Below are 72,089 nucleotides of genomic sequence, written 5' to 3'. Positions count from 1 at the left end.
AAACTTACTTTGAAGTTTCGTTAAATATTTCTTAAGTTTTAATGAATTTTCGTGAAAATAACCATAACTTGTTGAAAAAATTTGATACCATGAATTGAATAGTTTTGCATAGTTTAAAGGTTGAGAATCAATCGTAGGTAAATAATTAGATGAATGTAATTCGTTTTAGGCAAAAAGATTAAGTACAGACCGAGTTATTTGAAATTCAAGTTTACTATGTTGATGGTTTTGGTTTTAAGGGAACCTAGCTTAGGCTTGAGTTTTGATTGTTTGAAGTGAGTCTTTGGCTGAATGTTGATTGTGTTGTTGTGTGATTTACTTTGTTAAAACTTCGGATTCATTAGGACCTTTTACGAGTTAAGGAAAGGCTAGTTTAAACTTTTGGCATTTCGGTGAAAGCGTAATTGGTAAGTGTTTAGAATCGTTGCTTGTGGGCACGATTCCTTGCATTAATTGGAAATTTAGAAGTAGCCTAAACCCCTACTTTAAATTTCGAGTGTAAGTTTTCTCATACTCTTGATTTAATTTGTGAAATATGTAACACGCCTAACTCATATCCATCACCAAAATAGGGTTATAAAGCATTACCGTAAAAATGAAACTTTAAAATGTACATTTCAAATCTCAACATTAACATGATATAAATCATTAATATACAAGCATATCATCCCTTAATCGAGCCTTTGAGGCCTAAGAAACACATTTAGAAACGATTCTGGACTAAATAAAAATTAATTGGAACTTTTAAGAAAAAGTTAGAAAATTTAAACTGCAAGGGTCACACGGCTGAGACACACACTTGTATCTTGGGCCATGTAACAATCAAAATAGGGACACACGACCGTGTCCTAGCCCGTGTAACCCTCTGAGTTGGGTCACACGACCAAGCCACATGCCCGTGTGCGAGGCCGTGTAACACTCGAAATGGCCTCACACTCTCGTGTGCCAGGCTGTGTGCTAGGCTGTGTGCTAGGCTGTGTAACTGCCTGACTTGAAACCTTTAAAACCTATAGGGGACACACGGCCGTGTGTCACACACAGTTGAGGCACACACCCGTGTCTTAGGCCGTGTGGACAAGAAATTGGACAAAATCAAGCATTTCCTTCACCAATTCAAGCATGTACCTAAAAGCATTTTGTGCATATAACCAAAGAATCAAAACCTTACCAAAACATGCATGAAATGACCAACTCAAAAGACCAAATCCATTCAACCAATATGCCATATAAGACACCCTATTTGCAAACATACAAACTTACCTAAACATATATATATATATATATATATATATATATATATATATATATATATATATGACCACATTTTAACCATCTAAAAATATACCATAACTTGACCTATTTCATGTCAATATAAACTTACCATTTGTACCATAATTATGACCATTAGAACTTCCATACAAACATGCCATTTAATCACTCAAACATGTACCATAACTTAGCCATATTCACACCATCAACAAGGCACCAAAAGTACCAAGATTACATAAACCAAAATGACATATACATGCCAAAATCATAAACTAACATTCAACTAAGCATCAACCATAAGTCATCCTATACATGCCATCGATCTCCGACAAGCTTCCAAATCGATCGAGCTTTCGATAATCTGAAAAGTAAAGGAAATTAATTACGTAAGCAATGAATGCTTAGTAAGCTCGTAAAAAGGCAATTTAACTATTGACATATTAGAATAAACAACTAAGTATAATTTTTATTAAACTTTAAGCTAACTTTTGTTTTCTATTCAATACACCTCTCATGGATAATTGGTGTAGCCTTGCATTTACATGTATATATTTCCTTATAAGTATTTCATATAACTAGTTTACTTAAACGTTTCTTATTACCATAACACTTTCACATTTAACAAATAATCATTCAATAATTCATCATTCGTTTCAAACTTTCTTATAAACATATCATCCCGAATCACTTACTTTCACTAAAAAGATGAAAGCTAAATGAATAAATTAATCATACCATTATACATTTACGAAGCACTTATAGGATTAGTATTGAAAATGGTTCATCGTATACTTCTGTACAATAATAATTCAATCCAAACTCATTCATATATGTATATAAACATATATCTTTAACAGAATAATCATCAATAGAATGATACTCACATATGATCAAGTAATTCATTGAACATTGAACATTTAAAATTTACTAATATCTTGACTATACATTAGCCTTTAACATTAAAATAATTTTGTACATTCTATTCACATGTAGCCCGATGAACTAGTAACTTGATTCGGATACTCGGGTAACTAAACCACACCAAAGGCATCATAGATGCATAACAGGGGCACCGAAGTGTAGACAGGGGTACAAATGTGCAAACAGGGGCACCGTAGTGCGAATAGGAACACGAAAGTGTATATAGGGTACAGAAGTGCAAATAGGGGCGCCGAAATGAAAATCCCTTACAAGTGCGCATTCTAACCCTATTGGCATGCCAATCATATCCTAGTGATTACTATGTTCAACCAGGCATTTCATGTAATCCATTACCTTTATACATATTTATCAATCAAGGGCATTTCATCGTTTCCATACACATAATATAACATCACCACATATATTCATACTGTCAATGTGCCATCACAAAGATTGTCATCATCCATTAATCACTTTCATATTTCTCAATACACATGCTGTAACAATTCATAATCATTCTGAAATCACATGTATCATATTTCATAAATATTCAATAGTTTTCTAATAAATCCTTTCTCACCTTATATTCACTTATAATATTTTTGAATTCCAACTTACATTTTAAACATCATATATAAGTATATACATTCATAAATTAGCAATAACATTATATATATAGGTATGTACAATTCTATACCTACGAACTTACCTGGCTAAAATGCAGAAATGACTAAGTTCAGGGGCTATTTGATAATTTTCTCTTCTCCTTGATTTTCCACTCGTTCTTGTTCTAAATTAATAATTTCATTCAATTCATTAATTTAGATAGTAAAATTGATTCATTTTATGCAATTTAGTATTTTTGACATTTTTACAAAATTACTCTCAACTTTTCATTTTTATTCAATTTAGTCCCTATGTCCTAATCATGCAAATAAACCAATTTTATTGAAAACCCATGCCAATCGAATGTTCATAGCTTCGATTACAGCCCATATTTGCAAAAATTTTACATCAAGTCATTGTATTTTTACTATTTCAACAATTTTATCCCTAATCGTTAAATTCATCAAAATTCTTAACAAAATACTTATAAATAACAATTAATACCTAAAATTCATCATTTAGCATCTAAAATCACAAATATTAATCAATGGAAACATTCAAAATCTTTAACAGTTTTAAAAACGAAGGCACGAGCTCCTAGTTGCAACGATCTCAAAAACATAAAAATTACAAGAAACCGATCAAAAACGACTTACCTATTGCTTCTTGAAGCTAGACGTGGGCTAGGTTTCTTCTCCCCCTTTTTGTTTCAGCTAAGTGATGAAGAAGATAAATGAATCATCTTTCTTTTATTTTTCTTTTAGTTATTTAATTAACATATAACATATAATATAATGTATTATAATTTAATAAACATTAATATTTTTAACTAAATAACCCCACTAACCGTCCAAAACCTTTTAAAAATGGTATATTTACCATTCAAGTCCATTTACTTTCATTCGTTAAGCCATTTAATCATTCCAATCTAATAGTAATCAAATTTTACATCATTTACAATTTAGTCCTTTTAATTAATTAACTATCTAAACATTAAAATTTCTAAACGAAACTTTAATACAACCTTAGTAACACTCCGTAAATATCTCAATTTATAGAAACGAGGTCCTAATACCTCATTTTCTAAATGGGTCCAACCACTTGAACCTAATTGTTCTTCCATTTAACCAAAAATCATTAAATTAAAATTTATTAACACTCCGTAAATATCTCAATTTATAGAAACGAGGTCCTAATACCTCATTTTCTAAATGGGTCCAACCACTTGAACCTAATTGTTCTTCCATTTAACCAAAAATCATTAAATTAAAATTTATTATTACACCATTTAATATTCGTAAATATTAAATAATAATATTTACGAACTCACACATTGAATTTGAGGCCCCGAAACCACTATTCTGACATTACTGAAAAATGGGCTGTTACAAAATATGTGCTAGTGTGATTGTGAAAATGTCAAATGAGATGAGATGCTATAACAAGTGTTATGTGTTCATGATTACTGTTGTTAAAGTGTAAATGTAGGCATGTTATACGTGCTAAATGGCATAGATAATGTTGTGTTTATAATGTGTTATTTGCAGTGAATAACTGTAGTGAACGGTAAGTAAATGTGTGTCAATAACAGATATTTTGGCCTTGTGATCTTTGAGACCGTTGGATATAGTTGGTATGCCATAGGATTGTGAGTACTCACCTATATGTATTGTGTTTTTGGGCATTGAAGGCCTAGGACAGGTTGGAGAGAATGTGAGCTAAGCTCCATTCAACGGGACATGTTTGGTGTGTTGGAGAGTGTTAGCTTTATACTTCACTTTTTGGGATATGTTTGACTTTATGTGTCATTTGGTGTTGGAGATCCGTGTATCCGATGTGTAGTGATAGAGCTCACTTCTATGTTTCATAGCTCAAGTGCCAAATTATCATTAAATGTGAATATTTGTGTAATGTGATATATGCTTAAAAGTGTATCTGATTACCAAGTCAATGAGCCATTAAACAATGCATGAGTAAGTATATTAAGACATTAAAGTTGGTACTGTTGTAGTTATGCTATATAGATGTTTCGTCAACGCATGTTGACTTGTTTGCGTAGTAGTTATTCTGGGCATTCACCGAGCATGTTAAGCTCACCCACTCCTTTTAAACCATTGCAGACTAGTAGCGTATTGGTGTGAGCGGTGTGGTTTCAAGGGATTGTTCCAAGCTAGAATATAGTAATTCTTTGTAGGTGATTTATTATCCGTTAATGTTTTGGGAAAATAAAGGCAATGTGGTAGACTTTTTGTTAGTATTTACCCTGATATTTTGGATGTTTCCATAGCTTATTTGTTCTTAGGATTTAAATATTTGAATCATGATATGTTGATCATTGCTTGGACTTATTTTCGATGTTTAAAACTGTTATTACGGTCGTTTTGACATTTATTTGATATGGTAAAAGATGCGTGTTGAATAGACTCATGTTGGAATGGTTTGTATGCTTATATATGCTGAATTTTTATTGTCTGAAGTAGAGGTATCGATATTTGAGTTTTAAAAATGACACCTCTATGATTTTCAAATGTGCAGGAAGTCAGAATTGTAATTTGGTATCAATACCATATCACGAGTATCGGTACTCGGGGTAAAATTACTGATACTTATTGAAAGGTACCGATAAATTCTGGTGTTTTTAATTTTAGGCGAGAAACAAAATGCAGTTTTGGTATCGATTTTTCAATCGGTATGGGTACCGTGTAAGGAAAATATCGATACCCATGTTCTAGTATCAATACTTACGTAGTCAATTTTGAAATTTTGCTAAGTGGCCCTCATGTATGTACAACTGTTATTATATGATCAGTTAAAGTGCGTGTAGTAAGTCTTAATGATAATTAGGAGTATGCTTGACTTAAAACTCATGTAAATGCTAAAATGGAAGACATTTATTTAATAATGAGCTCATTTGTACTGTGTATGATGTGAGACGGTGGTGTGACATCTTGATATTTGGGCTCGGTGACCGGGCCAAGCATAGGGTGTTACATATTTCCTATATCAATCATGCATCAACGTATAATTTAAGAGCATTAGTGGGGCAAATAACATCTTATTACTCAGGGCTCGCCCACACACCCGACATTACCCTGCCTCTAACTTGCCTAATTGTCGGCCTTAGATCTTTTTCAGAGTTCATTCATCTCCTCGTAGCCTTACTCCATCAATGAGAGGAGGAAAGAAAAGATATTTCTTCTTAACCTATCTCATGCCCCTAACTTAACCCTAAGTTTATATTGGAACTAGGCACACGTCACATCAATCAATTGGTGGTCTTATCCAAATCTTACCAATTCCAAGAATACTAATCAAGTTCTTTCCTTTGGTTCTTAACTACTTTAGTTCATATTCATTTAAGCTTTTAACCAACTTAACTGGCTCAAGGCCATTGTTACTAAGTGCACTTATTGCTGACATAGACTTTTCAGCACACGATTTATTTCCTTGTCCCTTATAACATATTTCGCCTATCTTATTTATGCCAATTGAAGGATTTTGGGGCAAATCCTTCTTAATTAGACATGACTCTTAATTGCCATGTGCCAACCTAGTGTCCGCCAACATCAAGGCGTCATAAGCGTACCCACATGGTTCTTATCTTTTAGACTAGTTTTAGTTGTATTTGCTTCTAGACTCATTCTACCCGTCTTATTCTTTCGAACGGTATCCATATACTGAGATTTCATTGGGTAGGATGTTACACTTTTAACCGATCACTTGTATTTCTACAAACTCAAGCACACTTTGACAACAAAAATTAAAAGAAAGTATAATTTTTTTAAAAAAATTCCTATGTTACGCCCCCACACTTTAGATAACACATTGTTCCTAATGTGTAGCCCTTAATAGATAAGGAAAGAAGTTACCTGATTGATTGTGACATTGCTATGGTTTAGTGGTGGGTGCTTTCTTCCTTGTTTATTTTAGGTTCAAAATTGTTATGCTTCTTTTATGTAGGGTTCCTACATAGAAAATTTGAAAACAAAATATATATTGTTCTAATGTTAATCCTACTCTTAAAGAAATAAAATAAAAACGATCAAAAATTAATTAAAATCCCAAATTAAAAAAAATTAAAAGTTCATTAATTATTAGAGTTATCAAAATAGGGTATTTGACCCATCTCTATTTGAGCCTTCCCTTTTCCCAAGACGTGTCCTCGAGAGGAACCCCGCCCTACAAATGTACGTGTCGAGTTGGGCAACAGATGATAGGCCCTTTCTGTGTAAGGTCCTACGACTGGAATGCCGCCTCGTAGTCCTTATTCTCCTCTTGGAATTCTTGTTGTGTGGTCTTTTCCTCCTCTTCTTCTTTATCCTTGGTCCCTTTCTTGTCTTCACTTCTTTGCTCCTCGAATCTAGTATGTAATGATCCAGACATATACATGTTTGGCATATAATTTGGTTCTTTGATGTTGTTTTGTCGTGCCAACTCTTTAATGATAGGCCCTGATTCTTGCATCCATTTGATCAACCATTCTATTTTTGAAGTTTCTCTATCCATTCCTTTTCGAGCTTTTGATGTTGGTTTCTTTTTTAGTGATGCGGGGACGTTCATCTTTTATTTTCTCCATTGGTTCTATTCTCTGACTTGCTTTCTATGAAGCTTGACATATTGGGTGTATATAGAATCTCCAATTAGGTTTTTTTTTTCGGCTTCATAAATTTCTCATTTTCTTCTATTAGAAATCTAGCCTTCATACATAGTGCCGTCACAAGGTGGGGGAAGAAAACTTCGACCTTCTGGCCACTGATACATCGCTCCATGCTGCTACAGATCCATCTTTCGGCACATCTATTTTTTTTGCAAGACACCGTACTACAAATAGCTTGAAAAGTATTGATTTCTAGATGCATTTAAAGTAGGTGTAATATGAGTGCAAAAGAGCTACATCCACATTTTTATGATTAGGAACATAATTGTTTGATTGAAATTTGTAGGTAGTTCTATATCTGCTCGATGGTTCCATATACCCTTCCTTTCAGTTAAATATTTTACGTCATCCATATCTATGTCCCTAAATGTGTCTAAATTTGTATTATCAAGAAAACTATTTTCATAGTATGGGATGTTGTAAAACTCACAGATTTCTTGAGGAGTAACACGCACTTCCTTACCTCTTACCGTTATAGTTTCCCAAATTGCATCGTACGGTCTCCTCATCTCCTGATCCCTGAAGGAGGCGTAAAACTCTTGGACTATAGGAATAATATCATTTTGTTTGGGGGTGACACAAAAATGCTCCCATCGATGATATTAGACTAACGCCAAACTTTCTTTACATAAAACCATTGATGGTTCAAATCCTATTTTTTTAATAAATGTTTTGCCTTCCAATTTGAGAAAGTATTTTTTGGCATTTGGATTTTGAAATTTTTGGGGATCCAAAATCACTGATGTTTCTTGCACATTAGCTTTTCTAGTTCTTAGGAGAAATTTTCAATATAATCCTAACTAAAAGAACTAACAAGATATCAAGCAATGTATTTAAAAGTAATAGAATAGTAAGAGTCTTTAGTGGAACCCTTAACCTTTACTTGAAAGCTTGTTGTTTCTCTCAAAAGATTGTTGTAAATTCCCTTGTGAATGCTTGATATTTCAACTTGCACCTAAAAACAAAGAACATAAAAGATATTGCAACAAGATAAAAGGAAAAGAAAAAAAGGGAGATTGTTAGGGTTTAAGGAATTTTGAGAGAATTTGAGGTTTAAAAAGAGTTTAAAGTTAATAAAGGTTTTTTTAGTTTTAAAATTTAGGTATTTTAAAGTTAAAACTGGGTTAAAATAAATTTAAAGTCGACGAGTTGTGCAACGGATCGAGTCGACCTTGTAATAACCTGTTTTTCAAGGGTGTCAGAAACAGTGGTTTTGGGGCCACAAATTCGACGAGTAAGTTCATAAATATCATTATTTAATATTTATGAGTCAAACATGGTCTTTAAAATGTTTTTTATTTGATAATTTATGTTATTTAAGCGATTCATTAATTTCAAATGGTATGACCCTAAGGTCAAGTGTTTTTAGAAAATAAGGTATCAGGATCTCGTTTCTATAAACCGAGCCGTAAATATTTTTATAAATATTTATAGAATGTCATTAAGGTGGTATTAAGATTTTGTTAAAAACTTTTAACATCTCGATAGTTAATGAAGCAAAAAGGACTAAATTGTAAAAGTTGAAAAAGTAAATCGCTATTAGTTGAAAGGTGTTAATTGCTTAAAGAATTATAGTTGGATGACCTTAATGGGTAATTTACACATACCTAAGATAGTGGGACGATTGGATGCTTTAAAATCTTTTAATTTTATTTGTTTTATAAGTTAATTTATTATTATTAATAAAGTAAGAATAATTCAAAAGTGGCCATCTTCAACATTAAGCTTTCTTTGTTTCAACTGAAAGCCATGGCGATAGTGAAATAAGGTTTGGCCATTTTTTTTGTGCATGTAAGTCCATTTTGTAGCTGTTTTTAATGATTTTTATGTTTTTGAGATCGTTGCAACTAAGTTCGTTAGCCCATACCTTTAATTTTGAAACTGTTAAAGATTTTGAATGTTGCCATTGATGAATATAGTGATTTGATATTAAATTATGAATTTGAAATATTAGTTGGCATTTAAAAGTATTTTGTTAAGTGATTTTTGATGAATTTATCGATTAGGGACTAAATTATTAAAATAATAAAAATACAAGGATTTGTTGTGAAATTTTTGTATAAATGGGCTGTATTGGATGCCACAAGTATTTTTCTTGGCTCAATTTTGGGTAAAAATGGTTAATTTGCATGTTTTAGGCTCAGGGACTAAATTGAATAAAAGTACAACTTTAGGGGCAATTTTGTAAAAATGTCAAAAATGACTAAATTTCATAAAATACATTATTTTACTGTCTAAATTATTAGGTTGAATGAAAGTATTAATTTAGATCAAGATCGGATAGAAAATTGAGGAGAATGAAAAATTACCAAAATGACTCTAACATTTATGCAATTTAGCCAGGTAAGTCCGTACATTTAAATAGTATTGTAAATTATGTTGTAAATGCTATCATTTTATAATATCAAATTATGTCCCGGTGAAACAATCGAACGAATATGAAAAGAGATAGCTTCAGCTATCGAATATGAAAAGGGATAGCTTCGGCTATCAATTTTGAAAAGGGATGGTGATGACCATCAACTATGAAAAGGGATGGTGATGACCATCAAATATGAAAAGGGATGGCTTCGGCTATCGAATATGAAAAGGGATAGCTTTAACCATCGATTATGAAAAGGGATGGTGACGATCATCATTTAATGAAAATGGATGGTTTCGACCATTGAATATGAAAAGGTATGGTTACAACCATCATTTAGCACACTTTGTGTGAGCTCCGGTAAGGATTCCAATCGAGTTCACTATGAAAAATATGGAAAGGTATGATGTACCAATGATCAAAGTATGAATATTCATGTTTATGAAACGTATGATTTAAATGATGTTATTTTACGTACTATATCTTACCATGTGATGGTATTGCTAAGTTATGTGTTTAATCATTAGCTTGTGGCTATGGTTAATGTTTTGCCATAACATTTCCAAGTATTCATTAATTTCACATATTGCATACATCATTATTCCTATTAGTTGCCACTACAAACATACCATAGCTTTACCATGGCATTAATCGCATTTTAGTATAATAACTTGACCACTTTAGTGCCTCAATATGATCCTCGTGGGAATGATACTCACTCATCACTTTATTACGTGATCTAACGTGTATACTTGCACAATTCGCATATCATATTCACAGGCGACAGAGCACTCGGTTATAAAATATTTATAAATGAGGCTAACCATTTTAATCTGTGAAAGGTATTCTTTGTGATAAGTACAGGACGAAAGAGTAGGTTCAAAGAGTGGGATAAATGAAGATAAGTAGAATGGCGTGACGGGTGCTAGACAAATACTAACAGAAACAAAACTGAAGGAGCATCCACGTGTAATATAACTGAGTTGCTGGATGAATCCGGCAGCAAGACTTAATAATTTTAGAATTGAGATAAACTTTACGTATATTATTGTATTATTATAAGTAGTGTAGGATTTAATTTTGTTTAAACTAATTTAAAGTGTACACTGACACTTTGAAAATTTAGAGGACGGGTCAAAACAGAGTCAATATCGCAACTTGGAACCTCCATGTCGCAGCACCGAAAGCAAATCCAAGAGATCGAGAAAATTAGCTCGATGTCATGACACATCACCTCTGTGTCGCAACAAAGAAATCAGTATACCCCAAGGCCCAAAAATTTCAAAGTGTGTCATGACATCGGAACCCAATGTTGCGACATCGGTATCCAGCCAGGTATGTCACAACATGAAACCCCTGTGTTGTGACATCGCTGCAATTTTATGCAAGGTCTGTAACACCCTTAACCCGCATACGTCACCAGAATAGGGTTACAGAACATTACTAAAAACATTTAACTAAAAACATTTTATTACAATTATTTATAAAACACATCATATCCCATTCAAACACATGCATAACGTCCCTTTTTTGAGCCCATGAGGCCTTAAAAATACTTTAGAAACGATTTGAGACTAAATCGAAAACATTTAAAACTTCATGGCAAAAGATAGAAAAATTCATACTACAGGGTTCACACGGTCGTGTGGCTAGGCGATGGCCATGTGGCTCACACGGCTGAGACACACGCCCATGTCTCAGACCGTGTGGGCATTTCAAGTAGGGACACACGACTGTGTCCCAGCCTGTGTCTGTGCCCGTGTTACTCTCTGACTTGGTTCACACGGCCAAGTCACACGCCCGTGTGCTAGGCCGTGTAACTCTCGAAAAGCAATCTATAAAAACCTATAGGGGACACACGACTGAGACACACTCTTGTGTCTTAGGCCGTGTGGACGAAAAACAGGCCATTTTCAAGTCATTTTCCTTACCCAAAACTTGGTTACTTATACAAGCCAAATATACCTATTTTCATACATCCAAATTGTACCTAACACATGCATATTCAAGCTATATCATCATAGTATTTAATCATACAACTAACATGCCTAAAGACACCTCAATCACAATAATCAAACTTGATTATACATTTGCTAAATTTACCCATAAATCAACCAACCATTGGAACTACTTCTATACCAACATTTACCACAATGTTCACATGCCAATCATACTCAAATATAAAAATTTGATCATTCAACAACTATCATCACTAAACCTTAGTAAACTTGGCCATATGCCAACCACATCCAAACTTACCAAATTAGCCATTTATCTACTCAATACTCACTACCTAATTCCATATCAAACCATACCTCAATGGCAACCTTTAAGCATATCAAAACAACATTTCATAGCATGCATTTAACTTACCATTCCATCATTCCCCATTTAAGCACCAAAATGTCAACACTTATAACATCACATTTACATGCCAACATAACAACCTATTCATTAATCAAAGTCCCAAATTTACAAGTCATATATATAATAACCATTTAATCAAAAACAAAACACCTATACATGCCATTATAACCATGACTCAAAATCATCAAAATCTACCGATATAGCTGATGGATAATGTGATGGATCTCTGACTAGCTTCCAACCAAATTCGAGCTTCCGATAATCTGTAAAGTAAAAGAGAAACTACATAAGCAATGGATACTTAGTAAGCTCGTATAAACTTTAAGCATAATATTCCATTTCAATAATAAACTTTATAGAATAAACATAAATCTATGCCAATACTATAACATTCATAAATCGATATGATCGCCAACTCATAAATGAGTAAGTTTATTAATGTCGCACATTTATTGACATAACATGATAGGATTTCATGAGACATAATATATATAATCATCAACCTTTTATAAGATTATATATCTTTCTATTTACTTACTTTCCATTCCGTCCCCAATGCTTACCATAAGCCTAAATAACATTATTAACTCTCAATTTAGTGTATTTATCCATGACATAGGTGTATTCATTCAAAGCATTAGCAATTTGCTCACATATAATACATCCCAATTACATACTTACCGTTCCATTCCCTTTTCTTACCCATTTCATATGCATAGTACAAGCATAATCATAAACATCAATCATATCCACAAGCTTGGCATAAGCCCTAGCACATCAACAACACATGTTAGTTTATTTAAACATAATTCATATTAATTTGACATGGATAAACATTGTACTTTAGTATGATTCAATTGGATTTATCATTCATCACAACACATCGTGTTTTTTTCCATGTATCGCCATTCCATTGAGTTTTATATAAACATGTCTTAGTTCTTATTGAACACTTACCATTTCATTTGCATACACATAAGACATAAATATATTGTATTGAAAGGTAATGGCAATTATGAGAATAACTACATGAATAATATGTAATGAATAAATAAACGAATAAGACTTCGGTGACAAAGCTACTACGACAAAGATAAGGGTTATGTGATGTTGAGTGGGAAGGTCAAGATTACTAAGAATCTACTTTTCTTGTCAGCCATGCCTCAACAAAATCATACTTAACCTACTGCTTAGAAGAGTTCTTAAGTTGCCTCCCTCTTTTGAAAGCAAAAACCTTAAGTTACCTTGCCTGTGTCTATAGGCCTTTATGTTGGATCACCGGTACACTCGATGGTGCAGTAAAAAATTAAATCCATGTGCAAGGAACGATTACCTTTAATCGTCTGAAAAGTCCAAAAAATAGACTACACAATTGTATGTCGATACCAAGCCACTACGGAAAGCTTTCGGCCTTTACATAATCGAACGAGTGTTACAATGAACGGAAGGCACTCTCCAAAACTTTTTCAGAGAAAAATTGCTTAACGGCTGCTAGACCTCACACATCCCTTATATTAGGTATATTATGTTTTTCTCAAAACCCCTATATTTTCTAATTCGGGAATCATTAATATTTTGATATGAATCAAATCATAATAATTAACCAAATATTATAATTACCATAATTATAATAATGCTTGATAAAAAAATTACAATTATAGTAATTATAATAATATTCAATCCTAAATTATAATTACAATCATTATAACAAGAATTTTGGTAAATTATTAGTTAAACTTTATAAGAATAAAATTTATATATTAATTTAACCATATTTTCATTATGTGTGCAACATACTTGCACATATAATTCATTCGATATATAACACCAAATTAAATTAATTCTATAATCAATTTAATTCATTTTGACAGTTAAACACAATATCAATTATGTTTGGATTTCATTCGTTTCAACCATAGGGTGTGACCCTGTAGGTTCTTGTAACGTTAGCAGTAATACTAGAATGATTCTAATATTACAAGTAATGAGTGGCATCTAGCAATGCATCATTGCTACCTAAGTTACAAGATGTCATGATTCGACATAACCTCTTTGTGATTAACCTTTCATGTATTAAATCTTTTTTTTCCTTTATATCTAGAATGGACACAAGTCATGGAATAGTCACACTTTCATAGTCCATCTAATGTTTCTTGATATCCTGAGTAGACTATGAAAAACAAATAAGTATATCTCATACCAATTTATTCAAGCATGGCCATGCATTTCTAGTATCACTCAATCAAGTGGTCTAGGATATTGCTCCCATTGTTTATAAGGGACAAATTCTATATTGATAAACCATATCCCACTACATAGCTTGTGGGATATCCAACATCAGTTTTTATAGAACAACCAATTATGGTGGATGTTTGACTGTACCAAAATATACGACTCACGATGTTGGGATATGATGATCTCAAGTTTGAGGATCGTATACATAGTAATCACTATGAGTAATGTTGTGACTATTAAATTATAATCCAAGAAATATACTCATAGCGGGTCAGTCCAATATGTTATTCTCTAACAGACATACTCTAATATTGATTTTGACATCTCATGTTAATAACAACACTTTGTCATCAATCAAGTACACGTTAGTCTTAATGCATTATTGTTGTCCAAGCCCACAATAATACTTAACTAAAGACTTTTTAAGAATAATCATATTATTCTTAGGATATAATTATAAAATAGTTTATTTATATACATAGAAAATAAATTGAAATAATAATGGCTATGCCTTATATTAACAAACGAGGTAAAATAAGTATGTTATTACAATCATCTCATGATTGGTCTTTGGGCATACTCTAACACATATGGTACCTTGCACTGTTACCTTCTGTATGATCGCTGCTCTTGGAAAGACAGAAATGTTCAAGTGTACACAACCGCAACAAGAAATAAAGTGACAAGTAAATGTCAAGTTATCGTACCCATAGGGACTGTGAAAAGAATTATTTATGAATGCAATTAAAAACAATTTGGTGAAGAAAAATATTTTGATTTGAGGAGGTGATCAAAAAGTAAGATTTTAACTAAGAAAATAAAAAAAAAGAAAATAAAAGTTCCAATGCTAGTCATCATAACATAATTGTGCTAGATTAATTACATTTCGTAACTTAGAATTACTAAAATCATGTTCATGTTGTTACGAATAAATTCACGACAACTTGGTAATTTGCTAAATTATGAACATACTCACCTACCAAAATCCATTTATCTCTTGACTATATCTCTATGTCAATTCAACCGATTAAACAAATTTTAATAAGAAAATGTGTTAATGCACATACATATTTATGAAATTAAAAGAATATCTTGTACATATCTCTATGCCAATTTAAACAATTAATTCAATCTCATAAGCACATAAAAGATTATGTGAGGTAACAATGTATTCCTACCTTGAAACAGATTAATCACAATAATCTTGCAAGTTATGCAAGGCTAATGTATCGTTAGATACCGTTGCTAATTTAACCCTTAGCTACCTTAGATGATTAAACATGCACTGATTAAGTATTGTATCAATTAATTACAATTTCAATCCGTTTAAATAATTAATTCATTAGTTACCTTACAATTGTATTGCAATAATAACTTAGTCATGGTTTTAGTTAATTAAACATTTTACCAATGCCTATAACAACACAAACACAATTTTAATAAATTAAGTGGACAAAATATAATCAACCTAACAAGAATTAAACTTAAGCCATATTAATTAAATTAAACATATCAACATCACAATTATTCATAGGCATGTTCATAACAACAACAATAAAATTAAAAGGATAAGGAACAAGAATCAAATCTGGTGTTTCTTTGAGGCTTGACTAGTTTTCTCCGAGGCTTGACTAGTTTTCTCCGCTCCTCATTCTCCGCTTGTTCTTGTTGAACAGAGACTTCCACGAACACTTGAATGCTACTCCAAAGGGTGGTTTAAGGAATATTTTTCAAGAGGTGAAATTGACAAGGGAATGGGGAAGAAAATGAAGAACAAAGGAAGAGGATTGAAGAGAGAAAGTGAGAGAGAAGTGAAAGGATGAGAGGTTTTGAAATGTATTTGAAATGAGCAGCCAATGGGGTATTTATAGGTTGTGTAGGATTCTAAAAATAGAAAAATTCAGCAGCCATTGAGTCCCCCATGGCCGGCCACACATGTGGCAAGTTTGAAGCTTTCAAACTTGCTAAATTTAGCTTGGGGCAAATCTAGAAAAACTTAATAAGTGGAGGGGCTTGAAAGGCAAATTCAAGGAGACTTTAAGGGATGTTTTGCAATCCAAATAATTAGCTAAATAATCTTATTGTGTCAGTATGTGAGATAGTTTTGGGCAACCCATTTCTCGGTTGGATCGGTATTCTCGGTTTAGCACAATTGGGCCTCCTTTCATAATTAAATAATAATTATTTAAACCAAAATAAATTGGATTAAAATTAAAATTAATTATCTTATGAATTAATATTCATCATTTAGACCATCTTAGGTTGAAAAATTAATTTTCCTCGATGCTCCAAAAATCGTTTCTCAGATTTTCGTTTCTAGCAGTGTCTGCCGAGCCAATGTTCGTCCTTTGTGCGAATCTGTCGAAAATGATCAAAATTAATAAAAATTTATTATAAAATTAATTAAAATTCAACATTTTGATAATTTAAGTATTATTTAATTATTTTATAATTATTATATATTTTTCGACAAGAATAACTACGAAATTGCATGAATTTGAGTTAAAAAGGCATGAAAAAGTGTGTATATTTTTGTGTTTCCACACCCCCAAACTTAATTCTTTGCTCGTACAGAGTAATTCACAAATTGAAAAGAATTGCTCAGAAGGACCTTTGAAAGATACCGTCAGAACAACATTCTTCCCAAAATCATGAATTTAGTATACTTATGCTTAAGAACAAAAATTTTGAGATTTATGCTGCTTAAATATGCATATCGTTCAAATTAATCTGAATTGTATTTATGGGAGAAAAAATAGACTAAATGCTTTATCAATAAAGACATGTTAAATCTCTACCAATTTGATTTTATTCCCTTAGTTAAGATTAAGCTGCAATCATCAAGTTTAATTTATGCCTTCATATGTTGAACATAGAAATTTCTCTCCACTAATGTAGGTAGCATAGGAACTTGAATCAATAGGTCTTTTAAATAGGTTGTAATGTGGCTAGTGTAACGCCCCGAATTTGGGCCTAGAAGGAAATAGGTCTTGAGCGAGGGAACACATAAAAATTTATGTGTGCAAGAAAATGACATAAATGAATGTCTGCTTCAGTGGTTAAGTGATTTGGGCGTGTTTAGGAGTGTCTGAAAGTCCTGGGGTCAAACCTAGGCTTTAGAAAAATTTTAGTTCTTCCTCTTAAGTTAACCTTGACTCTGGACTGTAGGCCTTATAAATAAATGTGGTAGATTTATGTCACAAAAAGAGTTTGTGGTGTAGTGGCAAGGTGGTATGTTGTGTATTGTGAGGTCAGAGGTTCAAGTCTCATTGCATGCAAATGGGATTATTTGTTTTGCTTATGAGGAGGCAAGAGTTGGTGTTGGATTTGAACTCTGTGTTAGAGAGTTTGAATGGGTCAAATGAGTGATTTAAGGAGTCGATCATGGAGGAAATTAAGGAGAGGATTGGAGGAGAGATTTTAGGAGGAAAAAGGGGAGTTTGAGTTGTTGAAGGTTGTTGCCGAATTTGCTAAGGGAAAAATAGAGTGTTCAGTTTTGGTCATTTCCTAAGTGTTGGTAGTCTTTTCTTTTGCTTAGTGGCCGAATATTGCATTTTCAGGAACTCTCTTCTGTGCTTTTGGTGCAACGTGAGTTGCTCTTGTGGTCTATTGTGTGAAAGTCGAACCTTCTTTTACCATTTGGATACTTTGGGCGATTTGGTTTCTTTTCTCTATTAGCCAAGTACCCCTTTTGTTTTCTTCAATCACTTCACTGTCAGTCGAATCTCTACTCATCTTTTTCTCTCCATTTCCTTTCCCTTCTCTTCCTATTTCAGTTAGCCTTGGCCAAATGTCCTGCTATCATCGTTGGTTTCATTGATTAGTTCTTGTTGGCCGAACTTACCATACCATCATCTTTTTTCTGATTTTTGACTTCTTTGTTGTGTTTAAACCGGGTTTCTTCTTCTGCTAATCCCTGGGGTGGTTGCATACTCTGCATATTTTCTCTCTAAATCTTGATTGTTTCCATACCCTGCCGGTGGTATATTGAGTTGATATCTGCAAGAGATCCTGACAAATCGATAGGTATTCAAAAGTTCCCTTTCTTGTTCTCACTTATTGTGATATGTGTGCGATCCGTTTCCTTCTATCTTTTCAATAAAAGTCGAATATTTCTTTCCTTCATGTTCTTTGATGGCTGAATGGTGATCCTTTCCTCTTCTTGTGGTGATCGATGGGTTAGGTGTTCCCAAGAAGTAAAGGGGTGCAAGGGTTACGAAGCCGTCGAGGTCCGTCATTCTGTTAATCGATTAAGTAAATCAACAAGAGACATACGATTGTTCTTAGTCAGCGATCTAAAAGGAGTAGATCACATGGTATTTAATCAAGTTTGGTAGTGATTATTGTTTGGGGTTTAAGAGTTTTGAACAATAATGTATGAAAGACTGACTGTATGTGAAATGAATGTAGGTTGGGCGCTTGAGAAACTTGGAACGGTTGCTTAAACAGGTGTGTAACTGTACATCGTAGATCATTACTGTCGTAAAGCCGAAGAGTGTGTGTAATCACACCCTCTCTACTGCGAATCGACAAATGTCGAAAAGCCAAAAATACGACAATCGAGGCCACATGAGCGTGCGATCGCTCGTGCGGGAACATCGAGCCCACGAGACTGGGCGTTGGATTGCTGAGGCCTCCATGGGTGTTTCCATGGGCTTGGGACATAAAATTACTAAAATACCCTCGATGGGTAAAATTATTGAAATACCCCCGATGGGTAAAATTACTGAAATACCCCCGATGGGTAAAATTGACTGTTATGGCCTTATGTTATGTGTGTCTGTTTTGCTTTATGATATATATATGACTGTTACTGAGTATGACATACTGCATACACGTATGATTTATGACATGACATATTGCATAGGGTTGGGTTAATATTGACGGAGGAAGTGTATGGCTTGTAGCCATTCTGTTCAAGGCTTACTGCCTTTCTGCTTATGGCTTTTAGCTATTCTATTAATTGGTAGCTTTGCTGCAATTTTGGTTTGTGCCGCAACGGGTGATACATGAGGAGTGTAGGGATGGGTGGGTCGATTTAATCTTCACAGGAGTGTAGGGTTGGAAGAAGATGGAGTGTAGGGTTGGTATAGGTATTTATGCGTTGCATATACTGATTCTGATATTGAGATGGGCTTAGGCCTAGAAATATGTGATATGTGCCATTTGATATGGGCACAGGCCCAATCGAGGTTGATGGGGCTAAGGCCCAATTACCATCGTTACTGTTTTGGGCTAAGGCCCACACTGTATTGTTACTATTGAATGGCTCAGGCCTAGACTGATTCTGTTTCTTTAATAAGGGGATTATACACTGATTTTCGTAAACTCACCCCATTTTTAACCTTCAGGTAATCCCCAACATTGACTGTTCGGAGCTACGAGGGACTCAGAGAGGGCCACACAACTGCACAAGTTTTATTCTGTTTTACTCATTTACCAAAGCACTTTGATTTTGATTTGGGTTGTAATAAGGCCTCTAAAATTTCTAGATTTTAACTTTGGGATTTTATTAATTGTGATTCTTGTCTGTTAGAAGTAGAACTCGGTTTTCCAAAACAATAACTATTTTCAAACGCTATGTTTCCGCAACTCATTTTTTTAAATATCACATTTTCGTAAATCATTTGTTTAAATTAAGCTTCCGCAACAATAAGATTTTAAAGGAAACAACTTTTCTTTAATAAACCTCGATTGAAAATAAACATATGCAAACTGAGGTTTTGTACAAGTTTTAAATGGAAAAAAGTTTAAAATTTCAAGAAGGGTTTTTCAATGAAAACATGGTTTTCGGAAAATACTTCAATGTGACACGCCAGATTCGGCCATAACTCCTAGGCCGGGTATGGGGTGTTACAACTAGGCTAGGGGTAGGTAAAAGATAGATAAACATAGGTTTAAAACTCTAGACTCAGCTTCAATTGGACCTTCGGAATATTTACCTTCAATACACCAACTTATTTTTCTTTCACATGCTCTTTTGTACATTTATTTTCTATCAAGTACATATGCTCTTCTCTTTTTTTTTCTTTTTCCTTTGTTTTTTTTCCACGAGCATTTTTTTGTATGTACTACAATTTTTTGAGCATTTGATACTCCTTTTCAACTCCCCAAAATTATTTTCAAAGAATATTCTGAATAGTACCAAGTCTAGTGTTTGGGTCAATTTAAAGATAATTTTGAGAGAAGTGATGGCTAAATATTGCAAAGGTTCGAATAAAATTAGGCCATATAGTCTCAAAGTTGGGTTTCAAGGGGTAAAATTTCATCAAGGTTGGCTTGAAAGGCTCAAACGTTCCAAACAAAAGTTGCCTAAATCATTTTCAACATTCCATGCTTCCTAGAATTTAGCTTCAAGAAATTACTAAGTCAATTCTAGAGACTTAAACTTTCATGCATGCCTAGCTTTGCTAAGGAACTAAAAGTCTTATGGTATGATTTAAACACTTTATTAAGAGTACATTTGTGCCATAATTCAACTAACATAACAATTATTGAAATAATAGAACTTTATTCATACTGAAGTTTAGCATACTTAACAAAATTTCATATTTTTGAACAAAATATAACCTAATCATAATTAAAAAAAATTATTCTGAGAGGAAATAATTTCAATTTCTTAGTCCCCCTACTTATAATGAACAATGTCGTCATTGTTAGAAGTGAATAGATATGATACACCAGGTAAGATTCTAGAAAATAGGAGGTGTGTTAATTTGACTGCTTAAGTACCAAGCTCTCTCTAGATCCAATCCTAGACATGTATATACCTATTGCTACACTTTGTACTTTGCAATTTGTTCATTTTTATTTATGATTTACATATCTTGTTTTATTATGCAAAAAAATAAAAATCCTAATAGAAGCTAGTCCTAACATAACCTAGGAAAGAAAATAACATAAGGTAAAGATCCCCCCTTTTTTATTTATTTGCAGACCCCTCAGAATCCAATCGCCTCGTTCCTTCCTCGACATTGGAGTCCATGGTTTGAGTATAAAGTTTGGAAATTCAAGCACAAAAACAAATGGGTTATGAAATATATATTTTTTAAATGTATCTCTAATTGAGTCATTCAGCATTTTTGAGCATCTCCAGTAAGCTTGTTGTTGTAATTACATGTGTTGTAGCATATCCATTAATCAAACTATTCGCTTCATGAAATGGTGCTAGACGAAAGGACTCTCGGCGTCCGGCTTAGAAAATATGTTAATGGTGGTTTCAGTTTCGGGCAGGTGGTTAAGTAGTCAATGGGAAGATTTAGAGTTGAAGAGGGTGGAAGTTTCAAGGATAGTTTAGGTACGGTAGTTGGTGACTTCGAATGGAAAGTGTTTAGGGTGGTGATTCAGGGAGTTAAGCGCTGTGACATTAAAAGGTTAATTGAGATGCACTATTGAGCGACTTGGGAGTGGCGGTGGAGCAAGGTAAGGCAGATAGGTTTGTGCGGAAAATGGTTGAATATTTCCCTTCTTAGCAGCGTCTTAAGCCCAATAGCAGCTAATTTTTGGATCCTAAGCTTCTATATTGAAAGTAAACTAGAAAAAACTCAAAGGAATTAGTGCTTGGTTTAAAAGTTGACCCTTTATTTAAAAAAAATATTTAAATTCTTCGGGCTACTTAGAAAAATATTTTTCAAAAAATTACATTAAATTAAACTACCAAGAAAGACTAGAGGTGTTATAGATGGTCGTAATAATTAAAAATAAAATGGTGTCACGTCATTATCGAATACCGTGGCTAATGAGTCCTCAATAGATTCATACATTCAAGAAGAAAGATACTGTGCAAGTTTGTCGAAGAAGCTTGGGAGATTAGAAAAGCGCTAGGTTTGGTTGTGGACTATAAAGACCAAGTAATTATTAGTGACCTATTCAATTTAGAAATTAGCGATCATTCTTGATTGTGTTGGAAACATTCGTTTAGAAAATGATTTTTTTGAACAATAAAAAAAATTAAAAATTTCTAAAACCAAGCAGTTGTCATAATTATAGGGACAAACCCTTTCACCAAAATCATACTTGTGCTCTGGATTAGGCGGTCTAAGTTGTTTCTCAACATTCTACCAACACAATCTTCTCAACTATTCAAAAACCTCAGCTAGTTAAAGCGTAGGCTATAACCCATTAACGGATGAAAGCTAAGAAAACTTTCTATTGATGTTGGAGTGGCGAATATCGATGTCCCTTTACGGGCGAAAAATTGAAAAACTAAACATTCATATTTAGAAATTTTATTTTGGAATTAAATCTCAATAAATTTTTACGATGTCGATGCTTCACATTGTGTGTGGCTGACCTAGCCTATGGTCTCTATTTATAGAAAAATCGCAAGACTCTTGGTCGAACATGAAGAAGAAAAAATATAATAACATTTTAAGAGAGAATACACATAATTCTCTAGTAGGAATATGTCCGGCTTCAACACCCTCTCTTTAGAGATATGGTTGTCGCCATCTTACGTGAGATAAGTCATTGGGTCTATCTCATGTATTGGGTATAATTATATGTCTTATTTAGATATTTAATCGACTCTTATAATTTACCCAACCAAATAAAAAATTTCTATTTCCCAAAATATTAATAATTTAATTAATTAATTCAAATAAATTTTACTAATTCACACAATTAAATTATTTTCCAAACCTTGTTCTAATTCGTTAAATTCTTGACATGTTTACCACACTAGAATCTATGAGTAAATGAAATTAATTATTTTGTTCAACAAGACTGCGTTAATTAATTAATTTAGTTTTTACTTCAAACATTAGTTAAGTGGTTACTATTAATTAAATAATAATTGAATAAATTAATTTAGTCTTTAACTCATCTCGCTTTTATAACGAGAAATTCCATTCACTACGGATAGTGATACATTCGATCTTTTTACGTAATGCATCAATATTATTTATTCATCTCATCAATTCAAATGCAAACCGTCAAGGTTCTATAGAGCGAGTATAGGGGCCCATTTGGATGTATAATTAGAGCTCGAATAGTTTGTACTTAAGTGTCATGACCATCCTCTCTTTATTATATATCATTATGAAAACAACTCACCAAGTGCTCGTCCAATGAATTTTTCAGATGTGCTTTAGCCTCATAGGATATCCTCAAGCCCTTTCATTTATATCCGTTCACCCAAAATGATCTTATCATATCTCATGGCAACCATAACATCTTCTTTCATGAAAATGTAAGGTCAATGAAAAAGAAACAAACCAATGCACAAATATAATAATATGTTTAAGCACACAAATAATACAGAATATGTTGTTCAAAAATTTGGACGAAGAACTTTTATTTTAATTAGAATCTCAATTTAATATTTTATTTTTCCTTAAAACTACTATGTTGGAAGATGGTTTTATAAAAATTATACTTAGATAAAGAAAACTTCAATAATTAATTCTAATTCAATATAGCAACTCAAGAATGGTTTTGTTATTAGTTTAAATGAACTAAATTTTATCACATCTCGGCTCTTTATATTGATGTGTATATTAAAAGCATTGAATTCATAGCAAAAGTTTAATAATAGCAAAGAATTAAAATGAAAAGAACTGTTCTATATAATATGAATAAATATATTAATTACAATTGCATTGAATTAGTTGGTATGCTTTAAGCGGTGGCGCTAAGGGTTTTTGGGACGAAATGGAACATGGAGTCGGGTTTAATTTGCCACTAGTTATAGGCTTGACATTCAAACATTGGGATGTTGCGGTTCACTCGGTGTGCTTAATATCAATGTCCGTAAGTTCCACATTTTGACATGGCGAAGAACCGCTGCAAATAAACTTGACGACTTCGAAGCGCAGATGTGCCACGGATGTTCTTGAAGCTAATGTTGCTTAGTTTAACTTTCGATTCTTCCCGCATCAACACAATGATGATTCAATGATCGATTAAATATTGTCACTCTATTAGGATTTTGATAAGAATGTACATACATTTATCTTGCATTTACTCCATGGGCAATATTTTTGATCAATTAGGATAGGGGAAGAGACATTATTCACGATAATATCCTCAAAATGTATATCTGTTACTATCCTGTGAGATTCGCTTTGCCAAGTTTTGATTCGAGCTCCATTCAAGTATTGGTGATGGTGCGTTTGAGACTTTAATTCCTCAACGGCTCTTCATTTGGGAACTTTCCAAGACTACCGATACTTATACCATGTCCCGTCCACAAGTTATTTCTTTTATGTTCATATTTTTAGTGCCATCTCCGATAGAAATACAATCATCACCGCTTTAATGTCACGACCAATAATATTGACCCGTCGATTTGCCCAAGTGAATCCCATCTGTGTTTGGGCTATCTTCCGGTGCCTCTACCTTGAAACGTTCGAGGGTAATGTTTTTGCATGCAAAAACATTAACGTGGAAGAGCTTACTGTCTTTGCTGGTTATATCTTGTATCAATGCGTTGGTCACAAAGTCAAACCTTATATTCTGTTTAATTTTGGAGTTAACAAAGTAACACACGGAACAAAGATGTTAGTTATAATTATATTTTGATAATAATAAGAGGAAAAAGAATAAATAAATCTCGGCAAGAGGGAAGAAAGCTGACAACGGGAAGTTTCGAACGAAATGCACGATTGTGGGGATCTTTATTCTTCTCATAAGCAATGCTTCCCTGACCATCGAAAATTCCTCCGCCAGACATTTTGAAATTTTCAATACTATAGAATCGAACCCAATTAGGGTCCTTGAAAGCACTAGGATCAGCCGGAGCCTGTATAGTGCCCTGAACATTAATCTCAATAGGAGCCTTGCATGGACCTTCTAGGTTTACTTTTGTTAATAAATATGTCCCTTTAGGAATCACAACTGTTGATGGGGTTACAGAGGCGCATGCTTCTTTCCAGGCATCCAAAAATGGCTAAAATGAAATGAATAAAGATATCAGTTTGAAATATAATTTTTTCATATTTTGTCCTTTGGGTACAAAGTTAAGAGCAATTGAACTTGCCTTACTCAAATCCGTTTTCCCGTCAGCTTTTGCGCCAAACTTGGCAACAACATCAAGAGCGTCTGATTGAACTTTAGAGGCTGAAATGAATAATAATAAAAGCACAAACATGGAAGGAACAATATCAAGGTGTGGTGCCATGTTTTTATTTGGTTTTTAAATTACAGGAACAATGGCTTTTCCTTTTCTTTTTTTCCAAATATATTGAAAGTTTGAGAAAATTACAACCAATCAAATATATTACTATTTAATCAGTGTGGAAAAGTCATATGGCTAAGCTTCAATTTCTATGATTAGCTTGTTTCTTTAATATCAACTTCGCACGGTTAGATAGTTTTGTGGTTAATATTTTCACAACTTTAATAATGTAAACTATGCGAAAGGATTTTATTACGGAAAGATTGAAAAGAGTTATTTTACATTTTAGCTTCAAAATAATATCTTTACTAGATCGTATGCGAATATAACTATGTTCCGTTAAATTTATAAATGTTATTTGAAAAGTATAATCCTAATTATACAATAAAATGGTTGATACAGAATGTGGTTTGGTGGTTAACGAAGGTTCACACCATATTGTAGAAAGCAATTACGGTGGTTTCGCACTATTCGAACTCGGACTTTAGCCTAAACTTCACCCACGTAACAATTATTAGTGAAAACCTTATGGACATTTGACTTCTTTTTCCAAACACATTTACATTTATCTTTTAGTTTCCTCAACTTCTCTCAAGCATCTTGTTATTTCTTATCATCATCCCCATCTAACACGTATCTAATTTCACAAGATATGACTCTTCATCACCAACACCACCCCTTTCATTATCACCCTTTTATGAATCCTCACCCCTCATTCTAGAAGATACAAACTAACCATGAGATAAAATCGATCGAATTAGTGGGAAAATATTGAACCTAAATAGAGGATTGGCATTCTACGATAGTAACGTGCATTTGACAAGGTAAATGGACAAAGCTTTACACGCTTAGCTTTCGTAACATTATATATTGGGGAGATCGATCATGGTACTTTTAGTGGATTGATTCTGCAACTAAATAAATTCTAATTAAGATTTTATTTAAGCCCTAATTATTTAAGTACGATCGATCCCTCTGCTAGCTTAATATAACTCTAAGTAGATTGCATAATAAGAACTGATTGAATGTATGGATGAAAATGATATATTAGAATTAGATGGAATGAATTACTATTCCATGTAAATGCAACTTCTTGAGAATGGAAAAGATGACACGGAATTAATTTAATTCCGTCGGTTTGTTATTTAATTCGATGAATAAATTAAATAAATAAGTCCAAAGTGAGGATTAAATTAAGTTGCTAACGTAGTGATGTTTTGTTCAGATAATTAAAATAATTTGCATGTAAATTCTAGTACGGAAAAGTTTTCAAGATTTTAACAAAACTTGAATGGGTTTTGTAAATTAAGTAGCGGAAATAATTTAATTTAATTAAATAATTAATTTCAAAAAACTTAATTCATGGAAGAATATGTGCTGTTGTGTTAGATATTCATATGGTCTTGATTTCTTAGTTAAGTCAAGTGAGGTAAGCTCGTGTAATTAAACTGGAGAACAGAGCACTAAGGTAAGTGTGCCTCCACACACAAAGAGAATTATCTCTTGGAGTGGCTGGCTATGGGGTTAAAAATGTCCTAGTTAGACTTTAGTTCTTCTATATTAATTATTTTATGTTCATCGGATACAAATATAACTCTTGCAGATGTTTCTTTATCAATACCCAATTGATGTAAAAAAAAAAAAAACCAAGGACAATATATACTAAGAGAAAACTTTGTTGAAATTTGCTGAAATATTAGTTAGATTCTATTTTCTTTCAACTGAAATCAATTCTCTCTTTTTAGACATTGTAATGTAGATTTCTAAGATTATAAAGACATTCTTCTAAAGATAATAATTGAATTATAGGAGTTGATTTCGATTGGGTAGAACACAGAGAGGTAGTTGACATACCTCCTTGATTAGTCTCGGTTTACGTCTTGTTTTCAGTTTTGGGTTGGACGCAAAGAGCTAGATGCATAGCTCCTTGAGAAGTCTCGATTCACGTCTTGTGTTCTACTTTTACAGTAACATCCCACTTTCCAAGCATCTGAGTGTTCAAGAATAGGGAAGAAAATCGTTCAGTAGAAAGGTTGAAGACATTGGTCTACTATTCAATTGATCAAGACAATGAAGGCATCTGCCAAAATTTCCTTGCGACTTGGAAATCTCCTAAGCCTTGGAATATAACATAACGATTTAATTTGATCAAATTTAATACTTTAGATATCACGGTAAATGCCCATTTTAGAATAGAAATTAAAACTCTAATGTTCCTACCCTGGCTACTTTTCTAAATGCATTTCCAAAGATGAACCCGAATCGAAAAAGAAACCATCAAAATAAAAGTTTCAAGCGAAACACACAAAATAAGAAAAGAGACTAACCTTTGAGAATCTAAAAGAAAAAAAAATCCAAATCGCATCAACAAATTTAAGGATCTTTAAGTGATAATCGCAAGATACCCAGGCACTACACTTAATCTCGATGTAAATATCGTTCCTTTCTAAAAATCTCTTTACAATTCCACAAAATTTTCTCTCATTTTCCATTTTGGGGTTCAATTTTTTTACATGTAATAATTAAAATAAAATGGTGTCACGTCATTATCGAACACCGTGGCTAATGAGTCCTCAATAGATTCATACATTCAAGAAGAAAGATACTGTGCAAGTTTGTCGAAGAAGCTTGGGAGATTAGAAAAGCGGTAGGTTTGGTTGTGGACTATAAAGACCAAGTAATTATTAGTGACCTATTCAATTTAGAAATTAGCGATCATTCTTGATTGTGTTGGAAACATTCGTTTAGAAAATAATTTTTTGAACAATAAAAAATTAAAATTTCTAAAACCAAGCAGTTGTCATAATTATAGGACAAACCCTTTCACCAAAATCATACTTGTGCTCGGATTAGGCGGTCTAAGTTGTTTCTCAACATTCTACCAACACAATCTTCCCAACTATTCAAAAACCTCAGCTAGTTAAAGCGTAGGCTATAACCCATTAACGGATGAAAGCTAAGAAAACTTTCTATTGATGTTGGAGTGGCGAATATCGATGTCCCTTTACGGGCGAAAAATTGAAAAACTAAACATTCATATTTAGAAATTTTATTTTGGAATTAAATCTCAATAAATTTTTACGATGTCGATGCTTCACATTGTGTGTGGCTGACCTAGCCTATGGTCTCTATTTATAGAAAAATCGCAAGACTCTTGGTCGAACATGAAGAAGAAAAAATATAATAACATTTTAAGAGAGAATACACATAATTCTCTAGTAGGAATATGTCTGGGCTTCAACACCCTCTCTTTAGAGATATGGTTGTCGCCCATCTTACGTGAGATAAGTCATTGGGTCTATCTCATGTATTGGGTATAATTATATGTCTTATTTAGATATTTAATCGACTCTTATAATTTACCCAACCAAATAAAAAAATTTCTATTTCCCAAAATATTAATAATTTAATTAATTAATTCAAATAAATTTTACTAATTCACACAATTAAATTATTTTCCAAACCTAGTTCTAATTCCGTTAAATTCTTGACATGTTTACCACACTAGAATCTATGAGTAAATGAAATTAATTATTTTGTTCAACAAGATTGCGTTAATTAATTAATTTAGTTTTTACTTCAAACATTAGTTAAGTGGTTACTATTAATTAAATAATAATTGAATAAATTAATTTAGTCTTTAACTCATCTCGCTTTTATAACGAGAAATTCCATTCACTACGGATAGTGATACATTCGATCTTTTTCGTAATGCATCAATATTATTTATTCATCTCATCAATTCAAACGCAAACCATCAAGGTTCTATAGAGCGAGTATAGGGCCCATTGGATGTATAATTAGAGCTCGAATAGTTTGTACTTAAGTGTCATGACCATCCTCTCTTTATTATATATCATTATGAAAACAACTCACCAAGTGCTCGTCCAATGAATTTTTCGTATGTGCTTTAGCCTCATAGGATATCCTCAAGCCCTTTCATTTATATCCGTTCACCCAAAATGATCTTATCATATCTCATGGCAACCATAACATCTTCTTTCATGAAAAATGTAAGGTCAATGAAAAAAGAAACAAACCAATGCACAAATATAATAATATGTTTAAGCACACAAATAATACAGAATATGTTGTTCAAAAATTTGGACGAAGAACTTTTATTTTAATTAGAATCTCAATTTAATATTTTATTTTTCCTTAAAACTACTATGTTGGAAGATGGTTTTATAAAAATTATACTTAGATAAAGAAAACTTCAATAATTAATTCTAATTCAATATAGCAACTCAAGAATGGTTTTGTTATTAGTTTAAATGAACTAAATTTTATCACATCTCGGCTCTTTATATTGATGTGTATATTAAAAGCATTGAATTCATAGCAAAAGTTTAATAATAGCAAAGAATTAAAATGAAAAGAACTGTTCTATATAATATGAATAAATATATTAATTACAATTGCATTGAATTAGTTGGTATGCTTTAAGCGGTGGCGCTAAGGGTTTTTGGGATGTAATGGAACATGGAGTCGGGTTTAATTTGCCACTAGTTATAGGCTTGACATTCAAACATTGGGATGTTGCGGGTTCACTCCGGTGTGCTTAATATCAATGTCCGCAAGTTCCACATTTTGACATGGCGAAGAACCGCTGCAAATAAACTTGACGACTTCTGAAGCGCAGATGTGCCACGGATGTTCTTGAAGCTAATGTTGCTTAGTTTAACTTTCGATTCTTCCCGCATCAACACAACAAAGATTCAATGATCGATTAAATATTGTCACTCTATTAGGATTTTGATAAGAATGTACATACATTTATCTTGCATTTACTCCATGGGCAATATTTTTGATCAATTAGGATAGGGAAGAGACATTATTCACGATAATATCCTCAAAATGTATATCTGTTACTATCCTGGAGATTCGCCTGGCCAAGTTTTGATTCGAGCTCCATTCAAGTATTGGTGATGGTGCGCTTTGAGACTTTAATTCCTCAACTGGCTCTTCATTTGGGAACTTTCCAAGACTACCGATACTTATACCATGTCCCGGTCCACAAGTTATTTCTTTTATGTTCATATTTTAGTGCCATCTCCGATAGAAATACAATCATCACCAGTTTTAATGTCACGATAATAATATTGACCCCGTCGATTTGCCCAAGTGAATCCCATACGTGTTTGGGCTATCTTCCTGCCTCTACCTTGAAACGTTCGAGGGTAATGTTTTGCATGCAAAACATTAACGTGGAAGAGCTTCTTGTCTTTGCTGGTTATATCTTGTATCAATGCGTTGGTCACAAAGTCAAACCTTATATTCATTTAATTTTGGAGTTAACAAAGTAACACACGGAACAAAGATGTTAGTTATAATTATATTTTGATAATAATAAGAGGAAAAGAATAAATAAATCTCGGCAAGAGGGAAGAAAGTCGACAACGGAAGTTTCGAACGAAATGCACGATTGTGGGGATCTTTATTCTTCTCATAAGCAATGCTTCCCTGACCATCGAAAATTCCTCCGCCAGACATTTTGAAATTTTCAATACTATAGAATCGAACCCAATTAGGGTCCTTGAAAACACTAGGATCACCGAGAGCAGATAGTGCCCCTAACATTAATCTCAATAGGAGCCTTGCATGGACCTTCTAGGTTTACTTTTGTTAATAAATATGTCCCTTTAGGAATCACAACTGCTGTGATGGGGTTACTGAGGCGCATGCTTCTTTCCGAGCATCCAAAATGGCTAAAATGAAATGAATAAAGATATCAGTTTGAAATATAATTTTTTCATATTTTGACCTTTGGGTACAAAGTTAAGAGCAATTGAACTTGCCTTACTCAAATCCGTTTTCCCGTCAGCTTTTGCGCCAAACTTGGCAACAACATCAAGAGCGTCTGATTGAACTTTAGAGGCTGAAATGAATAATAATAAAAGCACAAACATGGAAGGAACAATATCAAGGTGTGGTGCCATGTTTTTATTTGGTTTTTAAATTACAGGAACAATGGCTTTTCCTTTTCTTTTTTTCCAAATATATTGAAAGTTTGAGAAAATTACAACCAATCAAATATATTACTATTTAATCAGTGTGGAAAAGTCATATGGCTAAGCTTCAATTTCTATGATTAGCTTGTTTCTTTAATATCAACTTCGCACGGTTAGATAGTTTTGTGGTTAATATTTTCACAACTTTAATAATGTAAACTATGCGAAAGGATTTTATTACGGAAAGATTGAAAAGAGTTATTTTACATTTTAGCTTCAAAATAATATCTTTACTAGATCGTGGCGAATATAACTATGTTCCGTTAAATTTATAAATGTTATTTCGAAAAGTATAATCCTAATTATACAATAAAAATGGTTGATACAGGAATGTGGTTTGGTGGTTAACGAAGGTTCACACCATATTGTAGAAAGCAATTCTGGTGGTTTCTGGCACTATTCTGAACCTGGACTTTAGCCTAAACTTCACCCACGTAACAATTATTAGTGAAAACCTTATGGACATTTGACTTCTTTTTCCAAACACATTTACATTTATCTTTTAGTTTCCTCAACTTCTCTCAAGCATCTTGTTATTTCTTATCATCATCCCCATCTAACACGTATCTAATTTCACAAGATATGACTCTTCATCACCAACACCACCCCTTTCATTATCACCCTTTTATGAATCCTCACCCCTCATTCTAGAAGATACAAACTAACCATGAGATAAAATCGATCGAATTAGTGGGAAAATATTGAACCTAAATAGAGGATTGGCATTCTACGATAGTAACGTGCATTTGACAAGGTAAATGGACAAAGCTTTACACGCTTAGCTTTAGTAACATTATATATTGGGAGATCGATCATGGTACTTTTAGTGGATTGATTCGCAACTAAATAAATTCTAATTAAGATTTTATTTAAGCCCTAATTATTTAAGTACGATCGATCCTCCGCTAGCTTAATATAACTCTAAGTAGATTGCATAATAAGAACTGATTGAATGTATGGATGAAAATGATATATTAGAATTAGATGGAATGAATTACTATTCCATGTAAATGCAACTTCTTGAGAATGGAAAAGATGACACGGAATTAATTTAATTCGTCGGTTTGTTATTTAATTCGATGAATAAATTAAATAAATAAGTCCAAAGTGAGGATTAAATTAAGTTGCTAACGTAGTGATGTTTTGTTCGATAATTAAAATAATTTGCATGTAAATTCTAGTACGGAAAAGATTTCAAGATTTTAACAAAACTTGAATGGGTTTTGTAAATTAAGTAGCGGAAATAATTTAATTTAATTAAATAATTAATTTCAAAAACTTAATTCATGGAAGAATATGTGTGTTGTGTTAGATATTCATATGGTCTTGATTTCTTAGTTAAGTCAAGTGAGGTAAGCTCGTGTAATTAAACCGGAGAACGAGCACTAAGGTAAGTGTGCCTCCACACACAAAGAGAATTATCTCTTGGAGTGGCTGGCTATGGGGTTAAAAATGTCCTAGTTAGACTTTAGTTCTTCTATATTAATTATTTTATGTTCATCGGATACAAATATAACTCTTGCAGATGTTTCTTTATCAATACCCAATTGATGTAAAAAAAAAAAAAAACCAAGGACAATATATACTAAGAGAAAACTTTGTTGAAATTTGCTGAAATATTAGTTAGATTCTATTTTCTTTCAACTGAAATCAATTCTCTCTTTTTAGACATTGTAATGTAGATTTCTAAGATTATAAAGACATTCTTCTAAAGATAATAATTGAATTATAGGAGTTGATTTCGATTGGGTAGAACACAGAGAGGTAGTTGACATACCTCCTTGATTAGTCTCGGTTTACGTCTTGTTTTCAGTTTTGGGTTGGACGCAAAGAGCTAGATGCATAGCTCCTTGAGAAGTCTCGATTCACGTCTTGTGTTCTACTTTTACAGTAACATCCCACTTTCCAAGCATCTGAGTGTTCAAGAATAGGGAAGAAAATCGTTCAGTAGAAAGGTTGAAGACATTGGTCTACTATTCGAATTGATCAAGACAATGAAGGCATCTGCCAAAATTTCCTTGCGACTTGGAAATCTCCTAAGCCTTGGAATATAACATAACGATTTAATTTGATCAAATTTAATACTTTAGATATCACGGTAAATGCCCATTTTAGAATAGAAATTAAAACTCTAATGTTCCTACCCTGGCTACTTTTCTAAATGCATTTCCAGCATGAACCCCGAATCAGAAAAGAAACCATCAAAAATAAAAGTTTCAAGCGAAACACACAAAAATAAGAAAAAGAGACTAACCTTTGAGAATCTAAAAGAAAAAAAAATCCAAATCGCATCAACAAATTTAAGGATCTTTAAGTGATAATCGCAAGATACCCAGGCACTACACTTAATCTCGATGTAAATATCGTTCCTTTCTAAAAATCTCTTTACAATTCCACAAAATTTTCTCTCATTTTCCATTTTGGGGTTCAATTTTTTTACATGTAATAATTAAAAATAAAATGGTGTCACGTCATTATCGAACACCGTGGCTAATGAGTCCTCAATAGATTCATACATTCAAGAAGAAAGATACTGTGCAAGTTTGTCGAAGAAGCTTGGGAGATTAGAAAAGCGGTAGGTTTGGTTGTGGACTATAAAGACCAAGTAATTATTAGTGACCTATTCAATTTAGAAATTAGCGATCATTCTTGATTGTGTTGGAAACATTCGTTTAGAAAATAATTTTTTTGAACAATAAAAAAATTAAAAATTTCTAAAACCAAGCAGTTGTCATAATTATAGGGACAAACCCTTTCACCAAAATCATACTTGTGCTCTGGATTAGGCGGTCTAAGTTGTTTCTCAACATTCTACCAACACAATCTTCCCAACTATTCAAAAACCTCAGCTAGTTAAAGCGTAGGCTATAACCCATTAACGGATGAAAGCTAAGAAAACTTTCTATTGATGTTGGAGTGGCGAATATCGATGTCCCTTTACGGGCGAAAAATTGAAAAACTAAACATTCATATTTAGAAATTTTATTTTGGAATTAAATCTCAATAAATTTTTACGATGTCGATGCTTCACATTGTGTGTGGCTGACCTAGCCTATGGTCTCTATTTATAGAAAAATCGCAAGACTCTTGGTCGAACATGAAGAAGAAAAAATATAATAACATTTTAAGAGAGAATACTCACATAATTCTCTAGTAGGAATATGTCTGGGCTTCAACACCCTCTCTTTAGAGATATGGTTGTCGCCCATCTTACGTGAGATAAGTCATTGGGTCTATCTCATGTATTGGGTATAATTATATGTCTTATTTAGATATTTAATCGACTCTTATAATTTACCCAACCAAATAAAAAAATTTCTATTTCCCAAAATATTAATAATTTAATTAATTAATTCAAATAAATTTTACTAATTCACACAATTAAATTATTTTCCAAACCTAGTTCTAATTCCGTTAAATTCTTGACATGTTTACCACACTAGAATCTATGAGTAAATGAAATTAATTATTTTGTTCAACAAGACTGCGTTAATTAATTAATTTAGTTTTTACTTCAAACATTAGTTAAGTGGTTACTATTAATTAAATAATAATTCGAATAAATTAATTTAGTCTTTAACTCATCTCGCTTTTATAACGAGAAATTCCATTCACTACGGATAGTGATACATTCGATCTTTTTCTGTAATGCATCAATATTATTTATTCATCTCATCAATTCAAACGCAAACCGTCAAGGTTCTATAGAGCGAGTATAGGGGCCCACTGGATGTATAATTAGAGCTCGAATAGTTTGTACTTAAGTGTCATGACCATCCTCTCTTTATTATATATCATTATGAAAACAACTCACCAAGTGCTCGTCCAATGAATTTTTCGTATGTGCTTTAGCCTCATAGGATATCCTCAAGCCCTTTCATTTATATCCGTTCACCCAAAATGATCTTATCATATCTCATGGCAACCATAACATCTTCTTTCATGAAAAATGTAAGGTCAACAGAAAAAGAAACAAACCAATGCACAAATATAATAATATGTTTAAGCACACAAATAATACAGGAATATGTTGTTCAAAAAATTTGGACGAAGAACTTTTATTTTAATTAGAATCTCGAATTTAATATTTTATTTTTCCTTAAAACTACTATGTTGGAAGATGGTTTTTATAAAAAATTATACTTAGATAAAGAAAACTTCAATAATTAATTCTAATTCAATATAGCAACTCAGTAATGGTTTTGTTATTAGTTTAAATGAACTAAATTTTATCACATCTCGGCTCTTTATATTGATGTGTATATTAAAAGCATTGAATTCATAGCAAAAGTTTAATAATAGCAAAGAATTAAAATGAAAAAGAACTGTTCTATATAATATGAATAAATATATTAATTACAATTGCATTGAATTAGTTGGTATGCTTTAAGCGGTGGCGCTAAGGGTTTTTGGGACAGGGCTGGAACATGGAGTCGGGTTTAATTTGCCACTAGTTATAGGCTTGACATTCAAACATTGGGATGTTGCGGGTTCAGCTCCGGTGTGCTTAATATCAATGTCCGCAAGTTCCACATTTTGACATGGCGAAGAACCGCTGCAAATAAACTTGATGACTTCCGAAGCGCAGATGTGCCACGGATGTTCTTGAAGCTAATGTTGCTTAGTTTAACTTTCGATTCTTCCTGCATCAACACAACAGTGATTCAATGATCGATTAAATATTGTCACTCTATTAGGATTTTGATAAGAATGTACATACATTTATCTTGCATTTACTCCATGGGCAATATTTTTGATCAATTAGGATAGGGGAAGAGACATTATTCACGATAATATCCTCAAAATGTATATCTGTTACTATCCCAGGAGATTCGCCTGGCCAAGTTTTGATTCGAGCTCCATTCGAAGTATTGGTGATGGTACAGTTTGAGACTTTAATTCCCTCAACTGGCTCTTCATTTGGGAACTTTCCAAGACTACCGATACTTATACCATGTCCTGGTCCACAAGTTATTTCTTTTATGTTCATATTTTTAGTGCCATCTCCGATAGAAATACAATCATCACCAGTTTTAATGTCACAGCCAATAATATTGACCCCGTCTGATTTGCCCAAGTGAATCCCATCTGTGTTTGGGCTATCTTCCGGTGCCTCTACCTTGAAACGTTCGAGGGTAATGTTTTTGCATGCAAAAACATTAACGTGGAAGAGCTTACTGTCTTTGCTGGTTATATCTTGTATCAATGCGTTGGTCACAAAGTCAAACCTTATATTCTGTTTAATTTTGGAGTTAACAAAGTAACACACGGAACAAAGATGTTAGTTATAATTATATTTTGATAATAATAAGAGGAAAAAGAATAAATAAATCTCGGCAAGAGGGAAGAAAGCTGACAACGGGAAGTTTCGAACGAAATGCACGATTGTGGGGATCTTTATTCTTCTCATAAGCAATGCTTCCCTGACCATCGAAAATTCCTCCGCCAGACATTTTGAAATTTTCAATACTATCGAATCTAACTCAAATAGGGTCCTTGAAAGCACTAGGATATGCCAGAGCCTGTATAGTGCCCTGAACATTAATCTGAATAGGAGCCTTGCATGGACCTTCTAAGTTTACTTTTGTTAATAAATATGTCCCTTTAGGAATCACAACTGTTGATGGGGTTACAGAGGCGCATGCTTCTTTCCAAGCATCCAAAAATGGCTAATATGAAATGAATAAAGGCATCAGTTTGAAATATAATTTTTTCATATTTTCACCTTTGGGTACAAATTTAAGAGCAATTGAATTGGCCTTACTCAAATCCGTTTTCCCATCAGCTTTTGCACCAAACTTGGCAACAACATCAAGAGCGTCTGATTGAACTTTAGAGGCTGAAATGAATAATAATAAAAGCACAAACATGGAAGGAAGAATATCAAGGTGTGGTGCCATGTTTTTATTTGATTTTGAAATTACAAGAAGAATGGCTTTTCCTTTTTTTTTCCAAATATATAGAAAGCTTGAGAAAATTACAACTATTCAAATATATTACTATTTAATCAATGTGGAAAAGTCATATGGCCAAGCTTCAATTTCTATGATTAGCTTATTTTTTAGTATCAACTTCGCATCGATTAAATAGTTTTGTGGTTAATATTTTCACAACTTTAATAATTTAAACTATGTGAAAGGATTTTATTATGGAAAGATTGAAAAGCATTATTTTACATTTTATCTTCAAAATAATATCTTTTCTAGATGGTGGCGAATATAATTATGTTCCGTTAAATTTATAAATTTTATTTCGAAAATTATAATCCTAATTATTCAATAAAAATTGTTTATACAGAAATGTGGTTTGGTGGTTGACGAAGGTTCACACCATATTGCCGAAAGCAATTCTGGTGGTTTCTGGAATTCTTCTCAATCACTATTTTCCTGGCCCTATAATACCTAGTCGAGCTAACATTCACCCTGAACTTTAGCCTAAACTTCACCCACGAAACAGTTATTAGTGAAAACCTGATGGGAATTTGACTTCTCTTTCCAAACAGATTTTCTTTTATCTTTTAGTTTCCTCAACTTCTCTCAAGCATCTTGTAATTTCTTATCATCCTCCTCAGCTTACACGTATCTAATTTCACAATGTATGACTCTTCATCACCAACACCATCCCTTTCATTATCACCCTTTTACGAATCCTCACGTTTACCTTTACCTTCATCCCTACCCCTCATTGTAGAAGATACAAACTGACAATGGGATAAAATGGATCGAATTAGTGGGATAATATTGAACCTAAATAGATGATGGGCATTTTATGATAGTAACATGCATTTTCAAGGTAAATGGACAAAGCTTTACATGTTTAGCTTTCGTAATATTATATATTGGGGATATCGATCATGGTACTTGTTAGAATTAAGTGACCCAAATCCTTATTTAAATAAAATACAGTGGTAAAATAAAATAAACGTAAAATTCATATAGAACTACACTTCTTTTATTTTATTTTAGAATAAGGTTTTTTAAACCCTATTAAACTCCATCTATTTTATATTGATTTGAATAAGGTGTTTCAATCTTACTACACTCTTAATAGAATATAGCTTTACAAGCCTATAAATAGACATAGTATTCCACTTGTAATCATTCGAATTCGACATAGTGAATTTTCTTCTCCTCTGGCCGTGGTTTTTTCCCGAAAGGGTTTCAACGTAGAAATCTGTGTGTTCTTTATTTTTATTTCTTTTTTCTTTGCGATATATTATTATTACCGACATTCTATCTTTTACAAATTTGAATCTGAGCTTCCAGTTTGTTCATCTCAATCACAGTAATGGCATCTTTGAAATATGAAATTCTACTGTTCGATCGCAACACTAGATTCGTGTTGTGACAGATAAATATGCAGGCAGTTCTTGCACAGATGGACTTAGAAGATGCCCTGCTAGGGGTAGATAAGATGCCTTCGACAATGACGGAGGAAGAGATGAAACGTAAGGATCGAAAGGCATGATCACAGTTACATCTGTATTTTTCTAACGAAATTTTACAAGATGTGATGAAGGAGAAGACTGTAGCTGGATTATGGAAGATGCTGGAACAAATATGTATGTCGAAAACTCTAACCAGCATGCTACATATGAAGCAGCGTCTTTATACTCATCGTTTGGAAGAAGGTGCGTCTGTGCATGAACACTTAACAGTGTTTAAAGAAATTCCCTCAAACTTGGAGGCCATAGAGGTTCAGTATGATAAGGAAGATCTAGGGTTGATTCTACTTTGTTCGTTGCCCCCTTCTTATTCAACCTTTCAAGACACAATTTTATATAGCCGCGAGTCTCTCACAGTTGACGAGGTTTATGATTCTTTGACCTCGTATGATAAAATGAAGCATCTTGTGGTTAAAACTAACTTTCAAGGAGAAGGTCTCATTGTTCGTAGGAGACAAGATCAGAAAGCTGATGATAATCATGGATGGACACAAGAACGGAACCCTCGCGGTAAATCTAAGGGTAGATCGAAGTCTTCAAACAGAGGTAAAACTCATTAAATCTGAATGTTATAAGTTACAGAACAAGATCAAAAGGGAGGTTGCGAATCGAAAGGGAAAACAATCAAAAAATTTTGGTAAAGCTGGTATTGTAGAAGACTATAGCGATGGTGAACTTCTAGTCACTTTTGTCAACAATTCTAAAGTGAACGAGGAGTAAATCCTTGATTCAGGCTGCACCTTTTGCATGAGTCCCAATCAGAATTGGTTTACAACTTACAAAACAATCTTTGAAGGTGTTGTTTTCATGCGAAGTAATGCTTCGTGTAAAATCGCAGGTGTTGAAACAATTAAAATTAAGATGTTTGATGGAGTTTTTTGAACACTTAGTGACGTGCGGCATGTTCCAGAATTGAAGAGAAATTTAATTTTTTGGGTACTCTTAATTCAAAAGGGTACAAATACACAGCTGAAAGTGGGGTTTTGAAGATTCCCAAAGGTCCCCTCGTTGTGATGAAAGGGCAGAGAAAGACTGCTAAGTTATATGTTCTGCAGGGTTCTACTATTACTGGTGATGCAGCTGTCACTACCTCTTCCTTGTCAGATGATGATATTACTAAACTTTGGCATATGCGCCTAGGGCATATGAGTGAGAATGACATGGTATAATTGAGCAAAGGACTTCTTGATGGGTAAGGAATTTGCAAACTGAAGTTTTGTGAGCACTCTGTTTTTGGGAAGCAAAAGAGAGTTCGATTCACCAGAGGAATCGATAACACGAAGGGAATGTTGGAGTATATTCATTCTAATCTGTGGGGGACATCTAGATTGCTTTTGAGAGGTGGAGATAATTATATGCTAACTTTTATTGATGATTTTTCTAGAAAAGTTTGGGCGTTCTTCCTGAAGTAGAAAAGCAATATGTTTTCCACATTTAAGTTTTGGAAAACTATGATTGAAAAATAGATGGGAAAACAAATAAAATACCTCCGCACAGACAATTGCTTAAAGTTCTATTTTGATGAGTTTAATAAACTGTGCAAGTCAGAAGGGATCGTGAGACACTTCACAGTTCATCATACTCCACAGCAAAATGGCATGGCATAATTAATGAACAGAACGATCATAGAGAAGGTTTGATGTATGTTGTCAAATGGTAATTTACCAAAGTCATTTTGGGCCGAAGTAACCTCTACTGCATGTTTTTTGATCAACCGATCTCCATCCGTTGCCATTGAGAAAAAGACTCTACAAGAGGTATGGTCTAATGATCTTGCTGACTATTCTGATTTAAAGATCTTTGGGTGTCCTGCATATGCTCATGTTAAGAAAGGAAAATTGAAATTGAGATCCATTAAATGTGTTTTTCTTGGTTATAAAGCTAGTGTAAAAGTGTATAAGTTATGGTGTCTTGAAAATAGAAAAGTTGTAATTAGCAGAGATGTTGTTTTTGATGAAACTGCTATGCTACCTAAGTTATCTCTTAAAGAATCTTTCAATAAAGAAATTCAAAAGCAGGTGGAGCATCAGATTAATCTAAAATCTACAACAGAGTCGACTCCTCAAGTTAGTACAAAAATTCAGAATAAAGTTGCTTCTTCACCACAATACTCTATCGCCAAAAATAGAACTAGAAGAGAAATTAAACCTTCAAAGAAGTTTGTTGAGGCTGATCTAGTTGTTTATACTTTAAATGTGGCTGAAGATATAGATGTAAACCAAGAGCCATCTAATTATTTTGAGGTGGTTAGCTGTGAAGACTTAAAAAAGTGGATGTTTGCTATGCAAGAGGAGATGGAATCACTCCACAAAAACAAAACATGGGATCTTGTGAAACATCCTAAAGGTAAAAAGGTTGTTCGTAGTAAATGGGTGTTTAAAAAGAAAAAAAAGGACTCCAGGAGTTGAAGAACCCAGATATAAAGCAAGGCTTGTTGCAAAGGGTTACAGTCAAATTCCAGGAGTGGACTTCACAAATGTGTTCTCCCCAGTTGTGAAGCATAGTTTGATTCGAGCTTTACTTGGTATTGTGGCCATGCATGATTTGGAGCTTGATTAGTTAGATGTAAAAATTGTATTTTTGCATGGAGAACTTGAGGAGGATATTTACATACAACAACCAGAGGGTTTTACAATCTTAGAAAAAGAGGACTATGTTTGCTTGTTGAAAAAGTTCCTTTACGATTTGAAACAGTCCCCAAGACAGTGGTACAAGAGGTTTGATTCCTTTATGACTTCTCATGATTTGAAAAGAAGTAGCTTTGACAATTGTGTTTACTTAAAAAAAAACAGTGATGGTTATTTTGTGTATCTACTCCTTTATGTTGATGGCATGTTCATAGCAGCAAAAGATAAAGGATAGATAAGAAAGGTCAATGCCCAACTAAGTGAAGAATTTGAGATGAAATATTTGGGACCAGCAAAGAAGATACTTTGTATGGAGATTCTCATAGATAGAAAAGCAAGTAAATTGTACCTAAGTCAGAAGGGGTACATTGAGAAAGTTCTTTGCAAGTTCAATATGCAGAGTGCTAAGCCAATTAGTATTCTTTTAGCAGCCTATTTCAGACTTTCATCAGCTTTGTCTACACAATCAGATAATGAGATTGAGTACATGCCACATGTTCCATACTCTAGTCTAGTGGGATCTCTTATATACGTTGTAACAGCCTGTTTCTGAGTCTGATTGGAACAGTGGTTTCGGGACCACTTAACCCAGGCAAATATTTATTTTACTATTTTAATAAAATTTTACCGTTTAAATGTTTGATTTGATAAAAATGACTTAATCAAGTAAAAAGCAAAAGTTGCATACTATTTGTTAAAGTGCATTAATTGCTATGAATTTAAATGTGTAAGTCCTTATGTGGTTATTTGACATTTGGTTAATAGAATGGACAAAAATAGTCATCCATTAAGTGAATTTTGTGTTATAATATAAGGTTAATATAGTAATTAGTGAAATTAGGGAAATTATATTAAAACAAAACAAAACGATGGCAATTTTATCGTCTTTTATGGCCGAATGAAGCAAGGAAGAAAGCTAAAAATAGGGTTTTGATATTTGACAACTTGGTAGCTTGATTAGGTAAGCAATTTTGCTCGATTTTTGATGATTTCTATGTTTTTGTGATCATTGCTTTGAGTACTAGCTAGCCCGTGCCTTAATTTTTGAGTTTGTTAGTGATTTTGAAAAATTCCATTGATGAATCCATGAGTTTTATGATGTTTGATGATGAATTATGCAAGCTAGGTGTTTGATATATATGTTTTGTAAAGAGATTTTTTTGACAAAAATGTCAATTAGGAATTTTAATTTAGGAATTTGTAAAATGTTGAAATATTGTGGTTGAAAGTGTGAAATAAATAGAAATATGGGCTACTAGTATTGTCATGAAGATTTGGCTATGCATGGGTTAGGGCCTAAATGCATAAATTTGCCATTTTGTGTAATAAAGACTAATTTACAAAGTAGTCAAAAGTATAGGGGAGAGTGTGTAAATTGCCAAATATATGAATTGTGGATTAAATTGTATTGAATAGTTATTGAAGGTACTGAATTTGATAATATTTAGATCAAGATAAACAATTACCGGAACTAGATCGGCGGAAATGAAAAGTAGACGAGTAGACAACGGTAACAATACGAGGTAAGTTCGTATAGCTAGAATCGAATGATTAAATATTTGTAATTGTCCAAAAATGAATGTATATAAGTTGAATGAATAATCTACTTGAAATTTAAATTACCTGTGTATGACTATATTACTGTTTACAGGAATGAAAATAAAATGTTACAAATGTTATATATGTTACATGGATTTGGTATAATAATATGCAATGAATATGCAATTTGAGTATTAAATTGTATGTATGTAATTAAATTGAATATATATATATATATATATATATATGATTTAAGGAATTGAGTTATTGATTATTGAATGCTTAAATGATGAAATTGGATAATACCAAGCCTCGTTCGAACTTTAGAAAATCATCAGATTCGAGTGACCTATCACTGGGGTTATCGTTTGGTTGAGCTCCTGCATTTGTTGCGGACTCACCACAGCTCGTATGAGCTTACCGTTTCAGCTCTTATGAGCTTACTATTTCAGCTCTACGGAGCTTACCATTCAACTCGATAGAGCTTACCATTTATCGGCTCAAGAGGAGCAAACCGATCATGGCTCGAAAGAGCGTAAATGATGAGGAATTGACTGATTTCTGATAAATACACTCATAGTGTATCACCCGCATATCCCTCGATGTTTTAATAGGTTCAATGGGCATAATTATTGTTACTGATCATATAAATAAGCTATATAATTATATGGATGAAATACTATTGATATGTATAAGTTAAAGTTGATACGGATAAATTTCTGTTATTAGGTTATACGAATAGGAATGAATTGATATAAATGTTATATGATTTACATGGTTTATAAGTTACATGGATTATTTGTTTTATGAATATATGAATTATAGAGATGACATGAGATATTTAGCTATATGACTTGGATTGATTTTATGATATATGATTATATGAATTGAGGAATGAATTTGGATGTTAAAAGAATGTTATATGTTTGGTTCCATCTTTATGAATGCATGAATATATGGATGTGAAATGACTAACTTGTGAATGATGATGTGAATAGGCTTTGTGGACAAATGAGTTGATTTTAATTGCTTTAATGTTTAATGTTAAATTGGGAAGTTTAATTCTATATTATCCGGCTTACTAATCTTAATGCTTACTTCATTCATTTTCTTATGTCTTATAGATTTCGGAAGCTAGCTCGATTTTGGATTAGGTCAGAGATTTGCTATCACACTATCCAGACGATATTCGGTACTTTTGGATCTTATGTAAATATTGTAAATATGGCATGTATAAGCTAGTTTATGGGTTGAATTATTTGGTCATTATGTTGGTGAATGTGGTATGAATTTTGGGGTTTGATCACGCTATGTGATATGGCTTGGGATGGAAATGTTAGGTTTGGTATGAAAGCATATGTGTTTTGCTCATTTTGTGGTGAATTTGATAAATGGTATTTTGGCATAAATGAAGTATGATTAGTATGAATGGTGATATGTGTTTACTTGTTAGTTCGGTAAGATTTTGATATGGTACAACAAAGTTTTGGTATGTTTTATAATGTATTGAAATAAGATATGTACACATGTTTGGATATGAAATTGATATATGAAATTGACATTGAATTTGGTATGTTTAAAATGGTATTTAGTAAATGTTTAATGTTTTACTGTTCCGAACTGAATTAAAGGTCCTGTAATGCCCCTTACCTATTCCGACAACGGTTATGGGATAGGGGTGTTACATATGCTATTGTTTGTTCACGTCCAAATTTATCATATGCAGTTAGTGCAGTTAGCAGATACATGGTGAATCCCGGTAAAGAACATTGGAAATAAGTTCAGTGGATTTTAAGATAATTACGAGGTACTACTAATGTTTGCTTACAGTTTGGAAGAACTAGAGATGGTGTCATTGGGTATGTTGATGCTAATTTTGCTGGAGACCTTGATAGAAGAAGATCTCTCACAAGTTGTCTTTACAATCGGAGGTTGTGCAATCAGTTGGAAAGCCACTTTGCAAACTATAGTCACTATTTATTTATTTATTATTATTTGTTATATTATTTATTTTTATCTTATAGATCTGTTTTCTTTTTTTTGTTTTATTATTCTTATGCTTAGATTTTAATTTTATTTTAATTTATTTTTCTATTTAGTTACATTTCTATTATTTTTAGTATTGTTTTCTTTACTATTATTCTTACTATTATCTTTAATTTTATTGATACCATTGAGTTTATTTCTTTTCATTTTCATTTTCATTTTATTTATCTTTATTTTTATTTTTGTTTTTAGTCGCTTTATTTTTATTTTCTTAGACTTGTTTCATTTATTATCTTTTGAACTATGTTTTTATTTTTATTTTTACGGTTGTTTCTAATTGAGTTGTACCTCTTAATCTTCTTCACTATTTGTGTTTATTTTCTACTTAGTTTGCATAGATTCATGCACTTCACTTTCAATTGCCCACAATTCCGATTTTCACTATTTTCGCACTTTCATCCATATTCAGGGCAATTTCAATTTTCTCCCTCTCTTATGATATTCTTCTTATGTTGTGATTACCTTTTTTTATACATTGAGGACAATGTATATCTTAAGTGTTGGAAGGTTATTTATATGATTATTCCTAAATTAAGTCTTGTGTTTAAGCAAATTTCTCATATTTCCATTAGAGTGAATTTTTATCAATTTGAGATTTTTGTTGATATGTTTTGGATTAATTTTTAGATATTTGTGCATTGGTTGATTTAAACTTTAAGACATGAGAGAATAATGCATGATAAGTTATTTTTTAGAAATTAAACATTTTAGGTTGTTTTCCCTGAATTAAGGTATTATCTTGAAGTTTTAAATTTGCAAGTTTGACATCAAAAACCATGATGTTTTTTAAGATTTTGATCCTTTAGAGCACACATTTTTCTTTCTCATTTTTGTTATTGGTTATGGGTTTGTCAATTTGATTTGTTATTTTAGAACTTGCTTCGATTATACATGTCGAGACCACACATTTGATTTGATATACTGAGATGATAAAGGCACTTAGGTTTTAACCCACTTATCCCATAAAAAGTCTACCTTTGTAATTAACCCTTAGTGAACCCCGTAGAGCCTAACACGCCGTTTCTATATTTACCCATTAATGCTAACCCATAACTCATTTTTTTCGTTGAGACTTTTCCTATTTTGTCGAGATTTGTTTAAGACAGTTAAATTCATATTTTGAGAAGAAGCTCATTTTCTTATTCTTGAATATTCTTGATTTATGCACTTGTTTTTAATTCAGCATTTGTTTATTTTTCTAGTTTGGTATTTTATCAATTCGATCTCGATTATAACTAACTTTTCTAGCCTTTCTCCACATCCTTAACCTAAGCCCCATAAGAACCTCTTAAAGACCTTTTGATTTGTGTATCATATTATTTTATAGTGGTGGATATTTGATTTTCATGTAAGCCTATGGTAATGAATTTGGTTGTTTGACTATTGAGTGCTTATTATTGAAACTTAAACACTTTGAGTGAATCTTTAGCGAGGATGTGGATTTTTTGAGTAATTAAAGGTAATTACTTAATAAGGGGAAATACCTATGTTTTCATGCTTTAAAAATTTTCAACTTGGATTGTTTGAATCTTTAGTGCTCTTTTAGTTGAATTGTCAATGTATGATTGTAATGCTTAGGTTTGTGCAAGTGTACACAATCGTTATCAAGTAATAAGTAAGTATCGAGTTATCGTCGCCACAGGGATTGTATTTGTGCTAAGTCACTTAATTTGTAGAATTATATTAACAATTTGATAAATAAAAACACAATATAGTTGAGAAGTGGTGATTAAAATATATTAAACTAAATGCAATGATCCCTAATGCAAATTATCTTAAGTATGCAAACTATATGAATGAAATAGATTTTAGTAAAATTAAACACAATTTGTAACAATTATAACATAAATAAACTAGGACAATTACTTTAATTAAACTCAATTTATTATCAACATGCTTAATAACATTCAGAAAAACATTCCATGGCAACTCGATCTTTCATGAGTTTGGAAACCACATTAGGTGTGAGGTAACAGGGACGTGATAGGTTTGAAACAGTTTAATCACACAAATCTAAAAACTATGTAGATAACAGAGCTTGGTTAGAGTTGTTATGCAACCTACAATTCAATCAGGTTAGGATCTAAATTGAGCATGCACATATCAATTATGTATCCATTAGCTGTCGTCTGCTTAGGATCGCTTAGCTAATTCAGGTGCATTTCAATCACGTATGAACGAAATATAGACTTGATTTTAATTGAAAACATGATCGATTGAGGCACAAACATTATAAGCATGAATCAAATAAATATTATTTAATCAAAGCAATCATCCTAACTTAAATAAAATTAAGCTAACATTGTTGTTAACAAGAACAAAGAACACATAGAAAACATCTTTATATTAAGTTAAAGAAAAGAATGATTAAACCCAATTCAGGGTGGTTGTCACCCAAGATTCTGACTAACGAGAACCATCAGTAATGGAGCAAAGCAAAGGAACGAAGGAGTCTCGTCAGTCGAAAAATTATTGGTGAGAATTATAAGTTCAAAAAGATTAATTTTAATGTGAGTTGAGGATTTTGCTTGAGGACAAGCAAACACTTATGTGTGGGGATATTTGATAAGCTATAAAAGTAACATATTTTAATCTCATTCTTAATGCATTTTTGGATGATTAATTATGAAAATTAGTGAATTTGATGCTCATAATCTTTTAATTTCATGTTTCTATACTTAGGAGAACATTTGGGAGTGAAAGAAGTGAAAAACGATCCAAAATTAGACAAATAGAGTTATTTTCAGGAGCCACACAGCCTGCGCATTTCCATACGGGCTGGACACATGTCCATGTGCTAGCCCATGTCGATTTCGCACCCTACTTCCCATATACATAGAAAAACTCAATTTTTAGGCTTTCTAAGCATTCTAAAGTCTATAAATACGCATTATAAGGATACATAAGGGAGCCATCAAAGAAGATCGAAGACAACACTCGTAGAATGCCATCGGAATCAACTCGGAAGTGGATCTCCATCACGATCAAAGATCCCTATTTAATTTCATTTGAAGTTTTTATTAGTTTTTTTGTGTCTTGTGGTTATTCTGACTTCGAGATGTTTTCATTCAGGATTATGAGCTAATTCCCTAAATACTTAGGGAAGATGAAACCTATGATCAATCTTATTATTTTATTTCTGATTTACATGATAAATACTTGGTTCTTGTTCTCAATTATGTGTGCTAATTTCTTGTGTTAATATTTCTGGGATATTAATTCATGTTTATTGTGCTTAATTCAATGGAGCAGAAGTCCTTGTTTAAGAGTAGATCTAGAATAATTGAGTAGAGTTGCATGCAATCTTAGAAAAAGAATGACATAAATCTACCGAGTTAGAGTCAAATCTAATAGGGGAATCCATAGATCGAGTTAATGCAATGATAGGGGGTTTTAATTAGCAAGACATTTCAATTAATCAACCTAGAGTCAGTAGTTCTTCCTCTCGAAAGAGATATTAACATAATTTAAGGATTTCTACGGATCAAGACACAAGTGAATAAATTGTTTAATTCAGATTCATAATAACAGGTGAAGTCTAGGTGGATTCTTTCCCGGGTATTGTCTATCTCTTTGGTTATTATTCAATTATTTCCCTATTTCATTTTCTGTTGAGTTCTTAGTTAAATTAGTTTAGTAAATTTAGATTAAAACACATCATTCCAAATTGTCGGCTAAATAATAGAAAATCGGTAATTACTAATACATTTAGTCCTCGTGGATGCGATATTCTCTACTCACCATAGCTATACTATTGTTCAAGTGGTGCGCTTACCTTTGTTGTATTTATAATTAGTTTTGTGATCTGATCAAGTTTTTGGCATCGTTTTCGGGGACTAAAATATTAGGCACACTTGATTTTTTTTATTAATTTAGCCATTTTTTAGTTTTATATTTTAGTTTTTAGTTTAATTTTTACATTCTAATTTTTTATTTTATTTGCTTCTAGCAGGTTCTTTTAGTTTATGACAAGAGGAAACCCGTTGGGGCCATTATTATTTTATAGTGAAATTGAAAGTACAGCTTGTTGAAACCCTAGAAAAGTAAGGCAGAATCGATAGAATATAGTAGACGAACAATAGGACATTATTATGACTGAGGAGATAGGTGATAACCAAAATAATTAAATACCTCCTCCAGTTGCTGCAAATCCAAATCCTATTCCTCATAATATGTACGATTATGCGAAGCCCACTCTGACCGGGGCTGCATTGAGTATTTTGAGATCCACTATTACAGCAAATAATTTCGAACTAAAACCGAACACTATTTAGATGGTATAACAATTTGTTCAGTTCGATGGTTTACAAGACGAAGATCCAAATACTCATTTGGCTAATTTTATGGAAATTTACGACACTTTCAAAATTAATGGTGCCATTGACAATGCCATTCACCTACGGTTATTCCCTTTCTCATTGAGAAACAAAGCTAAACAATGATTGAACTCTTTACCACAAGGTTTCATCACTACATTAGCTCAAATGAGCAAGAAGTTTCTTTTGAAGTACTTCCCACCAGCTAAAACAACCAAGTTGAGGAATGGTATCTCTTCCTTTATGCAGATCGATTTAAAGACTTTATATGATGCATGGGAGAGATACAAAGATTTATTGAGAAGGTGTCCTCACCATGGGTTACCCTTATGGTTATAAGTTCAAACCTTCTCCAATGGTTTGAACCCTTCAACAAGGTAGTTAATTGATGCAGCAGTTAATGGAACTATGAATAATTAAACTCCCAAGCAGCTTATGAGTTTATAGAAGAGATGGCACTGAATAATTTCCAGTGGCAAGTTATGAGAACGAAGTCGATGAAAGTAGTCGGTGTTTTCAACTTAGATTCAGTCACCTTGTTATCAAATCAGACAGAGCTTTTAAATAAGAAAGTTGTTGACTTATATGTTTCTATCCAGGTACGTTCAGTGATGCAATGTGATACAATTGGAGGTGGAATGACTAACCCAAAATGTTTACCCTTGGCTCCTAACATAGAGAATGAACAAATCAATTACATGGGTAACAATTCTAGGCCTCAAAATAACCCTATATTAATAACCATAATCCAGGCTGGAGGAAACATCCCAATTTCTCTTGGGGTGGTCAAAGAAATCAAAGAGCACATCCCCTTCTAGAATTCCAACAACAACCTTACCAGTAAGAGAAAAAGCCGAACCTTAAAGAGATGTTGACGAAGTTTATCTCGGTGTCAGAAATGCATTTTCAAAACACTGAGGAAGCATTAAAGAATCAGCAAGCATTAATTCAAGGACTCGAGAATGAAATAGGCTAGCTTGCTAAGTTCATTTCAGAATGACCACAAGGTAGTTTGCCTAGCAATACTGAAACTAACCCAATGGAGTAACTTCATGCAATTACTATTTGAGATGAAGAATGGTTAGTCGAATTTGAACAAAAATTGAGGCAACAAATTATGGTAAATAATGATAAGGTTGAGGTAAGCCAGAAAGAGCAAAAGTCGGTTGCTAAAGAATAAAAACCTCGAGTTCTGTATCCTAACGCGACAACGAGAGACCACACGAATGAACAATTTGGTAATTTTCTTAAACTCCTTAAAAAAATACATGTTAACTTACCATTTGTTGAAGCTCTTTCACAGATGCCCAACTACGTCAAATTTTTAAAGGAGCATTTGGCAAACAAAAGGAAGTTAGACGATTCGTTGACTCTACTGCTCAACGCAGTTTGCTCGGCCATATTACAAAATAAACTACTCAACCAACTGAAAAATCCAGGGAGTTTTACTATTCCTTGTTTAATTGGTAGTTTAAATATAGATAATTCTTTGGTTGATTTAGGGGCTAGTATTAATGTCATGCCCTATAAAATGTTTAACCAACTAGGTCCTGGGAAACCCAAACAAACTATGATGAGTAATCAATTAGCGGATAGAACCATTAGATATCCTAGGGTTGTTATTGAGGATGTACTTGTTAAAATATATAAATTCATATTCCCTGTCGACTTTGCTGGGTTGGACATGGATGAGGGTAGTGAGGTACCTTTAATTTTAGGATGCCCTTTTTAGCAACTGCTAGGACTATAATAGATGTTGGTACGAGTGAGCTAGTGCTTTGTGTAGGTGACAAAATTATTACTCTCAAAGCTTGTGATTCTGTAAGAACATCTAGTGATCGAGATGATATTAAAAGTTCTGCTAATATGAGTAACCATGTGGCTCAACCTTCTTTGTAGGAAATCCCTCGTGAAAATATGATAGAGCCATGTTTCCGTCAAGAGGATAAAAATAGAACAACTTATGAACAACAAATGCTACAACTCGATGAATTAGATGAATGGTGAACACATGTCTAAGAGAAACCGAGAATGCACGATGAAGAGTCAAAGCGATGCCTTGACAAGCATATGACTAGAACAAACCAATTTAAGGTTAGGGACAAAGTATGACTAGACAAAACATATCCAGGAAGTGCCCCTTCGGAGCTTGATGCAAACGGATCTAACCCATTTATAGTACTGAACGTCTTCCCTTACGGTACAATTGAGATAACTCATTCTGAATTCAACACATTTAAGGTAAACAATACTCGACTCAAATCTTATCTTGGTAGAATAATTTATAGCAAGAAAGAGGAGCCTCAGCTCTCTGAACCACCATGATCATGCGTGCACAAGGTAAGTCAAGCTTAGACTCTAAATAAGCGCTTCTCGGGAGGCAACCCAAGTGTTTAAATTTTGCTAATTCTTTTTAATTCCATTGCATTATAATTTAAAATATTAAATTTAAAAAAATGTGTTTTTGATCCACATGGCGTGGACACACGGGTGTCTCTTAAGCCTTGTGTGAAATGGGGTAATCAATAGTGTGTCACAGGGCCTAGATACACGGGTGTGTCATTGGTCGTGTGAGTCCTGGAACTTAATTGTTCAAAAATTTGAAGGTTACACAACCTAAAATGGTTTACATAGCCTGAACATTTAGGCATGTCCTAGGTCGTGTGCACCCTGGAGCTAATTTTTTCAATTTTAAGTCAAGTTCAAGAGTTACACTGGCAAGAAACACGGTTGTGTGCTAGACACGACTGGGCCACATGGGTGTGAAAGAAGAGAAGGAAAACACATACGGCCTGGACACACAGGCATGTCCTAGGTCGTGTGAAGACTGTGCTTATTTTTTAATTGCACATGGGTTGAAAACACCCCACACGGCCGTGTCAAAGTGAATTACATGATGGACACCAATTCAAAGTGAATGGACAGTGATTGAAACACTATTTTCTGAATATTAATCAAAAGCAGGCAGAGACCACTAAATTGGTCGAAAAAATTTATTTTTTATTAAAATTATCATTATGTCATTTTATTTTTTTCTTTTTGTTCAACTTTGTTTTACTTCTTTTTTTTTGCACAATAATTAGGTACCATTCTCGACGCACTTTGGCTTTATTGTCAATGCAGTTCGTACGATTGTACTGTCACTTATGACTCATCAAGAATGAGGGCCTATCAGAAATTTCAGATCCCACTGTTTGATCAAAACTGACCTAGCCATCTGATTTGTTTGAGCGAGCGCAATTCTCATTGGACATATTTATTCCCACCAACTTTATATCCCTTCACAAAATTCATGCCATTCCATCTTCTTCTTTCACACGCTATAAACCCGCTCTCCACTATGTCGACTATAACACATACAAAGCAGCCATTTTTATTCACTTTCTCTTCCCTAAGCTCGTACCTTTACAATTTTAAACTATCTTCACTTAAAAACATATGGCAAAAACGATAGGATCAGTCAAGAAAGCCACCAAGTTTGTTGAAAAACACTCGTCCTCTGCAACTGCATTTCATGAACTGGAATCCTCCATGCCAATGGAGAAAAAGGAGTCGCTAATCTTTTTAATGAAAGCGGCTAAGGAAAGATTTCAAGACAAAATTTTTAAGCGAAACTTCCACCTAAACGGTAGAGGAAGCAACCTATAATGCCGGGGCAGAGCCGGAACCTGGGGAGTGATCTGAGGACCGTATGAAGCCCAAAGAAAAGAATAGAAAGCGCTCTAAAGACAAAAAGTGCAATAAGGAGGAGAAAATAGGAGGAAGAAACAAATTGTGTAACATCCCTAACCTGTATTTGTCGCTAGAACAAGTTTACAGAGCATTACCAGAGTTTTCAAATCAAACAAACATAAATTTCCAACTTTTCAAATCATATCACCAAACACATTAAAGAAATTCAAAAAAATTATATTGTCCCGTAAACAAGCCCTCGAGGCACAAATTACACGTTAGAAACAAGTCGTGACTAAATAAAAAACTAGCATGTACCTATAACCAGAATGCACATACGCACAAGCCTTAATAAGGCACCAAAAATCAAGCATAAACAAGTCATATACATATGGTATAATATCATACAACCAATATGCCCTTAGGCACCTCAAATGACAATATATAAACATATTTAACCGTGTATTCAATTTGGCCAAAACGACTAACTAACTTTCAACTAAACTTTCTTCCATTCAGACCATTGAATTAACATACCATAGCCTATCAATTGGTACAAAATATATCATTCATTCATTAACATTAATAGACTTATATACCTTTCATAACAAGATACCAAACCACAACAAGTTACAAGACTTATACAATATGCATATTCATCTATCACAATTCAAACATATGAAGCCATACATCAACCATAATAAGGTTAATACTTACATGCCATAAACTAAGCTCATATCAGCATCAAAATACTAAATCACAAGCCAAACAAAATGGCCATTCCAACAACCAAAACACATGGCCATCATTAGCCAAAATACCTATGCATGCCATTATAACCAAAATTAAACATCTGTAAGTACCGAAAGAGCCGATAGATAGTGTGATAGATTTTCGACGAATTTCCAACTCGAACGAGCTTCTGATAACTACAAAACATAGAAAATAAACACAAAGTTAGCATATGATGCTTAGCAAGTTCATAAAACATATAGTCTAATATTTCCAATACAATATACAATCACAAAGCATGTATAACCCAATCATAAATGAGAATAACTAACTCAAAAACTTATATATGTACATTCATACTCTTAATTTCCACAAGGTAAACATTACCTATCTTTCATCAAACTAATGTGATTTACATTGAAATTTCTTACCGAAGCTCACACGAGGTAATAATACGATGGTTAACATATCCCTTTTTGTAATTCGATAACCGAAGTTATCCCTTTCCATAGTTTAATAGCCGAAGCTATCCCTTTTCATAGATCGTACTCCCATTCCAGATTAAGACATCATTATGGGTTAAGAAAAAATCGTTTGGCATTCTGGAATGAATGATTGGAAAAACTGGTTAAGGAGTTGTTATCAATACGATTTAGTTCAGACTAGATGGATAAAATTAGTACTAAGACAATGGCAAAATAGTGTCAATCAACACTATCTAGCTCAAAATAAAGATTTAACAAAATGGGATTCAGACGAAAAAGAAAGATTAATTCATTACGAAAAAAATGATTTTCAAGCGAACTCATTACTGACTCAAGAATATAAACTGAATCAAGAACAAAAATATAAAAAAAATCTAATTTTAAAAAACCACCAGCAGAAGCCATCCCTTTTCATAGTTCGATGGTCGTCACCATCCTTTTTCATTATTGATGGTTGTCACCATCCCTTTTCATAATTGAAAGCTGAAGTTATCCTTTTTCGTATTAGATAGCCGAAGCTATCCCTTTTCATTCGTCGATAATTGCCGTTACACCATTGGATTTTTCCATCAACACTCAATTTAATATTATACAATAGTAGCATTCAAATCATGAAATAAAAACAAAACTTAAATCTACGAACTTACCTCGACGATAAGCGTAGAAAAAAGATGTCCAAAAATCCAAAGATTTTTCTTTGCCTCGATGTAAAGCCGTATGTGGTTTATCTTGATCTAAATAATTAAATCCAACTCAATTTATTAACCATTCTATTCAATTTAACTAAAATTCAAATTTTAGCAAATTTACAATTTTTCCCCTACACTTTTGATTTCTTTACAACTTAGTCCTTAGGCTCGTAAAATGAAAATCATGCAATTTCATCCCTACCCAAGCCTAGACGAATATCATACAACCTTATAGAAGCCCACACATTTCATTAATTCACAAATTACACCATGAATGTTTCTCATTTTTCAAATTAACCCCTAATTGACAAATATATCAAAAATCACTTAACAAAAGTTATTTAGCTAACAACAAGGATTAATTTTCTTTCATTAAACATCACAAACAACGAAAATGCATTCATGGTAAAGCCATAGAAATTCAACAGTTTTGCAAATTAGTTCCTGGGCTAGCTAGATTAACTACAATGACTCTAAAAACATAGAAATCATTAAAAACGGGACAAAAACGACTTACAAGCAAGCTAGAATGCCAAGGCCGAAGCTAGCCTGCTTCCATGGTGTTTGTCTTCTTTGATTTTTAGTGGTGAAGATGGAAGAAAGATGATATCTTTCTTTTCTTTATCTTATTTTAATTACTTATTTACTAATTTACTTAATTAACCTTGATATATAACCTTTAAAATCACCTAATAAATGTCCATATTTGTCCACTCAACATGTCAATGGTTTAATTACAACATAAACCCTCCAATAATTTAATTTCATAGCTATTAAATCCCTTTAGCCTATAAAACTCTAGTTTTGCACCTTTTCCAATTTAGTCCTTTTTATCAAATTAAGCATGCAAACGGTAAAATTTCTTAATGAAATTTTTATACTATATTACTAACATGCTATAGACATTAAAATAATAATTAAATATATATTTTGACATCAGATTTGTGGTCGCAAAACAACTATTTTGATTTCGTTAAAAACGGGCTGTTACGACTCTCTCCCCTAAAGGGATTTTTGTCCCCGAAAATTCTTACTAGAATAGAGGTTCAGATATTGCTTTCTCATAGCTTCCTTGGGTTCCTAAGTGGCTTCCTCTATCCCGTGTCGTTGCCTGAGAGCTTTTACTGAAGCTATGTTCTTGTTTCTTAATTCTTTCACCTTTCGTGCTAGAATTCTAATCAGTTCCTCACTGTACGACATGTCAAGCTGAATCTCAACATCTATAGGAGAGATAACATGTGAAGGGTTAGATCGGTACCGTCGTAAAATATAGACGTGAAAGACATTATGAATCGTTTTAGTTTTAACAGTAAATCTAATCGATACGCAACAAGTCTGATCCTTTCAGTAATCTCATACGGCCCAACAAATCGCGAACTTAGCTTTCCTTTATGACCGAATCATAAAACTTTCTTCCAGGGAAATACTTTCAAGAATACTCTATCACTGACTCGAAATTCAATGTCTTTACAGTTAAGATCCACATATGATGTCTGACGATCTGAATCTGCTTTAAACTATATCGGATCATTTTCACTTTTTCTTCAGTCTCGCAAATCAAATCAACCCGGTGTATCTTTTTCTCACTGAACTCAGTCCAGTATAATAGAGTTCGGCACTTACAACCATACAAAGCCTCATATGGTGCCATCTTAATGCTCGATTGAAAACTATTGTTGCACTTGAATTCAAGCAATGGCAAATATTTCTCCCAGTTGCCTTCGAACTCTAATACGCAATAATGAGGCATATTCTCGAGTTTTTGAATTACTCGCTCAGATTGACCATCAGCCTAAGGATGAAATGCAGTGCTAAAATGCAACTGCGTACCAAGAGCTTCCTGTAACTTTTTCCATAATTATGATGTAAACCGCGGATCTCTATTCGTAATGATAGAAACTGGTACCCCATGCAACCTGATAATCTTAGAAACGTATAATTCAGCTGATCTCTTAAGGGAGTAGTCTATACGAGTCGAAATAAAATGTGCAGACTTCGTCAAATGATCAATGACAACCCAAATTGCATATTTCTTTCTTGGAGAAAGGGGTAAACCCGATACGAAGTCAATAGTGACTCAATCCCATTTCCACTCCGGTATCATCAATGGTTGCAACAGTCCCGAAGGTACTTGATGTTCAGCTTTTACATGCTGACATACTAAACATCTAGATATAAAGTCAGAAATCTCGCCTTTCATTCCCGGCTATTAATATATCTGTTTCAAATCAGCATACATCCTATTACTACCTGGATGGACAGACAAGCTACCATTATGAGCTTTGTGTAAGATTCTCTAAATGAGCTATGAATTCTTCGGTACGTAAATTCTACCTCTGAATAATAAATAATCACCGGGTCCTATTTGAAATTTTGAATCGGAAGTCGACTCACTCTGTGCTCGTTTAGCTAGCTACTTGTCATCACACTTTTGCACTCATAGATCTGCTGTAAAAACATAGGTCTAGCTTTCAACTCGGCAAAGATCGAGCCATCGTCAGATAATGTCTGTCGCGTATTAATCACTCGTAGAGAAAAAACGGACTTTCTACTCAAAATATTAGCAACTACGTTTGCTTTTTCTGGATGATAATCAATGATCAAGTCATAATCTTTTAACAGCTTGAGCCATCTGCGCTGTCTCAGATTCAAATATTTCTGTGACATTAGACACTTCAAACTCTTCTTATCGGTAAATATATGACATTTTTTGCTAGAAAAATGATGTCGCCAAATTTTCAACACTAACACAATTGTAACACCCTTAACCCATATCCGTCGCCAGAATAGGGTTACGAAGCATTACCGGAGTTTACAGAAAAAATACAATTAATTCATGTTATTTACTATTCATACCCAAAACCAATCATATTCAATCATACTGTCCCTAAATGAACCCTCGAGGTCCAATTTATGCTTTTGAAATAAGTCGGGACTAAATCAAGAACTTAGGAAATTTTCGCAAAGTTTTAAAATTTTTCCAAGGTATAGGGGACACAAGCCTGTGTGGCCAGGTCGTGTGGGCATTCGATGTAAGGCATACAACCGTATCCCAGCTCGTGTCCATACTTGTTTAACTTTCTAACTTGGGTCACATGGCCAACCACACGCCCATGTGCTAGGCCATGTGAACAATTTATTTTTTGAAAATTAAGTGCAGGGGTCACACGGCCAAGTCACACGCCCATGTGCTAGGCCGTGTGACACACACGGCTGAGACACACGCTTATGTCTCTGCCCGTGTGAGCAATTCGAAGCACTCTGTTTCTTAAAGTTTAAGATGCAGGGGACACACGGCCAAACAACACTCCCGTTCGCATGGCCGTGTGTCACACACGGCTGAGACAAACACCCATGTCTCTGCCCGTGTGGACAAAATAAGGCCATTTCCAATCCTTATTTCTCACCCAAATTTGCCTTGCACCTACATGAACATTTTAACACATTCCCAAACCAATTCAAAAAATTTAAATCAAGCCAAAACCAATTCTTATGCATGACATATCATCACATATTTTCAAGTGACCAACTTACCAAATTGGTCAAATATTCATTTAAGCATATTTATACCTAATATGAATATCAATTCAAGCACACAACACATATCAACACAATATGGCCTCATACACAGATACATCAAAACATACCATCACTAGGCTAATTACAACCAAATATTAATATGCCATCGTTGGTCAATTTAATCGATACATGCCATTATACCAAGGGAAAATTTTACAAATTATACCAAAATAAGCTAAAGGATAGTGTGATCTTGCTCTGACCTGCTTCCAACCTTTACGAGCTTCTGGGTACTATAAAACAGAGGAAATGAAACATAATAAGTATATTATGCTTAGTAAGTTCGTATAACAGAAAATCAACTTCCAATCATTTATATTGAAGATAATCATACAAAATTTATCCAAAGAAATTGGAAATTTGCCTAAACACATATAATCTTAAGAAACTTGTTAGTCAAATATTACATATAAACATCAAGAATCAAGGATGACTTTCATAAACATATGATTTTCATATCATATTTCCATATAACACGTGCATTTCCATAAAAAATCATCTCAAGTTCAGTTTAACCACGTTAGAACTTTACCCATTGAAGTTATTTGAAATATCGATGGATACACATGTAGTACACTCGAAGTGTACAAAACTATAACCCATCAACTCATATCCAGGGGTACCCATTAGGGCACATAATCTGGAAGTACTCTCTCGAGCCATATAATAGGATGCTCATATGAGCCATGTAACAAGAAGCTTATTCGGGCTATAACAAGAAACTCATAAGAGTTTAAAATACGAAGCTCATCGAGCTTAACAGGTACCTCTGAAGAGTTATTATCAGGGAGCTCCGGATAGCCATATAACAGGAAGTTCAAGCGAGCCATATCAGGAAGCTCACAAAGAGCCTATATTAGGACGCTCATAAAGAGTTGCGGTATCTCCGCATTATATGCAGGATCCATACCGATAATATAACTAGACACTCACAAAAAGTTGCGGTATATCCGTAACACATGCACGATAAATACCAATTAGGATGCTCGCAGAAACCATGTAATAGGAAGCTCGAGAGGGCTTATAAATGGATGCTCGTAAGAGCTATGGTGTGTTCGCAACATATGCAGGAGCATAACCAATATGGGAAATCCTGTATCCATCGAATTTCATTTATTCAAACGGGACTTATTACTTATCGGGTATTATCGAACATGTGATCAATTTCATACATAAGACATTTATACAATTCACACATATACAACATTCAATTCAAACATATTAATTTACGTAATTTAGTTACACGAACTTACCTCGTCACATGCTCGTATACAAAAATCTACTAATCTGACACTTTTTCTTTTCCTCGATCTAACTCCTTATTTGATCTTTTCGGATCTATATAAATGAATTTAACATCAATTTAACACATTTCATATTAAATTCAATCCATTTTACATTTTAGGCAAAAGTACCATTTTGCCCAAATACTTTTGATTAATTTCAATTTCACCTCTAGGCCCAGAAAATAAAATTCATGCAAAAATCCTTATTCCAAGCCTAACCGAATTTTTCATATAATAATAACAGTCCATGTATTTCACAAAATTAGAAATTTTCCATGAATTTTACATTTTTCAATTTAGTCCCTAAATAATAAATTTATGAAAATTTCTTTTACAAAAGTTGTTTATCTATTAACAACCTTTCATTTTCTACCATAAATTTCAAATTTTCAAAGATAGTCATCCATGGAAAAATTTTAATACTTTGATAAATTTGCAAACCGATACTCAAAATAGATAGATTAAGTTATTACGATCTTGAAAATGTAAAATTACTAAAATGGGACATGATTACTTACCCAATTAAGCTTGCTTGAAGTTCTCTCTCTTAGCTAGGGTTTCCATAGAAAAATTTTATGCATGAAGATGAAATAAGATGATAATAGTTTATTATCATATTTAATTATATTAATTTCTAATTTAGTCCTTTTCTTTTCTAATTTTCCATGGATGAATCATCATAAACATCTAATAACTTCTCTTAATGGTCTAATTGCCAAATAAGGACCTCAATTTTTAAATTCCATAGCTATTTGCTACCTATAGCTAGTAGAATTTAAGTTTTGCATTTTATGTAATTTGGTCCTTTTCATCTAATTAAACATATAATCGATAAAATTTTTTTAACAAAATTTTCATATAAATTCTATACCATAATGCAAACCATGTAATAATATTAAAATAATTTTTCTTTCAAGCTCAGATTTGTGGTCCCAAAACCAATGTTTCGATTTCACTGAAAACGGGTTGTTACAACAATAGCTACTAACTCTAGGTCATGAGTCGAATGGTTCTTTTCGTACGGCTTTAACTGTCGAGAAGCATAAACTATCACTTTGCCTTCCTGCATCAACACATAGCCTAAATAATTTAATGATGCATTGCTAAAAATCACAATTCTTTACCTGATTCAGGCTGAACCAGAACTAGTGCCTCGGCCAACAGTGCTTTCGATTGATCGAAACTTTACTGACATTTCTGGGACCATTCAAACTTTACATCTTTTTGTAAAAATTGCGTCATCGGTGTAGCTATCATTGAAAAGCCTTTTACGAATCTTCTGTAACAACCAGCTAATCCCAAGAAACTTCTAACTTCAGATACGCTTCTCAGAGGTTTTCAGTCAAGCACTGCAAAAATTTTACTTAGATCAACTTAGATGCCTTCAACTGATACTATGTGTCCTAGAAAACCGACTTCTCGGAGCCAAAACTTGCATTTGCTAAATTTAGCAAACAGTTGTTTACCTCGTAGGGTTTGCAAAACAATTCTCAAGTGTTCAGCATGCTCAAACTAGTCTCGAGAATATATCAAAATGTCGTCAATAAATACCACCACAAATCTGTCTAAATACAGTCTAAAAATTTTGTTCATCAAATCCATAAATACTGTAGATGCATTTGTTAAACCAAACAGAATAACAAGAAATTCTAGTGTCCATACCTGGTTCTAAATGCATTTTCAGCATATTCGTATCTTTCACTCGAAGCTGATAATAGATAGAACAAAGATCAATCTTCGAAAATACTATGGCACCTATCAACTGATCGAATATATCATTAATACGAGGTAGTGGATATTTGTTCTTGATTGTAACTTTGGTTAGCTTACAATAGTCAATACACAATCTCATCGATTTGTCCTTTTTCTTAACGAACAAAACTAGTGCACCCTAAGGTGAAAAACTCGGTCTAGCAAAACCCTTATCTGTCAACTCTTGCAACTATACTTTCAACTCAATCAATTCAATAAGAGCCATTATGTAAGGTGCTATTGATATCGGTGATTTTCCTGGTACAAGTTCTATAGCAAACTCAACTTCTCTAATTGGCGGTAACCTAGGTAACTCTTCTGGAAACACAGCAGGGTACTCACAAACCACTGGCACTGATTCAAGCTTCGATTCAGACACTATAGTATCCAACCCATATGCAAGGTAAGCATTGAAACCTTTTCTCACATATATTTGCGCTGACATAGCTGAAATAACCATAGGCAACCCACTCACACTATCTAATTCAATACAAAGCGTCTCACCATTTTGACATTTCAATACAATAAGATTTCGTCTACAATTTACAACGACATCATGTAGAGTTAACCAATCCATGCCTAAAATCAAATCAAACTCGTTAAATGGAAAAAAACATCATATTAGCCGAAAAGCTATAACCCCAAGTCATCAACGGATAGTTCTTGCAAACTTTATCAACTAATACATGCTGACCTAGGGGGTTTGACACTTTAACCACGAATTTAGTGGACACAACAGGTAAATTCTTACTGAACACTAAGTTCATGCACACACATGAATGAATCCTGGATCAATCAAAGCTTAACATCAGTGTCAAAGATAGAGAAAGTACCTGTAATAACATATGGCTCAAAAACTTCCTCTTGTGTGTGAATAGCGTAAGCCCTAGAAGGTGCTCATGCCTCAGATCTCACAGTAGATTCCTTTGTTACACCAAGGCTACTACTCACATTTCCAGGGTTACGAGGTGGTCTACCTCTCGTGGTAGTGTTGCGAACATTTTGAACTTTTTCTTTCTCAAATCTTTCTAGGCAATCACAAAAAAAATGTTTAAACGAACCACACTTGAAATACGCCCCATCTTTCACTCTACACTCGCCAAAATGTCGACTTCCACACCGTTGACAATCAGGTTTATTATATTTAACACTACCTACGATAGCCACAGACGTAGCTTGCATCTTAGAACCTGCATAATGTTTGCCTCGATCTCTATCAGGATAACCCTCTAAAGCAATCGAGTGTTTATGGTATTCTTTTGATCTCTTCGATTGTGACTGATATGACTTCCTGGTCTACCTTTTTCTTCAATCTCTGGCTTCAAAATTGGCTTTTATTTTCTTTTTGCTAAGCTCTTCGGCTTTATGCGCTCTGTCAACTAAAACAACAAATTCTTTCAGCTTGAGGATCCCAAATAGAAGCTTTATATCCTCGTTTAATTCGTCTTAAAACTGTTTACGCATTATAGTCTCGATCGGAATGTACTCTCTAGCAGATTTACTCAATCGAACATATTCCCGTTCATACTTTGACACTTTCATATTGCCCTGCTTAAGCTCAAGAAATTCTTTACGCTTCTGATTAATAAATCTTTGACTTATATATCTATTTCTGAACTCGCTTTGAAAGAAATCCTAGTCGATACGCTCCCTCGGCAGAACTGAAATCAAGGTATTCCACCACTGATATGCTAAATATTTTAGTAGAGATACTGCAGACTTTACACATTCAGCTGGTGTACAAGACAACTCATCAAAAACTCGAATAGTATTCTCTAACCAAAACTGAGCTCTCTCAGGATCATTATTAATTGTAGCTCAAAATTCTTTATCCCCATATTTGCGAATTTTATCAATAGGCGGCTTATTAACTCGTAATGGTTCCAAACCTTGAGGAGTAATAGGGACTAGTTGGGGAACAGGAAGGGGTGGAGGTCGTTGAGGTGCCAGGTTCATCCGTACAAACTTGGTAAACCACTCACTCATCATTTGGAAGAAATTTTCTTTAGCCTTTTCTCTCTGGCCCTTAGATACGGGCCTCGAACCACTTGACGCTACTCCTTGAACGGAGGCTTGGGCATTACTTTCAACTTCATCAAAATCGGCTCGATTTTATGTCATTGCTATATGAAAACAAATTTAAAAACAGTCAGGAGATATTACACTATAACAGGTTATATAATGGCATGTATAGCTAGACTCGTACACACTATGTTTAGTCCGAGAATCGACTAAACCGTACCTCTGATACCAGTAAATGTAACATCTCTAACCCGTATCCATCGCCAAAATAGGGTTATGGAGCATTACCAAAGTTTTTAAATCAAACAAACATAAATTTCCAACTTTTCAAATCATATCAAAAACCGGATTAAGCCAATTCAAAATACTCATATTGTCCCTTAAACAAGCCCTCGACGCCCAAATTACGCATTAGAAACAAGTCAAGACTAAATAAAAAAACTCAGAAGGTTTTTCAGAAAACAATGAAAATTTTCAACACGGTAGGGGTCACATGATCGTGTGGGCATCCAAAGTAGGGACAAACGACTGTGCCCCAGCCCATGTCTGTGCCCTTGTAACTTACTAACATGGGTCACACGGCCAAGCCACATGCCCGTGTGCCAAGCTGTGTCCCTTCAAAATAACCCCACACGCCCTTATGTCAGGCCGTGTGCTAGGCCGTGTAATAGCCTGACTTGCAACCCTTCGAAAGCTACAGGGGACACACGGTCATGTTGCTTGGCTGTGTGTCACATACGGCTGAGACATACGCCCGTGTCTCTACCCATGTAGACGAAAATAGGCCCTTTTAGAAGCCATTTTTCTCACCCAAACTAGCATGTACCTAGAACCAGAATGCACATATGCACAAGCCTTAACAAGGCACCAAAACCAAGCATAAACAAGTCATATACATATGATATAACATCATACAACCAATATGCCCTTAGGCACCTCAAATGACAATATATAAACATATTTAACAGTGTATTCAATCTGCCAAAATGAATAAATAACTTTCAACTAAACTTGAATCCATTCAAACCATTTAATTAACTTACCATAGCCTATCAATTGGTACAAAATATGTCATTCATTCACTAACATCAATAGACTTATATACCTTCATAACAATATGCCAAACCATAACAAGTTACAAGACTTATACAATATGCATATTCATCTATCACAATTCAAACATATTGAGCCATACATCAACCATAATAAGGTTAATACTTACATGCCATAAACTAAGCTCATATCAACATTAAAATACTAAATCACAAGCCAAAGCAAATAGCCATTCGAACAAGCAAAACACATGGCCAACATTAACCAAAATACCTATACATGCCGTTATAACCAAAATTAAACATCCGTAAGTACCAAAAGAGCCGACACAGTGTGATAGATCTCTGACAAATTTCCAACCCGAACGAGCTACTCGTAACTACAAAACAAAGAAAATAAACACAAAGTAAGCATATCATGCTTTGTAAGTTTGTAACACATACAGTCTAATCTTGCCAATACAATATACAATCACAAAGCATGTATAACCCAATCCAACATGAGAATAAGTAACTCAAAAACTTATATATGTACATTCATACTCTTAATTTCCACAAGGTACACATTACCTATCTTTCATCAAACTAATGTGATTTACATTGAAAGCTCTTACCGAAGCTCACACGAGGTAATAATATGCTAGTTGACACATCATTTTTCGTAATTTGATAATTAAAATTGTCCCTTTTCATAGTTTGACAGCTGAAGCTATCCCTTTTCATAATTTGATGGTCGTCACCATCCCTTTTCATTGTTCGATGGTCATCACCATCCCTTTTCATAATTTGATAGTCGAAGCAATCCCTTTTCATATATGGATAGCTGAAGCTATCCCTTTTCATAGCCGAAGCCATCCCTTTTCATTGGTGATGGTCGTCACCATCCATTTTCATAATCGATAGCTGAAGCTATCCTTTTCCATATTCGATAGCCGAAGTTATCCCTTTTCATTTGTTGATAATCGCCGTTATGCCGTTGGATTTTTCCATCAACACTCAATTTAATATTATACAATAGTAGCATTCAAATCTTGAAATAAAAATAAAACTTAAATGTACTAACTTACCTTCACAATAAACTTAAATGTACTAACTTACCATTTTCTTTGCCTCAATGTATAGCCGTATGTGGTTTATCTTGAAGAAATAAATAAATTCAACTCAAATTTACATTTTAAAAAAATTACAATTTTGCCCCTACACTTTTAACTTCTTTACAACTTAGTCCTTAGGCTCGTAAAATGAAATTCATGTAATTTCATCCCTACCCAAGCCTAGCCAAATATCATAGAAGCTTATAACAGCCGACACATTTCATTAATTTACAAATTACACCATGAATATTTCTCATTTTTCAATTTAAGCTCTAATTGACAAATTTATCAAAAATCACTTAACAAAAGTTATTTAGCTAACAACAAGGATTATTTTTCTTTCATTAAACATCACAAAAAAACAAAATGCATTCATGGTAAAACCCTAGACATTCAAAAATTTTGCAAATTAGTCCTTGGGCTAGCTAGATTAACTTGCAACGACTCCAAAAACATAAAAATCATTGAAAACGGGACATAAACATCACAAGTTAGAATGCCATGGCCGAACCTAGCATGCTTCCATGGTGTTTTTCTTCTTTGATTTCCGATGATGATGGAAGAAATATGATATCTTTCTTTTCTTTATCTTATTTTAATTACTTATTTACTAATTTACTTAATTAACCTTGATATATAACCTCTAAAATTACCTAATAAATGACCATATATGTCCACTCAACATGCCAATGGTTTAATTACAACATAAATGCTCTAATCATTTAATTTCATAACTATTAAATCCCTTTAGCTTATAAAACTCTAGTTTTGCACCTTTTGCAATTTAGTACTTTTTTTTTATCAAATTAAGCATACAAACGGTAAAATTTCTTAACGAAATTTTTGTACTATATTACTAACATGCTGTAGACATTAAAATAATAATGAAATATATATTTCAAAATCAGATTTGTGGTCCCAAAACCACTATTCTGATTTTACTGAAAATGGGTTGTTACACATCGTGCAGCCATATTTTAGGCTGAGGAAAACTAAGTTAGTTTATTTTCAGTTTTTTTAGCTGTAGTGTTCATGCATTGCACGTAGCTATAATTTTTATTTTTTAGTGTACGTTGTTGTTGCATTGTTATTGTCATTACATTTTAATTTTAGTGCATTGAGGACTAAGCAAATTTTAAGTTTGGGGAAATGCATGTGGGGTTTGGAAATACACCCACATTTCAAAAAAATTAGTTTAATTAAGCATGCAAGGTTTATTTGTGGTTAATGCAAATGTGTTTGAAAATTTTTGTTATATTCGATGATTAATTCTTGAGTCGTGTGAATTATCAATAAATGAGTTTGATAAATTTGACTAAATGTTGTATCTTCAATTCTTTGATGAATGATTTAGGTTGCATTAGTAATGGATGAATAGTAGCATTCCTTGAATCTTGAATGAATCGGCCTTTTACAACTGCTTATATATATAGTTATGAATAAGAGACACTTCAAAGTGGGTATATTGTGAAATGTTTAAGAGGGAAAACTCCAATGCAAGCCGTAAAAAAATGAATCTAGCCAAAGTTTGTCGCTGAATGAGTGTGTGTCGACGCAATTACGTACTCCTTTGGGGTTTGCTGTACTCCATCGTTACTTCTCAGGAACATGGGTACAATAATGCAACGATATCTCTTATTCACAAAAAAAGATACATATATTTATGATCTTCATCGATACTTAGTATTGCACAATAAATGTTGTATTGGTAGATAGAATTTAGGATTTGAAGCATGATGTTGGTTTTGATGAAGTTACAATCTTATTCATTCATACTTATGTATTGTCGATGTAATATTTTGTCATCTGAATGTGACTCATTTATTGGGATTTTAGGTGATTCAAGTTGCTTGAATGATCATTTGCCTTAGTGAATTCTTGTGTAGCCTTGCTAGTTTCTGTTTTACTTGAGGACAAGTAAAAACTCAACTTTAGGGTTTTGATAGTACTAGAAAGAACATATTTTTTCTCCCTACTTATTGGTTAATTTGTCCCCATTTAGTTATCTTTAGCACATATTTTAGCATTATCAGTTCAGTAAATTGCATTTTATAACTCAGTGGATTTTAGCCTATTTATCCTTAATTTTTCATGTTTTTGTACCGGTGTTGCTGCATGAGTATTTCTAGATTGCGCCTGGAATTGTCGCTGCACCTGACAACCGTCCGAAAAAGAACAAAAATGTGTGAGCTGTCCAGTTTGGTATAACCAACTTGTATGTGAATAGGTAGCATGATTCTGATGAAATGACACCTATGCTATTTGGAAGAATATAAATATTCACATGAAAAGGAAAAAAAAAGGGGGGAGACTTTTTTGGGGGTATTATCTTCTTCAACCTATCTTTTGAAGCTTTTCGGCTATGGTGGCTTAAGTCCCCTACGAGTGAACCGATGTGAAAGGGATGCAAGTCAGCTCCTAACAAGGAGCCTTGAGTGTGACACAAGAGGGAATGGAGAGATTCAAGTCGAGATTGTCTAGGAATAGTATTCTCCGCTTGTTTCTTTTATATTTCTTTTCTAAACGACGGTGATTAATTTGTATTTCATGTTTGTACGGAAGTTCACATGATTTCTAGGTTACATGTTATTTTATTCAATCATGCTTCTACTGTTTAATCTTTGGGTTTGAATGTTTTAGCATGGAAGTGTTATTGCAGTCACTGACACTGGAAAGTGCAGTGATAGTTCAAGCTAACAAGCATGACAACGGAAGTTGCTTAAGGATTAGAGGAATTTAATCCACTTGCTCATAATAGTGTTCCATTGCCATCATCGATAGGTGTGGTTAATGTGCATATTTAAGTCTTAGATTAAATATAGAAGTTAAGCTTGGTAAGATATTCAATGCAATTTAATGCATCGACAATCACCTATCCTTTTATACCTTGTGAGCACTTAGTATTCTGTTGAATATTAATGTTGGGGATCCCTGTTTATCCTTATCATATTTTATCTTATTGTTTTCAAGTTATTGCTTCGACAACTACTCTCACAATTTATCTCGTTTCTATCTATTTATTGCACTGACATTGATAGACAAAAGACAACCATCCTCGTGGGATCGATATCTGACGTACTCATATCTATCCATTATACTTGCATCAAAACTGTACGCTTGCACATTATTGCTATGACGTTAACAACAAATCACTTGTAATACATCAGTTTCAGATTTCCCTTCAATTGGGCCATTATTAGCATTTGATTGCTGAATCCATCGATGCAAACACTTGGTGTTACCGATTAAAATTCATCAAATTCCCTGGTAGATTCATCACTAATATGTACTTCTTGATCAACCACGTTATTAGCATTATCTGACATCTTTAACCTATGAGTAAAAATAATATAATTAGCATCCAATCCCGACTCAAAACTGACTCAACTTTGGCGTGTGACTCTAGACTCAATTTTGAGCTCGATTTTGTCCGAGAATCAGCTAAACTTGTAAGCTCTGATACCACTAAATGTAACACCCAAAACCCAAATTTGTCGCTAGAGTAGGGTTACAAAATATTACCGACCAATCGAAACATTTAGCATACATTACAAAAATAATCATAAGCATGTTTTAATTCAATCAACTAAATACGAATTGTCCCTAATCGAGCCTTAGAGGCATTAAAATTTCCTTAGAAACATTTCGGGACTAATTAGAAATCATTTGAAAAGTTAAAAAAAAGATGCAAAATTTTGATTGCCGTGGTTACACGGCCGTGTGACTCACACGACCAAGATACACGCCCGTGTTTCAGGCCGTGTGGGCATTTGAAGTAGGGACGCACAGTTGTATCCCAGCGCGTGTAACTCACTGACTTGGGTCACACGGCCAAGTCACACGCTCGTGTGCCAGGTCGTGTACCACTCGAAATAGCCTCACATGCTCGTGTGTCAAGCCGTGTGCTAGGTCGTGTAACTGCCTGACTTGTATGCAAAGGAACCTACACAGGACAGATGGCCACATTGCGAGGCTGTGTGGATAATTTTTTACCTAAATACAAGCTTTTCCAAAACCAATTCATGTATGATCACTCTACCCATATAAACACATTTTAAAAGGGCCTTAAGTAACAACAAAACATAATCAAACATGATCAATGAAGAATCTTAAGTGCCTAACCAATGTGCCCTTATTGACACCACTTTTAATTCTATCATCAACAAGCAATATACCATTCATAGGTACATTCATCAAAGCTCAAAAATTCAAATCATTGAATTTGGTAAATGCACAACCTATATATATCAATCCCAATCAATTAACAACCAAAGTGACTGATAGCACTAGAAAGAACATAGGTTTTTTCCCTTACTTATTGGTTAAATTGTTCCTATTTAGTTATGTTTAGCATACATTTTAGCATTTCTAGTTTAGTAAAATGCATTTTATAACTCAGTGAATCTTAGCCTATTTTATCCTTAATTTTGCTATCTTTTTGCATTAATGTCGATGCATGAGTTAATTTTAGATTGTATCTAGAATTGTCGCCACACTTGACAGTTGGCCGCAATGTCGCTGCATGAGTTAATTTCAGATTGCGTCCAGAATTATCATCGCACCTGACAGCCATCTGGATAAGAAATAAAACTACGTGAGCTGTCCAGTCTAGTATAACAACATGTACATTCAAGGATAGAATAATTTTGGGGAAATGACAGCTGTACTGTCGAGGAGGACATAAAAGGTGGACGTGAGAATAAAAAGGGAGCTCCTTTTTCTGTTTTTAAGACCATCATCTTAATCATCCCACCTTGAAGCTTGTAGCCATGGTAGCTTAAGCCTCTCACGGGTGAGCCAACGTGAAAACCAGATGCAGAATAGCTTCTGACGAGGTGAGCTAAGTGCGAGACAAGAGAGAATAGAGAGATTTAGTCAAGTTGTCTAGGAATAGTATTCTCCACTCAGTTCTTTCTTATTTCTTGCTAAATGCTGGTGATTATTCTCTATTTTCTAACTGTATGGAAGTACTGAAAAATTATTGGTGAAATGTTATCTTATTCAATCTTGCTTTTTTTTTTAATCTTAGGGTTTGAATGTTTTTTAACATAAAACTGCTATTCCAGTCACTAACACTGGAAAGTGCAGTGACAGTTTGAGCCAACAAGCATTACAACGGAGGTCACTTTGGTGGTAAGAAAACTATTGCTAAAGTTCTCCAATCAGGATTCTACTGGCTGAAATTGTTCACAGGCGCCCATAATTTTGTGAATCAATACGATAGGTGTCAGTGCACCGGTTCCATACCCCGGCGTAATGAAATGTTGCTGCAGCCAATTATGGATGTTAAATTATTCGATGTTTGGGGTATGGATTTTATGGGACCATTTTCAAGTTCATTTGGAAATTTGTATATATTAGTAGCTGTTGACTACGTCTCAAAGTGGGTGGAAGCTATTGCAATCCCAATGGATGATGTAAAGACAGTGCTAAAAATTTTTCACAAGCATATACTAACCCGCTTTGGCTTACCAAAGGCATTGATTAGTGATCAGGGTACACACTTTCATTGCAACCAAGTGGTGACTACACTAAATAGATATGGAGTTAATCATAGAATGGCTACTACTTATTACCTGTAAACCAATGAACAAGCCAAAGTTTCGAATCGACAAATTAAGAACATTCTTGAGAAGGTTGTAAACCCTTCAAGGAAAGATTGGTCCTCCTGATTGGATGACGCTTTATGGACATTGTGGATAGCATACAAAAATCCATTAGGGATGTCGCCGTATCAATTGGTTTTTGGGAAAGCATATCACTTGCCAGTCGAACTAGAACACAAACCAATATGGGCAATTACGCAAATGAACATAGACTATGAAGCGTCTGGAAAGAAAAGACTATTGGATATCATTGAACTAGAGAAGAATAGGAGAAATCCTTATGAAAACGCGACAATTTACAAGGAAAAGACCAAACGATGGCATGACAAGATTATTTTACAGCGACAATTTATCGCGAGTCAACAGGTTTTATTATTCAATTCTCGACTCAAATTGCACCAAGGTAAAATGTGTTCACGTTGGTCTGGACCTTTTGAAGTTGTCATCGTATTTTTTTATGGTGCAGTCACAATTCGAGATTTATGTGGACACTAGTTCAATGTAAATGGGTAGATGCTGAAACACTATTTTGGCAACAATGATAAAAAACAGGCATAGACCATGAAATTGGTCAAAAAGTTTTAACTTTTAATTAGTACTCCGT

General features: G+C 33.5%; 1 protein-coding gene, 1 non-coding gene and 2 pseudogenes across 2 annotated transcripts; all 4 read right to left on the bottom strand.

The window, feature by feature from the left end:
* Positions 1–24,035: 24,035 nt before the first annotated feature.
* On the bottom strand, positions 24,036–25,552 carry LOC128041933 (polygalacturonase-like; annotated as a pseudogene).
* Positions 25,553–29,975: 4,423 nt separating this feature from the next.
* Positions 29,976–31,488, bottom strand: LOC105774830 (polygalacturonase). Its single transcript, XM_052632909.1, is given in 17 exon segments — positions 29,976–30,010; positions 30,013–30,084; positions 30,087–30,167; positions 30,170–30,226; positions 30,304–30,360; positions 30,363–30,407; positions 30,410–30,451; positions 30,454–30,489; positions 30,492–30,578; positions 30,581–30,624; positions 30,626–30,688; positions 30,690–30,734; positions 30,736–30,816; positions 30,935–31,096; positions 31,098–31,192; positions 31,195–31,241; positions 31,328–31,488. Coding segments are annotated over 17 exon segments (1,194 nt in total). The 5' UTR covers positions 31,473–31,488.
* Positions 31,489–35,911: 4,423 nt separating this feature from the next.
* LOC128041932 (polygalacturonase-like) lies at positions 35,912–37,444 on the bottom strand (annotated as a pseudogene).
* A 12,288-nt stretch (positions 37,445–49,732) lies between these two features.
* On the bottom strand, positions 49,733–49,839 carry LOC128042027 (small nucleolar RNA R71). The gene has a single exon (XR_008197235.1). It is a non-coding gene; the product is annotated as a small nucleolar RNA R71 (small nucleolar RNA).
* Between the last annotated feature and the right edge of the window lie 22,250 nt (positions 49,840–72,089).

Source organism: Gossypium raimondii, chromosome 6 (assembly GCF_025698545.1).
Source record: "Gossypium raimondii isolate GPD5lz chromosome 6, ASM2569854v1, whole genome shotgun sequence".
NCBI lineage: Eukaryota > Viridiplantae > Streptophyta > Magnoliopsida > Malvales > Malvaceae > Gossypium > Gossypium raimondii.
The sequence above is the reverse complement of the archived record's forward strand: the minus strand, read 5'-3'. Positions and strand labels throughout refer to the sequence as shown.